The sequence below is a fragment of the Labeo rohita genome, chromosome 22 (genome assembly GCF_022985175.1).
Source record: "Labeo rohita strain BAU-BD-2019 chromosome 22, IGBB_LRoh.1.0, whole genome shotgun sequence".
NCBI lineage: Eukaryota > Metazoa > Chordata > Actinopteri > Cypriniformes > Cyprinidae > Labeo > Labeo rohita.
In genome coordinates this window covers 29,574,698-29,646,786 of record NC_066890.1, presented here as the reverse complement: position 1 = coordinate 29,646,786, position 72,089 = coordinate 29,574,698, and the positions used below count along the sequence as shown (strand labels likewise).

General features: G+C 35.9%; 4 protein-coding genes across 4 annotated transcripts; 3 read left to right on the top strand and 1 right to left on the bottom strand.

The window, feature by feature from the left end:
- Positions 1 to 4,197: 4,197 nt before the first annotated feature.
- On the top strand, positions 4,198 to 5,443 carry LOC127153818 (mast cell protease 1A-like). Its single transcript, XM_051095075.1, has 5 exons — positions 4,198 to 4,284; positions 4,355 to 4,505; positions 4,610 to 4,742; positions 4,845 to 5,093; positions 5,199 to 5,443. The coding sequence occupies exons 1-5, from the start codon at positions 4,227 to 4,229 to the stop codon at positions 5,361 to 5,363; spliced, it is 756 nt and encodes a 251-aa protein (XP_050951032.1). The 5' UTR covers positions 4,198 to 4,226; the 3' UTR covers positions 5,364 to 5,443.
- Positions 5,444 to 12,617: 7,174 nt separating this feature from the next.
- LOC127153382 (CUB and peptidase domain-containing protein 2) lies at positions 12,618 to 19,814 on the top strand. The gene is made up of 12 exons (XM_051094444.1): positions 12,618 to 12,752; positions 12,919 to 13,069; positions 13,657 to 13,789; positions 14,780 to 15,037; positions 15,133 to 15,302; positions 16,941 to 17,205; positions 17,370 to 17,453; positions 18,518 to 18,620; positions 18,706 to 18,856; positions 18,941 to 19,079; positions 19,186 to 19,449; positions 19,548 to 19,814. Exons 1-12 carry the CDS (start codon positions 12,698 to 12,700, stop codon positions 19,701 to 19,703), a joined length of 1,929 nt encoding a protein of 642 aa, XP_050950401.1. The 5' UTR covers positions 12,618 to 12,697; the 3' UTR covers positions 19,704 to 19,814.
- A 2,026-nt stretch (positions 19,815 to 21,840) lies between these two features.
- micos13 (mitochondrial contact site and cristae organizing system subunit 13) lies at positions 21,841 to 26,538 on the bottom strand. The gene is made up of 4 exons (XM_051094085.1): positions 26,366 to 26,538; positions 25,826 to 25,982; positions 22,484 to 22,535; positions 21,841 to 22,370 (listed from the first exon to the last, which is right to left on the bottom strand). The coding sequence occupies exons 1-4, from the start codon at positions 26,392 to 26,394 to the stop codon at positions 22,273 to 22,275; spliced, it is 336 nt and encodes a 111-aa protein (XP_050950042.1). The 5' UTR covers positions 26,395 to 26,538; the 3' UTR covers positions 21,841 to 22,272.
- Positions 26,539 to 27,087: 549 nt separating this feature from the next.
- hsd11b1la (hydroxysteroid (11-beta) dehydrogenase 1-like a) lies at positions 27,088 to 33,215 on the top strand. The gene is given in 8 exon segments (XM_051094135.1): positions 27,088 to 27,296; positions 30,004 to 30,134; positions 30,219 to 30,329; positions 30,331 to 30,423; positions 30,663 to 30,756; positions 30,842 to 30,931; positions 30,934 to 31,006; positions 32,263 to 33,215. Coding segments are annotated over 8 exon segments (891 nt in total). The 5' UTR covers positions 27,088 to 27,211; the 3' UTR covers positions 32,477 to 33,215.
- Positions 33,216 to 72,089: the final 38,874 nt, after the last annotated feature.

The window sequence follows — 72,089 nt, the reverse complement described above, 5'->3', positions numbered from 1 at the left end:
CTCCATATTATGCATAGGTTACTTTCTATCCAACCCGCCCTACATCTAGTTTTGATGTCCATCGAGGAGGATCAAGCTTTCTTTAGGGGGTCAGACCCCCCAAACCCCGCTGTAATTCGCACCCTGGTTTTACATGACACACTTCCAATTCATTTCACATAAGCAAGTATGGCTCATATCTTGCCTTCTTGTTTAGGCAAAGAGTAAAATATTCAAAACTGATTAGATTTTTTTTTTTAATCTGCATTTTTTGCTCCTTTAAATGCTTTGGTGTAGAACTGAGCTTGACCTAATTTCTTATGCATCTCACCTCAATCTACCTTTGCTAAATCCAAAACATCATTTCAGAACAGCTGATAGAGCAACTGACATGCAATTATAAGAGAAAGAGTGATTAAGCATGTGTGATTTATCTGAATTCTTGACAGTACGACTAATAGTGAAGCTACTTTAAAAACCACAACATTACCACTTCTCTTCTGAGTAGGCCAGATTCTTGCCAGTTATGAAAGAGTGGGTTGGCAGATATGCTGGGTGGGCAAGATTTTTTTATGAAAGTTTTTAAACTTTAATGCTATGTCTATAGCTCGACAAATAGATAAATAGACAGACAGACAGACAGATAGATAGACAGATAGATGGGCTTTTTATACCTTTATTGTGAGAGGACAGTGGAGAGCTGACAGGAAAGAGAGAGGGGAGCAGGATCAGCAAAGGACTATGAGGCGGGATTCAAACTCAGGTCACTGTAAGCGCAGTTGCGCTATATTTTGTCACACTAACCATGAGGCTATGGGTGCCAGTGAGACCATTGTGTTTTAACAGACCCCCTAAAGCATGCCATGAATTTGGTGGGCATTAACTGAGAATGAATGGGGGAAAGTTACGTGAGAGGAGGCAATGCCTTCATCGTGATATTACTGGAAATCACTGTCGAATGTTTATGTTCAGCTGTGATTGGTTCATGCGATAAATCCCGCCCGTCTTGTGTTCATGTGCATTCGAGAATCAGTCTGAATCAACAATGGCAGAGCTGTGGAAAAGGCTTTACTCAGTAATGCATTATTGTGATTACATTTATGTAATTTGATTACAGTTAGTAATGTCAATAAATTATGTACTTTTACTTAAGTAAAATGCACTTTATTGTTTTTTATGCCCTTTCATGTTCAGTATGCCCCTTAATAAATCACTGGAGAATGTGATCTAAAATTCAGACAAGTAGCCCCTGGTGAAAAAAACATCAAATGCTGGTTAGGTATGTTTTGATGCTGGTTTTAGGTGGTCATGTTGCTGGTCAGCATAAACCATCAAGGACCAGCTAAAACCAGCACCAAAACATACCTAACCAGCATCCCAGCATCAAAACATACCTACCAGCATATGCAGGTTTTTTCACCAGCGGCATTTAGATACAATTAAAAGTTGTATCATATTTCTAAATTTCACTCGATTTCACATATTTTAGTCTGGCATTATAGTTTGGAAATAGTCCATTTAGTAAAATGTGTACAAGTTTGTGTCACAATAACACTAAGTGTTCACATGTTTGGTTCGAACATGGTGTGATTGTTAGTGGTGTTCATTTGAGTTAGTGTGAATGCTGCCATCCTAATCCTGGTGCACACCAAACAAGCAAACCGAGGACGCTAAAAAGATGGGTCTTTGTCCGCTTCCAAATGAACTCTGGTGTGGTTCGAAAGAAATATGAACACGACACGGACCAAATATTTCTAAACGAAACATAAACAGGAAGTACTGAAAAGATGCGATGCTATGCGACATGATTTCACGAAAGGAACACGCAGTGTGTCCAAAACAAAATGAGCAGAGTGCAAATGTGGAGCAACAACGAGGTAAAGTGGCTTTTATGAGCTCTTTGTGAGTTTGCAGGTGGTGAAATCAAATCATATACATGCAACGTGCACGCTTAGTCCAACAGATGGCGCTTAAAGCAGCGCTCAGTAGACTGATCAATGAATGGGTACTTTATTGTCATACACCAGCAGTGCCGCTTTAAGTCAAATGCACCTTTCCTTTTCAGTGAGTTCCATCACGAAAGATGGATCAAACCTCTTCTGACATAAATACAAGGTTGATTCCTCACAGCGTGTCTTCTTCCAAAAACAAAAAAGTGTCCTAGATGAAAACGATGAATCTTCACACTTTGTTTACAGAGGCGATGTGGGCATTTACATGTTCACACATCTCACGTGAATGATTATCCTATGAACAGTGTTCGCTGCACGTAGGTTTGATGACATTACAAATAATAAGCTCAGATGGGAAAGACTGGACCTCTTGTTGGGTTCATATGGATTACTTTATCAGAGTATAATTGTTTTTGAAATTACTTCATTTAAAAATAAACACTTTAAGCTTTCTATAGATCTATTTCTCATGTCTGTGTGTCAAGTATTCGCTGAGGTTTCAACCATTTTTGTGGCGCTTTTCAGAATGAAGTTCAAGGAGACTGAGACAGCTGAAAGCGCACCCTGTTTGTTTTCTTTATTTTACAAAAACTAAGTTTTTGTGAGTTTACACAAATAAAAGTAAGCCTTTTACAGTTTCAAATGATGTATTACTCTTATATGATCAAAAATGACTGAGCATTTTAAGTTGATTTTGCTGTTATCAGGAAAAAAATGCAAGTAATCGTTCAAGCTAATGTTTTGATATTATGTAATTTCTCAAAATTACTTAAATTACTGAAAGAACTATGAATTTCAATTTGTAGTGTATTTTTAGGTTTGATAACTTGAAAAGTAAACTTTAAAGTAATTAGTAATTAGATTACTTGTTAAATGCAGTCATCAGTAATATAATCAAATTGCAATTTTAAAGAAGTAATTAGTCATTTGTAGAGAATGACTAGTAAAGAACTCGCACACTTAGATACAACCCCTTTGTTACGTCAAAGTAAGACCTAAAATAGCATAAAAACATGATCTGTGGGAGTTTTTAGTGAGACAGTTTGGTGAAATTTGAAGTAAATCTTCATGTCCGTGACCAATATTTACCAAGCTTTGATGACTGATGATGCGAAATTTTCAAAAATAGTTAAAAGTATTAAAAAGAATAGCTGCACATAAGTTCACAAACAAAATGTATTGTTTAAATTGTTACTGCCTTGAGTTATTTTAATAAACGTAAAATGCTATGTAATCTAAAAATAAAAACTTGACGAGATTCATACATGGCTTTATTAAACAGAATATTGATTTCGCTCTTAATGTAAAAATATAAAATATAATTGTTTTGTTGTTGTTTTCTTTTTCTTTTCTGGATAGTGTAAGTAATCTTTAAATAACCAATAATAATAATAAAATAAAAACTTGAATTTACATTTTGATGAAAAATTAAAAGAAAAATAAAACAAAAATTTTGATGATTTTGCCTCCATGCTCTTCCGCAACAGAAACGCTAATAAAATTACAAATATGCAGCAATTCTCATATTTCTTTGTATTCTCAGTATTCACCCCTTTCTCAAAATACTAAACATACAGCCCACCTCAGCCTGCTTTAAATGGAAATATCATTATGTCAGAGCCAGGGCTCAGCGCCAGATCCCATTGACAGATAGCTCAACCACTCAGCTCCTGTATCTATCTATGAGATCTGTGCAGCTTCTGAGAAACGTTCTGTAGTTTTTCAGTAGTAAAACTATTTTATTAATGAAATAGCATGTACAGTAATTTGGTTTAATACTTTAATATAATTTGAATTAAATAAATGGAAGTAATTTGTCATTTATATCCTATTTGTCAAATTGATTTGCTTGATCAGTGTCTTTTTGATTCTTTTGCTGTGCTAGGCTGCAAAGCTCTTTGAAATAACTGAAATAAAAAAAAAAAAAAAAAGAGAAAAAGTAGTAGAAGAAAGAAATCTGTCCCATCTATAATGAACATCCTGCATCAAAACAGATCTTGGCCTATTTAGAAAGACACTGTGCATTTGTAGGTAACAAACTGCAGTTGTTTTATAAATGGTTATGAATTATTAAAGAACAAAAATGCATGCATACATGCTTCATTTTTTTTATTGTCTAGACCATCTTTAAATCTGAAGGTAAGAACGGAAGTATTAACAGGAATTAATATCTTTTCATCAGTTGCATGTATTGCATGCAAAAAACAGAACTTACAGGCAACTCAGTGTCTCCTCCCACCATCAAACTCTATTTATACAGTGTTTGTCAGTGAGTGCTCACTGATTGTCTTCATCATGACCATCATCTCGCTGCTCCTGCTGGCTTCTCTGCTGCCACACCTGACCTTCACTGGTGAGCATCTATTACTTTCTTAACTGGTATACACTGAATAAGCTGACTGACAGCACTATCTTTCTCTTAGCTCATGTGAAGGTGGGTATAGTGAACGGCACAGAGGCAAAACCCCACTCCAGACCTTACATGGTTTCTATTCAGTTGGATAAGACACACATCTGTGGTGGATTCTTCATTTCTGATGAGTTTGTCTTGACTGCTGCACATTGCTGGAATGGGTGTTTTTTTTTTTTTTTTGGCCACTTACAATCATTTTGCTTGACATCGTGACTGCAGTGCATTTAATGATAAAAACGAGCATCATGACTTTCTCTTTAAACAGATCTCAGACTCTGACAGTTGTGGTTGGTGCTCATGACTTAAGGCTCAGTAAGAACCGTATTGGAGTGAAGTCCTACATCCAACATCCAAGCTATGTTTCTCATTTTAATTGGAATGACATAATGCTTTTGAGGGTAAGAGGGTGATATATTTAGTCAAACAGCAGTATAACTGCAGTTCAGTCTTATAAAAGATTATTACATTTGATTATTAACGGTTGTGTTTTTGAATTACAGCTACAGGAAAAAGTCTACCTAAACAATGTTAAATGGATATCATTACCAGAGAAAGGAGAAGATGTTGAGGAAAATACTATCTGTAGTGTTGCAGGCTGGGGAAGAGTGGATATTAATGGTCAAATGACCAATCGTCTAATGGAGGCAAACGTGTATATAACGAATAACATAGAATGTCACCAAAAATGGGAAGATAAGTTCTTATCAAAACAGATGATGTGCACACATGGCCATGGTGGATCTTGCGTTGTACGTACAAAAGATGAATCAGACACTTTGATTCTTATGTTAATTTATGAATTGAGTTTCAACTGATACAGTATATGGCACTTTACTGACTGTTTCTCTTAACAGGGGGATTCTGGAGGTCCTTTGGTTTGTGGAAACACTGCAGTTGGTGTCACATCTTTTGGATATAAACCACACTGCAATGATCCTGAGAAACCTAATGTGTATATTAAGATTTCAACATATATTCAATGGATCAACGACATAATTAGTAATGTGCGTGAAATGTGAGTTTTTGACTGTGTTGGGGAATAACTAGTTACATGTAGCAGAATGACAGTTACTGAAAAAAAAAAAGTGTAATTAAATGAGTTTCTTTTGAAAATGTTAACAATTACAAAGGGGGGTTCTGAATATTTTCACACACAAACAGATTTAATAGATTTCTTTCCAAAACTGCATTGACTGCTCTAAAATATGAGACACAGATGTTTCAGGGATTTTCTCACAGAATAGGACACGTTTATTTGATAACTGTTTGCTTATTTGGGTTTATGTATATGTTTTAATTTTTAAGATTAACTGTTTTTTTTTTTCCCAAAGCATTGTTAGCTGCTAGTGTTTTCTGACATAGCTATGCAAAGATTTGATTTGAAAAACAGCTATTAAACTATATCTTATGATTTTAATCTGTAACGTATTGAATTTCTAAAGTAACCTTTTTGAATTCTTCTGCATAACCTCTTTCAATAAAAGTATCACTTGGCATTCATCAGTCATTCAAAGTATCTTCACTGTCACACACACACACATAAAGTTGAAGTCAAAAATTTACATACACCTTGCAGTATCTGCTAAATGTTAATTATTTTACCAAAATAAGAGGATCATACAAAACGGATGTTATTTTTTTATTTAGTACTGACCTGAATAGATTATTTTACATAAAAGATATTTACATATAGTCCAAAAGAGAAAATAATAGTTGAATTTATAAAAATGACCCCATTCAAAAATTTTAGTGACAGTTTTGTTTATGAGTCCTTTGTTTGTCCTGAACACTTAAATTGCCCCCTGTTCTTACAATGTACTTTTACTTGAGTAAAATGTACTTTAAAATCATGTTTTGTATGCACTTTCATGTTCAGTCTGCCCTTCAATAAATCACTTAAGAATGCAAGCTAAAATGCAGACATGTTTTACAGCATTTAGATGCTTTATCATATTTTAAAAGTTAGATTTAGAATCTTAGTCTGGCATTCAAGTTTGGAAAAAGTGCAACTATTAAAATATATACAAGTTTGTATACTAAGGGTGTGGTCATGTTTGGTTTCAAATGCGGTTTTGAAAAAACAAACCAAAAACAGAAAGTAATAACTAAAGATGACAAATGTCAAAATTGAGTATTAGAACTGGCTTAATATCTTCTAAACTCATAAACTTTGCAAGTACATGTCAACTTCTAATTCTACTAAATCCATTCAACCCTAAACCTAACCTAACAGTCTGCTCTGAGAGTTAGTAGACATGTAGTTGCAAATTAATGAGAATTAGTTGTAATGTAGTTGCAAAGTTACTTATAGTTAGTAGAATGTCTAAAGTGGACTATCAATATAAAGTGTAACCCCAAATGCTTCTAAACAAACCAAAAACAGAAAGTAATAACAAGATGACAAAACAAAAAATAAAGGTAAAGTGCCATTTATGAGTTCTTTGTGAGTTTGCAGGTGGTGAAAATAAAATCACATACACGCAACAATGAGTGCATTTAGTCCAGAAGATAGCACTTAAAGCAGACCAAACAGTGAATGGGTACTTTGGTGTCATACACCCACAGCACCGCTTTAAGTCGAACGCACTTTTTTTTATATATTGTTTGGAGTGTTCGGTGAGTTCCATCATGAAATAAGGTCACTGTCGAGTCACTATGCCTTCAACCCAACGCTGTCAAAAATGGCAGTGTCAATGCTAAGCAGACCAGGTCTTTTTGATCCGGACCAAATGAACCAAACTACAAGTGTGAACACACCCTAATATAAGTAAGAATAAATGACTCCTGGATCAAACCTCTTATGACATAAATACAAGGTTGATTCCTCACAGCGTGTCTTCTTCCAAAAACAAAAAGTAGCCTAGATGAACTTGATGAATCTTCACACTTTGTTTACAGAGGCGATGTGGGCGTTTACATGTTCGCACGTCTTACATGAATCATTATTCGACAGCATTATTCTAGTGAACAGTGTGCGCTGCACATGGGTTTGATCACATTACAAATAATGAGCTCAAAAGGGAAAAACTGGACCTCTCGTTGGTTTCATATGGATTACTTTATCAGAGAATATTAGTTTTTGAAATTACTTATTTCATTTAAAAATAGACACTACAAGCTTTCTATAGATCTGTTTCTTATGTTTGTGTTAAGTATTCACTGAGTTTTCATTTATTTTTTATGGCGCTTTTCAGAATGAAGTTCAAGGAGACTGAGACGGCTAAAAGCACACCGTTTGTTTTCTTTATTTTACAGAAAAAGTTTTTGCAAGTGTATACAAATAAAAGTAAGCCTTTTACAGTTTCAAATGATGTATTACTCTTATATGATTAAAAAGTGACAGAACATTTTAAGTTGATTTTGCTGTTATCAGGAAAAAAAATGCAAGTGATTATTCGAGCTACTGTTTTGATACTTATGTAATTTTTCAGTCAATATTAAATTACTGAAAGTTTAAGTTTTGTAGTGTATTTTTAGGTTTGATAGTTTAAAAAGTAATCTTCAAAGTAAAGTAATTAGTAATCAGATTACTTTTTAAATGCAGTAATCAGTAATGTAATCAATTTGCGATTTTAAAGAAGTTAGTAGTAATTTGTAGTGGATTACAAAATTTACCACACTTTGATGACTGACGTTCTGAAATGTTCAAAAATAGTTAAAAGTTAAGCATTAAAAAGAACAGCCTGCACATAAGTTCACAAAAAATGTATTGTTTAAACTGTTACTTCCTTGAGTTATTTTAATAAATGTAAAATGCTATGTAATCTAAAAATCACTAACTTGACGAGATTCATACATGGCTTTATGAAACAGAAAATTGATTACATTGTTAATGTAAAAATAGAATTGTTTTGTTGTTGCCATTTCTTTTCTTTTCCTGGTAGTGTAAGTAATGTTTCTTTAACGAATAAAACATGACTGAGATGTAAATTTACATTTTATTTTAAAAATAATAATGATAAAATGAAATATAATTTTACAATAAATAATAAATAAAAACTTTGATGACTTTGCCTCCTCATTTCAGAACACCACCACACACCACTGATGTAAGCCCATGCTCTTCCGCAACAGAAACGCTAATAAAATTACAAATATGCAGCAATTCTCTCATTTTTTTGTATTCTCAGTATTCACCCCTTTCTCAAGATTCTCAACATACAGCCCACCTCAGCCTACTTTTAATGAAAATATCATTATGTCAGAGCCAGGGCTCAGCGCCAGATCCCATTGACAGATAGCTCAACCACTCAGCTCCTGTATCTATCTATGAGATCTATGCTGCTTCTGAGAAATGTTCTGTAGTTTTTCAGTAGTAAAACTATTTTATTGATGAAATAGCATGTACATAATTCTTTTGCTGTGCTAGGCTACAAAGGTCTTTGAAATAACTGAAATTAAAGAGAACGGAAGTATTAACGGAAAGAATATATTTTCATCAGTTGCATTTTTGCAAAAAAAAAAAAACAGAACTTACAGGCAACTCAGTGTCTCCTCCCACCATCGAACTATATTTATACAGTGTTTTAGTGAGTGCTCACTGATTGTCTTCATCATGACAATCATCTCTCTGCTCCTGCTGGCTTCTCTGCTGCCACACCTGACCTTCACTGGTGAGACTGATTATTAAACAGCATCTGTTACGTTCTTTAACTGGTAAGCACTGAATAAGCTGACTGACATCACTATCTCTCTCTCAGCTCAAGTGAAGGTGTGTATAGTGAAGGCAAAACCAGAGGCAAAACCAGAGGCAAAACCCCACTCCAGACCTTACATGGTTTCTGTTCAGTTGGAAGATTAACTGTTTTTTTTTTTGTTTGTTTTTTTTTCCCCAAAGCATTGTTAGCTGCTATTTTTTTCTGACATAGCTATGTAAAGTTTTTGATTTCAAAAACAGCTATTAAACTATATCTTATGATTTTAATCTGTAACGTATTGCATTTCTAAAGTAACCTTTTTGAATTCTTCTGCATAACCTCTTTCAATAAAAGTATCACTTGGCAATCAGTCATTCAAAGTATCTTCATTGTCACACACACACACACACATAAAGTTGAAGTCACAAATTTACATACACCTTGCAGTATCTGCTAAATGTTAATTATTTTACCAAAATAAGAGGGATCATACAAAACGCATGTTGTTATTTTTTATTTAGTACTGACCTGAATAGATTATTTTACATAAAAGATATTTACATATAGTCCAAAAGAGAAAATAATAGTTGAATTTATAAAAATGTTTGTCCTGAACACTTAAATTGCCCCCTGTTCTTACAACGTAATTTTACTTGAGTAAAATGTACTTTAAAATCATGTTCAGTCTGCCCTTTAATAAATCACTTGAGAATGCAAGCTAAAATGCAGACATGGTTTACAGCATTTAGATGCAATTAAAAGTTGTATCATATTTTAAAATTTCACTCGATTTCACATATTTTAGTCTGGCATTCTAGTTTGGAAAAAGTCCAACCAGTAAAATGTATGAAAGTTTGTCACAATAACACTAATGTTTGGCCATGTTTGGTTTGATTAAAACAAACTCTGGTGCGGTTTGAATGAAATATGAACATGACATGGACCAAATACGGTAACACTTTATTTTGATAGTCCAATTTAGACATTTTACTAACAGTAAGTAAATTTGCAACTGCATGTCAACTAGTCATTAGAGTATTAGTAGACTGTCTGCTTAATATCTTCTAACACTCTTCTAAACTTTGCAAGTACGTCAACTTCTAATTCTACTAACCCTAAACCTAACCTAACAGTCTGCTCTGAGAGTTAATATGACATGCAGTTGCAAATTAATGAGAATTAGTTGTAATGTAGTTGCAAAGTTACTTATAGTTAGTAGAATCTCTAAAGTAGACTATCAATATAAAGTGTAACCCCAAATGCTTCTAAACAAACCAAAAACAGAAAGTAATAACAAGATGACAAAACAAAATGCGTAGAAGGCAAACATGGAGCAAAGAGGAGGTAAAGTGCCATTTATGAGTTCTTTGTGAGTTTGCAGGTGGTGAAAATAAAATCATATACATGCAACAATGAGTGCATTTAGTCCAGAAGATAGCACTTAAAGCAGAGCTGAGCAGACCAATCAGTGAATGAGTACTTTGGTGTCATACACGCGCAGCACCGCTTTAAGTCGAACGCACTTTTTTTATATATTGTTTGGAGTGTTCGGTGCGTCACTCAACCCAACCAATAAGGTCACTGTCGAGTCACTATGCCTTTAGATTCGGTATCTTTATATACGCTGTCAAAAATGCCAGTGTCAACGCTAAGCAGACCAGGATCAAATATATCATTTTTCTTTTTGATCCGGACCAAATGAACCAAACTACAAGTGTGAACACACCCTAATATAAGTAAGAATAAATTACTTTTTAGAATCATGTCCTCCTGGATCAAACCTCTTCTGACATAAATACAAGGTTGATTCCTCACAGCGTGTCTTCTTCCAAAAACAAATAGTAGCCTAGATGAACTTGATGAATCTTCACACTTTGTTTACAGAGGCGATGCGGGCGTTTACATGTTCACACGTCTTACGTGAATGATTATCCTATGAACAGTGTTCGCTGCACATGGGTTTGATCACATTACAAATAATGAGCTCAAAAGGGAAAAACTGGACCTCTCGTTGGTTTCATATGGATTACTTTATCAGAGAATATTCGTTTTTGAAATTACTTACTTCATTTAAAAACAAACACTTTAAGCTTTCTATAGATCTATTTCTCATGTTTGTGTGCCAAGTATTCGCTGAGTTTTCATTCATTTTTGTGGCGCTATTCAGAAAGAAGTTCAAGGAGACTGAGACGGCTGAAAGCACACCGTTTGTTTTCTTTATTTTACAGAAACTAAGTTTTTGCGAGTGTATACAAATAAAAGTACGCCTTTTACAGTTTCAAATGATGTATTACTCTTATATGCTTAAAAAGTGACAGAACATTTTAAGTTGATTTTGCTGTTATCAGGAAAAAAATGCAAGTGATCGTTCAAGCTACTGTTTTGATACTTATGTAATTTTTCAGTCAATATTAAATTACTGAAAGAACTATGAATTTCAATTCGTAGTGTACTTTTAGGTTTGATAGCTTAAAAAGTAAACTTCAAAGTAAAGTAATTAGTAATCAGATTACTTTTTTATTTGCAGTAATCAGTAATGTAATCAATTTGCGATTTTAAAGAAGTTATTAGTAATTTGTAGTGGATTACTTTTTTTTTTTTTTTTTTTTTTTTTTTAAACTTACCCAACACTGATAATGGTGTTTGTCTTGACTGTTGTACATTGGTGAAATGGGTGAAAGTTCTGTTTAACATACATCACATAGGACACAAATCCAAAGTCCTATCACATTAGTTAATTTGGTTGCCATTCTGATAATATACTCAATTTCCAGTCATGCATGCACAGCTCATATCTACTTAAATAGGAAAAAACTGAAATAGCCAAAACTGTTGGTCAAGATTACGGTAATTTCTAAAAAACATGAGTCAAAGACTGACACGGAAGAGAGGAAATATAAAAATTAAAAATAAAGTTATTTTTGTTTTCTTTGCGCACCAAAGGTATTCTCGTAGCTTCATGAAATTACGGTTGAACCACTGAGGTCACATGGACTATTTTAACAATGTCCTTACTATCTTTCTCGGCCTTGAAAGTGGTAGTTACATTACGGTCTATAAAGGGTTAGAAAGCTCTTTGATTTCATCAAAATATCTTAATTTGTGCTTTAAAGATCAACTAAAGTCCTACAGGTTTCAAAGGCATCAGAGGCAAAGGCATAGTACACAAATAGTACAGAATATTTCTAGATTGCTACTACAATAGTACTAGATTTTTATGGTTTAAGTCAGAAAGTGTGGAAAAAAGTGTTGGGAATTAAACTGTCACTTCTCAGACGTTTCGAGAACGTTTCAACCCAAACCATCATGTTGAAAACAAACACTGACCAACAGCAACAGATGCTGATAGGAACACCACACTGATCAGACAAAACCCGTGGAACGTGGCTGTTAATTTGTCAGCGTCTCTTATTGCAGTATGAATTGACCATAGTCAATGTAAGACAGTTTGACTAAGCTCTTATTTCTCACACCTAAGAGATTTTACGAGAAATAATAGCAAATACATCATGGGGGGAGAATAGTCTACATCCAATAAGACCACAAACCTATCACTTATGTTTTCCACTTCAGTGCAAACTGAAAGCCACATTAAGGTGTGATCGAGGAAGTATAATCGCTTCTGGGGGGCTAAACCAGCCCACTTTGCATTAAATACAACCATTGACACTGAGAAGATCTTCAGAACTGCTGAGAAACCTTCCAAAAACAGCATCATGATCATCTCCGTGTTTTTGCTAGTCACCCTGCTACCACATCTGACCCTCCCAGGTAAGAAAATGATGGAATATAATGGACTTTTATGTGTCTATGTTTTCTATGTGTATCAGAAATATGTTCATTTTATGCATTGTTAACACAAGTTGATCTGAAAGAAAATTTAGGGAAGCCTACATCCCATTTAACTAAGCTAAACATTTTTTTTTTTCTTTCTTAGCATCTGTGCAAGTGGGTATAGTGAACGGCACAGAAGCCAAACCTCATTCAAGACCATACATGGTTTCGATTCAGAAAAACAACAAACACATCTGCGGTGGCTTCCTTGTGTCTGAACGGTTTGTCATGACGGCTGCACATTGCTTTAAAAAGTACGTTTCTGTGTTGTTCACATTATTTTATTGTGAGTCATAGTCACGGAGTGTCATATTGCTACAAAAGGGTCTTCACTTGGTGTGACTACTTTTGAAATGACACATACTATAGTAGTACCCAACCAAATGGATCCACGACTCCTACAGTCTCAAAAAAAAAAAAAAGTTCTTTATTGGCATTGATGGGAGTATAAAGAAGCTTTATCATCCATGAAACATTTCCATTGCACAAAAAGTTCCTTAGATTATTAAAATGTTCCTGACACCAAGAAAAATGGATGTTTTAAGAATGATTCACTGAAAGGTTCTTTGGGGAACCAAAAATGGCTTTTTAATGGCATCTCTTTTGGAAGCTTTAAAATGTAGGAAGTCCAACAAATATTTTTACTTGGAGCAAAGCTACAGCTGAGAAGCTAAAGTTGGGCTAAATGTTTGTGGCTTTGCAATGTAAGCATCATAAAGTATGTACTGTTCAAATGCATATTGTTTTAGGTCAACCTTAAAATGCTACACAAAATTTTGAACAGCCTTCATTTACCAGTAAAACAAGAATGCATGCGTTTTCCTTTCCTTTTTCTTGACAGTGGAGATAACCTGACAGTTGTGGTTGGAGCTCATGATTGCACTAAGGGTTCTCGCCACATGGATGTGAAGTTCTACCACATCCACCCTGGGTATGACTCTGAATATCTGCTAAATGACATCATGCTAATTCAGGTAAATGACTCAGCTAGGTTTCTGCAGAGCAAACTGCAATTAACAATTGTGAAACAAAATTCTGACAAACAGGAGTCATAAATGTCCTACTCTCTTGGGCTTTGTTCACACTGCACACAAATCTTCTTTAGTTTCAAATCTGATATTAAGGCCTGACGGGTCAGTTCATTCTGCAAGGAAATATTCCCAAGGTATTAAGACTTGTATGGTTTAATATAATGTAAATAATGTCTCTTACTAAAATACATAGTGGAAAACCCATGAAAGATTTCCGTTATTTAAAAAAAAATCCACATCGTTTTATACATATTTTGGACTATGGGGGTGCCATTATTTCGATGACATGAAATGACTGCACTCTGTGAACTACTGTTGCTATTGGTTACTATATTTACTGCAACACAATGCGGAAAATAAAACCCCAATGCAACGACCACAACTACTGAAAGAGCTTACAGGTGGCGATGGATATAAGCGTAGGCTTAAACCAAATGCTGTACCATTAATTTTCCCAACAAGGAGTCTAAACGGCCACCAATATCAAGTGAAATCAGCGGTGAGAAATTCCTTTAGTGACCGTGGCGTCATGACAAGCGTATGCATGTTTATATCCTGTCAGGATGGCATCTTGTGTTTTTTGTCCCTGCCATTTGTAAGCTCTTTCACTGGCCTCAAAGTCATCAAGGCTAAAGTGGAGAGAACAAAGACGCTTGTCTTTTTGGGCTTATTGGGCTTCCCTTTAATTCATACAGTGTTGTCAATATCTGTTGTATCTACATTGTTTCCAATACTAACAAAGTGATACAAAAGCTATTTGAACACCAATTTGATTGTTCAGACTGAGACACATCGACTATATGAATTTGGGCCAGATTTCACACCACATGGATGTGACTTGGACTGGGAATGTACTTTTGTGTTTCATGTAATTGTTTTAGTTGTATGCACTTTGAAAATGATCAGCATTAATGATTTAACTACTTGCTCTAGCTAAATGAAAAGGTCAATAAGACCAAGAACATCAGCTGGATCCCCATACCAAAAAAAGATAAGGACATCAAGGCCAAGACCAAGGTCAAATGCAGTGTTGCGGGATGGGGGAAAAAAAACACCCAAGGCAGATCAAGTGCTAAACTTATGGAGGTGAACGTCACCATCATTGACCCAAAAGAGTGTATGAAGTACTGGGGAAAAGATTACTCCACCTCACGCATGGTGTGTGCAGGTGGTCCTGGAGGATTTTGCCAGGTATGAAGAATATTCTGGACAAATCACAAATTTCATTCAATTTCAATTTCAGTTCAATTTCATTCACAGCCTGTAACTTTCATGACTTTTCACAGGGGGATTCTGGAGGGCCCTTGGTGTGCAATAATGTTGCAGTTGGTGTTGTTTCATACAATGAGAGAAACAACTGTAACTCACCTACACGACCGAATGTCTACACCAAGATTTCCAAATTTCTAAGTTGGATTAAAGCAATTCTTGGAGGTGTAAAGCAAGAGCTCAACAAATAAACATTTTATTTAAACAATGCAGTCATGTGTGTCATTTTTTTTTTTTCATTTTATCAAATAATTTTTGATCGATTTCTCAGAGGTGACAAACACCAAATGCTTTTTTGTGGAAAGATGGTTTCATCCTTTCTCGGCAGCCTTGGTTTCCTGTGGGGGCCGAGCTCATCGCATGTGGTCAGACCCTCTGTGAGAAAGTCTAGTTTGCTGACGACACATTAAAAAAAAAAAAAAAAAAAAAAAAAAAAAAAATGCCTATGCAAGATCATGAGATTCACCAAAGAAAGTCCTAAGTGAATGTGCATATAATATTAAGTTTGTGAAACAAAAAGCCAAAAAAATACTGTTTTCACACAGGTTTCCCAGAACACTCTCCTTGTATGCCATTGGCCAGGCAGCCTCGCCCAAACTCAAACCATCGGTTGATCCACTGTTGCTATGCCAGGCTAGTCAGGATTTTCAAAGCAAGTGAGCAATGTATTGACAAACAGAGCCACAGTGTTTATACATTTCAGAAAAATACATAAAGAAAAGTGTACTACTTATATGATGTAATGGAATATTCACCCAAAATCGATTGATTTTGTCATCATTTACTGACCCTTGTGACCTGACTTTTTTTTTCTGTAGAAATTGTCTATAGAGGGTCAAATGTCATTTTGGACTGCATGGAATGGAAAAACAGTTTGCAAAATATAATTTTGTGTTCCACAGAAAAAAAAAACAGTCATACAGGTTTGGAACAACTGAAGGGTGAGTAAATGATGACAAATTTCATTTTGGGGTGAGTTAACAGCAATCCATGTTTTAACATAACAATGCTCACACTTTACATTTATTTAACATCCAGGAAATGCTGTGGTTAATCTTGTAAAGGGGGGCCTGCCCTTTTACTTTGAGTAGTTTAAAAGTCAGTGACACATTTTCAATGTTCCACATGCACAATGACACATTTCATTGCGATTCTGCTTGCCACAGCCTTGACCACACTGCACATCACAGGTAGCGTCTTTCATTAGTAATCCTTAACCTTTTGCATGTACTATTTTTTTGTGTTTATAGTTATTTCTGTGATATTTTTCTCAATAGATGTGGGTGGGGATGGCATAATCAATGGGAAAAAAGCTTCCAAAAATTCCTTGCAATACATGGTCTCAGTGCAGACTAATAACAAACATGATTGTGGTGGGTTTCTGATATCTTCTCAATATGTACTGACAGCTGCACACTGTGAAAAGTAAGTTACTCAGTTTGTATGTGTGCTCTCTTTCATTTTTGTATCAAATACCTAAGCTCTTGTTCCACCAAAAAATAAAACAATAAGAAGACTCTGCAATGAGTCAATAATGACTAATGAGTGAACAACTCAGGAAAATGTGAGTTTGACTTCCTCCGCTTCATTGTATTCCAGTGACGAGATGACAGTCGTTGTTGGCGACCATAATATTTCTCCACGGAAAAATCTGAAAAGATACAATGTGGTTCGGAAATTTATACCAAAAACATTTAAAAATGTTAAGATGGGTGCTGACATCATGCTTCTGAAGGTAAAAGATCACCATTGGGTTGTGATGAAATGTTCACAAGACCATACAAGTGCACATTTAATAACTATTAGATCATTTTCAGATCTCTAGGAAAGCAGTTCTGGGAGGAAAGGTGAAGACTGTGAAAATCCCACATCAACATTACAGCATTAAAAACAACACCCAGTGCTTGGTTGCTGGATGGGGTTCCACTAAACAGCGTAAAGTAGTTAATGACCTTTTGGCCTTGAACGTATCAACTGTCGACATCCGCGACTGCAAGGAAGCATGGAAGCAATACAAAAAGGACATCCCACAACTTCCACCAAACATCATCTGTGCTGGAGGATATAAGCAGAATGGAGGAGTGTGCTTGGTAATAAACCTAAAGGAGAGACTGGGGCAAGTTGTCACAGCCTTTAAGGTTTTGAGACAATAGCTGATACAGATAAGTGTGACAACTAGCCCCAGCTTTACATAAACATTTTTTTGCCGTTCCATTGCTCTACTATTAAACCACATCTTCACATATTCTTGCAGGGTGATTCTGGAGGCCCGCTGGTGTGCAATTCAGTGGCTGTGGGAATTGTCTCCTTCAACATAAAGGGGTGTAAATATCCTGATGTACCCAATATCTACACTGATGTTTCCAAATATGCATGTTGGATCAAAGCAATGATGAAGAAAAAGAAACTAAAGAATTTTTGTGTTCATAGCACTTGCAAATAATGCTTAAACCTACAAAACTGACCAAATAAAAATAGTTTTGCTGATGACTTGAGTCTGTATTTTTTCAATGACCATTTCTACATGTATATTTTTGTCTTTGAGAAAAACAATCTCAAAACACCCATGCCTTTGTGTATAATATGGGTTACAGTAAAGAAATAATGCATTTATATAAACAAAAAAAAATTAGGGATGGATAGCATATAAAAGTGACTAAAATGTTTGGTTTGATACACATTTGAAATGTCATTTTTCAATCAGGAGGGTACAAAATTAAAATAATTGAAGGGACAGTTCACCCAAAAAAAGAAAATTCTGTCATTAATTACTCAAATCAAGATATTTTTGATGAAATCTGAGTTAATTTGTGTTCTGAAGATGAACGAAGGTCTTACAGGTGTGGAACAACATGAGGGTGAGCAATGACAGATTATTTATTTTTAGATGAACTACCCCTTTTTCTTTAATGGCAAAAAGGTCAGTGAAAGGTGGCATTTAACATTTTGGTTGACTGGCAACATTTTTTACATATTAATTATTGACTATACTAAAATTTGGGAATCCAAATACAATTTAAAGCTCACATTTGGGTTTTCTAGCAAGCATATACGAACATGGGTCATAACATGGGACTGATTGTGATAATGGAAAACCATAAAGTAGGTCAAGACCACACAGGGGCAGGCCAAAAATGACAATATAAAGTAGTGACAAAGACATTTGTTATGTTTAAAAGCAAACTTCCATTCTAGATGATATTTAATAAATATATCCAATCATCCAAAAAATAAAAAATAAAAAATCTGGGACATTTCATGAAAGTGCAACATTCACGCTCTATGCTGTATAAAATCGAATATATATAGGAGAAGACCTTGTACTCAAGAAAAGCAAAACGTATTTGGGGCAAATTCAGCATCTCGTGTCATCACTGAGTGTCAGGATGTGTCTTGTGGTAGAGCTATATAAATGACTGGTGGTCGCACCAGCAGCATCTTATCAAAATGAGTGCAGCACACGTCCTGTTGCTCTCAGTGACTTTGACGAGCTTGCTACTGACTGGTTAGTAAACTCACGCTTTACTGATTACAACAATGATAACTGAACTGTTTTCTGTCATCTTAAAGGTGCATTTCTGTTTGCTTAGGCACTTTTGGAGCTGATATCATCAATGGCAAAAAAGCCAAGAAGAACTCCATGCTGTACATGGCATCAGTGCAGATTGATGGAAAACACAAATGTGGAGGATTCCTGATCCACCCAAGCTACGTGCTCACAGCTGCACACTGCGATCTAAGGTAAAGGCTAGTTAACCTACTATTAACCTGGAATTTAACAAAACTGTTCACTAATATGTCATTATGTTCATGTTATGAATAAAGTGGCAACATGACTGTGATTCTGGGCACCCACAACATTAGTCCACAAGGAGCAAATATGAAAAGATATACGGTGCAAAATAAACATAGACATCCATCCTTCCAAAATACCAAAAATGGGAATGACATCATGCTTCTGAAGGTACAATCTTCATAAATAAGTAAATTAAAATGTATTATAAAATATAAATGTAAAAATTATCTGTTATCAAATTTATTTAAAGATCATTTTTTTTGTTAAATTTTAGCTGTCCAAGAAACTGAAAACTGGCAAAGGTCTGAAAACCATCAAAATCCCAAGCAAGGACAAACCACTAAAGAAAAAGGCCAAGTGCCAGGTTGCAGGATGGGGTCAAACTGAACAGGAAAAAGTGGTGAATGATCTGCTGGTGACAGATGTGTCACCTGTCAACTCCACCATCTGCCAGACAATGTGGAAAAAAGTGCGAGTCAAGCTCCCAGACAACATCCTGTGTGCTGGGGGTTTCGAGACCAAAAGTGGCGCTTGCCAGGTATGTCAAAAGCAATATTTTGAGAAAGTTCATATTCTCTGAGTCTATATCAGTAAAAATGTGACTGTTAATTGATCTCAAATGCATTGTTATTGCAGGGTGATTCGGGTGGACCATTGGTGTGCAGCGGGACAGCAGTGGGGATTGTCTCTTTCAACATGGGACGCTGTGACTACCCTAACGTTCCCAATGTTTACACTGAAATTTCAAAATACAGAACCTGGATCAAGAACATAATCAAAGGAGGAGCTTGATGTCTATAAAAATGCAATGTGTATTGTTGTGTAGTTTGCAAACTCAGCTTTTATGGTGCCATGTAAATGCTAACTGTCAATACTGTCAATAAAACTAAAAAGAAAAACAAAAACTCAAAACAATGACTCTGCATTTTTCCTTTCTTAAGCGCCACTTCAGAGAGAGCGAAACCGGTTAGGGGGCTGTTTGATTCTCAACCACTGCTAAAGTTCACAACCACCACCACATCCTAAGTTACACAACTGCCTCGTTACATAAAAATAGATGCAGTACTGGGACAAAAAAGATTGAGTAGACGCTTACATGCCTTCAGAATTAATAAATGTACATTTTGACCTTCGTTTAAGACACGAGCAATCGATTTGTCAAGGTGTGTTTATGGCAAAAAACTCCATTCATCGAATGGGTATTTAGTATGTTTTTTTTTTTTTTGTTTTTTTTTTTAGATTTCTAATACAGTCACAAAAACGTAGTTGTTGCATGAAGTAGCCCACACTGAAAGAAAAGAGGGGGGGGGGGAGAAGAAAGTGCTCCATAAAAGCATTTGCAATAGTTACTCTACAGTTCTCATTAGGGTCGACTATTTTCTATCTAGGTCAATCTTTGACATCCACAACCTACTTTTCAAATGAATTACAAAGATCATATTCTTTTATCTCCTATAAACGTGTCCGGTTTAATTCAGTATGTACAGTTGCAATCGAAAACAAAGCTGCAATTAGCATTAAAGGGGTACTCGTACCCAGTCTCACTTCCACCTGATGACTTTAGGAGAACAGCGAACAGTGTGCAGTATGAATTTGAAGTGGCAAAAATATTCTTCATATGTCAAAGTCAATTATGTATGCCAAACTTCCTTCTGCCAGCTGCCAGCACTATGACTATAACTGGATATTGGCATGTAGATGCCAGGACTTCTATGAAACATATGATGTTTGGTGCAGACTGAACATGGTATGAGTTAGATTAAAGCATGACATATCCTGTCACCAACAGGTGGTGCTATGGTTATACCTGAATATTGGCCTTTAGATGTCTTCAGGTCAGGACTCTTACTAAACGTAAAATTTGTTGCAGATTGGACGTTGCATGTTTAAGTTAGTGTAAAGCAAGCCCTTTCCTGTTGCCAGCAGGTGGCGCTGTGATTTTAACAGAATATTGGCCTTTAAATGTGTTCAGGCCAGAACAAAAGAGGTTTGGGGCAGATCGGACATTTACGGTTGAGTCACAGTTTGTGTGGCTGAGTTGAACTTTGTCAGGCCGCCATGGACACGACCTTTAACGAAAACTCAAGATCTTCGCAAATGAACATCGCCAAAAATTAGACTGACCAAATATAAGGCCTTTAGATTAGACTAAACAGGCCACTCAAGAACACCCTATGCCTGATTACTGAACCAAGTACAAGTAGATTTGTATGTATACGCGATGAATGTCCTGCAGGAAAGTCCACAGATCATCAGCTTTAGTCTTTGCACCAAAGGCATCAAAGCACGTCAGAGCTATTCATCATGGATGAATGAAAAAAGTAACAAGTAGGACATGCTCGATATTAAAACAAGTTATTAAAACTGCAATAAATCACAGGAAAGGACCGAATCTGAATCCTTTTTGCTTGTATTAGCTATGCTAGCAGGGCCTACTAGTTTTTACTTCATAGTAACTTGCACAATTCTGTCTTTAAAACCAACATGAAAATGAACTGTGATGAGATTGTAGATTGAGATATGATATTGTTACCACATCACCCACCGCCAGTTTTTGTCACACGCTACATTTCCTTAAATTAAATGGACTACTGCTTAACTTTGTAGACCATGATGCACAAAACCCACAAAACCCTAATGTGTTTCCATGCACATACATGATCTTTGATCAACATGTTCTGGTAAAACGACACATGTGGCCACTGCAAAACTTTCAAAATGAGTCAAGACGTGCAGACCGGAGCTGGGGTCTATCTTGACATGAACGCAGCTTTACCCTGTGGTGAAGCTGAAAAGGTGCTACTAACTATTTATGTGGTTAAAAGATACAGATCAGTTTCAAGCTTGGCTTCCATAATCTTGTAAACAAGAAGCGCAAAAAAAAAAAAAAAAATTTGTTAAATACATTCAAGCAGAAGAACTACATCTCTCAAAATATTTGACATGATTTATTTTACATTACAGAGAGCGACATGGGATAATAAACTATACAAAATTCAGCTGCAGTCCTTTTGTGCCTATATAAAAAGGGTGAATTTTAGTCGAATCAAGGGGAAAGTCAATGCCAGAACAGAAAGAGATTTCTCAAATAAATAAAAGAGCTGAATAACAATATACAGAACACACTTATATTATAATCTTCAATTACTTTTGATTCATCTCGATGCTTTACAACTGTCAACTTTTTTCTCTCAGTGAAGAGCAAATTTGGGTTTCTACCATTATTATCTTCATAATAATTCAAATTGTTGTTCCATAACGGAATTTAGTGTGACATATATGCAGGGGAAAACCTTCTTGAAGTTCTCATCCACTGAAATGTTTCAAAAGCATCTTATATTAACTTTAAATTTCTAAATGCTTATTTTGTGAGGTCTTTAACATATTGGAAGCCTTGTTTGGTGTAGTCACTAACTGTGGATGGAGCAACCGATAAGGCATGGATAGACTTCTGGACCCCTGAGGGGAAAAAAAAAATGGAGCGATTACTTTCTAGACTACATTACATTTACATTATATGTGTGGTAAAGACTGGTTATTTACAAACATCTTTATATAAAATCATCATTTACCTGAGTTCCATGCATCCAGTGGCGAGAACTCAATTTTCGGTGTGGCAGGAAGCTAAATATTTTTAAAAAAAAAAAAAAATATATATATATATATATAACAAACTGACTTGAAACAACATAAGATAATACCACACAGACGCCACCATCTGGTCAGCATAACACATCAGTTACGAAAACTACACATACCCATGCAACCATGCAAAAGTTTGGGGTTGGTAAGATTTTTCGAGATGTTTCAAAAGTCTCTTATGACCAACAAAAAATACAGTAAAACAGAATTATGTGATATACATTCTTAAATATAAAGGTTCTAAAAGGGTGTTTTTGCACAGAAGAACCGTTTTTGGTTCTGTGAACAGTTCCTAAAAGAGCCATTTTGAAGAACATTTTAAAAATGTAAACTTTTTGAGTTGTGAAAGTTCTAAAAGAACCTTTTCTGCATTTGAAAGGTTCCTCACAGAACCATTGATGCCAGTTAAAAAAAAAATTTATTCTTAAGAGTGCACTTTGAAATATTATTACAATTGAACTGTTTTCTACTAGAACATGTTCTAAAATGTAATTTATTTCTGCGATACAAAGCTGAATTTTCAGCATTCAGTCTTTAGTCTCACATAATTCTTCAGAAGTCATTCTAATGTTCTGAATTGTTGTTCAACAAACATTTATGTTGATTATTATTATTATTTTTTTTTTATCTTTCAGGATTCTTTGATAAATAGAAAGTTCAAAAGACTTTGGAAACCAAAATCTTTTCTAACGTAAATGCTTTTGGGTCATTCCAGCTGGAATCATCAAATTTTGGAAAAGTTCCCCACCTGACCTCCTCAGATTTGTCTGAAAAAATCTATGTGATGGGTAATATGCCCAATAGATCATACACAAAATTTCAGATCTCTACTGTGTGTACTTTTTTCACAAAAAATCTGTAAAAAAGTTTGTTTTTTACCCCGTTTTGGCATCACAGTCTGAGTGACCATGTTCAGACTGAAATATCTCCAGAACTAGTTGTGCCGTAGTCCAGAACTGCATGAATTACAACTCACAGCATTGTTACTGAATTTACACCTGAATGCTGGCCCTCTACTTTTTTTGAAACTATTACTTTAAGGGTTTTCAGATGTCCACAGAAACCTCAATTTTCAATGTATAAGCATCAAACTTGGTAAATGGTCTGATATGTACCATGTCTTTCACATCCTTTGATATCAGACAATAGAGTCTGATGGATGTTGAGATATTAAGGTCCAAAAATGGAAAAAAAACTCATTTACACCAATGTTCAGAGCAATATTTCCCATGAATGACACTAGGTGTGAACATAAAACTTGTTTTTTTGAAAGAGCATATTGTTATTGATAAAATATAAAAAAATTAGGATGGGGTTTTGCCTCATTTTTCTGTAATGATTTTTTTAAAACTCAGAGTTTCGTCACTGATCCTATTGTTCACTTTTGCTATTCAACTTGGTATGGGCATTTCAACAGAATTTATTAATGTTCCACTTATACAAAAAATACAAAATACAAATACAAATGAAAATGGATGTATTATTCACTGGATTGGGTGGAACATCAAGATTAGGTACTTATGTTGCATTCCATTGAATGTCGGTAGTCGGTGAATCTGAGTTAGTTCTCCCGATGTCCGTCGTAAATGCGTTCCATTGTAACAGTTGGCAAAAAAATGGATGCCTATGGATAATTCCAACCGACTTGGTCTGCACTGAACTGGCCCGAGTGTGTGTTTCGGAACCCCAACTTAAGTGGGCGTTCCATTGCACTTTCCCGAGGTGGAGGTCGGATTTCCCCGAGTCCCAAGCACAACGGAATGCTGCATTATAGCATTAATTTAGGCATATGAGTTCAAAATAGCTGGTACTACAGTAGTTGTGAATGTCACACAACAATGATTTTTTTTTAAATTATTACAGAAAAATGAGGCAAAACCCCATCCCAATTTTTTTTATATTTTATCAATAACAATATGCTCTTTCAAAAAAAAAAAAGTTTCATGTTCACACCTGGTGTCATTCATGGGAAATATTGCTCTGAACATTGGTGTAAATGAGTTTTTTTTTCATTTTTGGACCTTAATATCTCAACATCCATCAGACTCTATTGTCTGATGTCAAAGGATGTGAAAGACATGGTACATATCAGACCATTTACCAAGTTTGATGCTTATACATTGAAAATTGAGGTTTCTATGGACATCTGAAAACCCTTAAAGTAATAGTTTCAAAGAAAAGTAGAGGGCCAGCATTCAGGTGTAAATTCAGTAACAATGCTGTGAGTTGTAATTCATGCAGTTCTGGACTAAGACTCTTAGCCCAGAAAATTTCATGGACCTGGCACAAAAGGTCTGAACATGGTCACTCAGACAGTAGCAGACCTTCAGACTCGGCTGAAGGTCTGGAATTCCAGCTTTCTTTGGCCAAGGCCCGCCCATAAGGCCGTTTGACCGACATGTCAAACAACCAATCACAGTTCGTTTCATTCAGCGTCACGTTTCGGGGCGTGGAAATGTCCCCACAACAACAGACCGGCGTGCAACAAGTCAGTCAGCATAGAAAATCAAAGAAGGAGAAGAAAACCAGCAGTAAGTCATTGATCTGTTCGTGCACGTATAACACAGTCTATGCCGTGAACCTTGCATACTTTTGAGAATCCTACGTTTAGCTGATCTTGATAAATGCTCATTGTCACTCATGTAAACACGACAGTTTTTCTTCTGCAATCACACGTCTGCGCTTTGTTTCCCGGCGGACCGAAAATAAACGCGACACTCGCGTCCCCCGGAAATCCGATAAAATTCAACCAATCAGATGACGACTTTGACATTCCTGAAGTGTTTCCAGTTAAGTGTACCATATGCATCAGACGTTTAGCCAACGTTCCGTGGGCGTGACGTCTGAGGCGGAGACTACTCAGACAGTGATGCCAAAACGGGGTGAAAAACAAACTTTTTTTTACAGATTTTTTGTGAAAAAAGTATGCACAGTAGAGATCTGAAATTTTGTATATGATCTATTGGGCATATTACCCATCACATAGATTTTTTTTCAGACAAATCTGAGGGGGTCAGGTGGGGACCATTTGATGATTCCAGCTGGAATGACCCTTTTACTCTACTTTTGATCAATTTAATACATCCTCGCTGAATAAAAGTATTCTTTTATTTAGGGAAAAAAAAAATTCTGAATGGTGGTGTACTGTGGTGTTTCCACTGTCACACCTTCGCAAATGAATATAGGTCATGGCTTAGCTGATGACTTCAGTGCTGTCATCAAAAGTCTACTTCTGGTTTCATTAATACACTAAGTTTCAGAACTTATCATACCTCAAAGCCAAAATACTTCATCCACTCCTCCACAGCAGGTGGGATGGCAGCTTTAGCTCGGCCCAAGGCGACAGAACCCTCTTTACCATCTCCAAGAAGTCCTGAATCATATGCGACATATAGGGCGCCACCTGCAATAGTAACTTTTGTTGCAAACCTGAAACATACATCAACACAAATTCAGTCATTCAAAGTCAAAAGACGACATTGAGATAAACAGTAGACATTTTTGCAAGCTACTTGACTTATTATGAGACAATGTTGAGGTTTTAGGTTAACTAAAATTCAAAACAGAAAAACAATATTTAATGTTTACACTGCTTAAGTTCTTGCTAAAGCACACTAGCTCTCTTCAACCTACCAAGAAGATAGCTACTTGAATACATGCTAATTTAATTTATAGCTAACACAAATATTATAAAACTATATAAAACATAATAAAGCACATAATATGTCAGTCAGCAACCTCAAGCCCAAACACACACTTGTAAGCTAACGGCTAATTAGCTTCATATACAACGCAAACAGAACGTTACTTACTTGACTACAGGCAAAATCTTAGCAGCCATGGTCCTAAACGCAATACTATGCTATTCAGCACAAAACTGTGAACCAAAACCCTACTTTAAAAGATATTTTGCTTTGTCTTGACAGCGAACTTCACTGACAAGGGCATTTGCACCAACAGAAAGAGCTGCTAGCAATAAAGTTCGTTTTGAATGTAGTAAGACTTTTACTATCCGCACGTTCGACAAAATAGACGTCGGATAAATGAAAAACAAAATTGTGTTATATGTAATTTGAAAAATTAAACAAATTAAAAGCAGACGATTGTAAGTGTTTGTTTAATAGACTTTGGTGTTGTTTATTTGATGAATGTGCCGCATTGATAACATCTGAACTTGCTGTCAGCCGCTTTGTTTCAGTATTATCAATTAATTGAAGTGAGATATTGAGATATTGAATGAGACATTGCGATTTAGCGTTAACAGGATCTTTCTATAAACTTAAACTTAAAAAGCTAGTTTAGCCGTAGTACTGAAAATAATTCTATAACCTTGACTTTCGCTTTTCATTTCCTAGTCAGGCATTTTGTTCTGTATTTTATAAACGCACACATACATAAAAAAAAATCACAACTTAATTCAAATAAAAACTGAAATAAGACGATTCCTCATATCCCGTCATTATAATATACAGTCTCCCAATTTTAATATCGGATTAATCATAAATCGGATTGTACTTTGAAATGGCTCCACCTTTTGACACACATGAACCGGTTCTGCTAGTTCTGTGGTTACAGCAACTACTGCTTTTTGACAGCTGATCGGTTCAATTTAGTATTTCAGTAAGTTGTGTATTTGCATCTTCCACAGATTTTCTCAAATGAATCTTTATGTCAAGTTGTTCCTGTGCAGCATATGCGTTGCTTTCATTGCGGTCCGATGGAGTGCTCCGTCATTTAATAAGGGTGAGTTGAACGACCGGCTTACTGTTTATCTACGTGCTGTAATAAAACGTAATATTCGTATAACCTATAATACTACATTAAAGTCATGTGCAAGACCCTGTTAAACCATGATTTAGGAGGAATATTATTTTTCATTCCTTTCTTCTAGCAAGATTTGTGTTGGAACTAATACCTTGCTGTTATGCATGCTGTGTAATAATAGTATTTTCGAAACGTGACATTATTTTAAAAAGTTCAAAAAGTTCTCAAAACCCAGATATCATATTCCACAAAATACCCTGGTGAAAAAAACAGCATATGCTGGTAGGTATGTTTTGATGCTGGTTTAAGCTGGTCCTTTGCTGGTTTTTGCTGGTCATGTTGCTGGTCAAGGACCAGCATAAACCTGTAAAGGACCAGCTTAAACCAGCATCAAAACCTACCTAACTAGCATCTCAGCATCAAAACATACCTACCAGCATATGCTGGTTTTTTCACCAGGGTAACCAGAAATGATGTTTCAGAAATTAGCAAAAACACTGTGTAGAAAAATACAATAAAAAACAATATAACCAGGAAGAAAGTACTCTGTAGCCTACATAACTCTAACTTGAAAAGTCATGACTTTTAGCGTTATCTGTTTGTGTTGTGCAAGGCAAGATAACAATTATGTGAACAAATGCTTATGCCTAATGTCATTTTACTGCCTAAAATTGTTTTTGAATTAAACATCAAATTCTATGCTTGTGTTTCACCATCACTTAATGTGTGCAAGTGAGTGGGCGAGTGTGTTTAAGAACTGAACTGGCCCATTTATAACATATTTCATATAGAGCTGATTATTGCACTATATCTCCCATTTAGGTCACTGTAAATTGATTTTCTGCATTTGGCAATGTGGTAGATAATCCTTGATGTCTAACATTTGATGGTCATCAACATGAACTTTCATGATGAGTATAAAAGTGCCACACAGATCATCACATATTTGCTTACCATGCATAAATACTGAATTCCGTAGCCAAAAACCCAGTCAAAAATCAATCAAGGCTTTTACTTACCAGGCCACAATGACATTTATGCAATTAAGAATGTGTGACAAGCAAATGAGCATCTCTGTCCTGCAGCAGTTGTACCACCTTGTTTTACCCTCAAAATAACTGCTGTTACCATAGAGCATTTGTTGGAGTACAGAGAGGCTATTGGAGAAGTTTAACATAGCTTCCTATCCACAGTCGACGTGACTAACAGAAAAGGGCTATACATAAAATCTGTGTAATCCTGGAAAGCTTAGAAAGCTGGATTTGTTATTTGACCTTTATGGACATTATATACACTGTTACAGCATTATGAGGCATTTTTATGCAATAACTATCATTTATACAATGTCTACACTAGGTGTAGTCTCACAAAGCCATACATTCAGAGTAACAGCATTAGTTTTCCCAGCAGGCACCGGACATCAATATAACGTCAGGTTGACGTTGGACCCCAACATCGTACAGATGTTGCATTTTGGTTGCGTATGAAAATCGGGTTGACGTCAATATTTGACATTGACTTAACATTGGATTTTGGTTACGCAACCTTAAAACAACAAAATATCAATGTCAGCTGATGTCGGTATTGAACATTAATTTAACATTGAAATTAGACGTTGAATTTACATTGAATGTCACCCGATGTCGCAACTGACATGAGCGACATGTAAAGCAATGTTCGTTTGTTCAGCGTCATATTTAGTGGTGTGAAAATGTCAAGTCGATGTCCTTGCAATAACAGTACTAGTACTAGCGTGTAGCCAATAGGTCATTCAAGAACATTGTCTTTAGTGGTCAAAAGAGATCATTATCACAGTTGGGAACACAATGGATTTCTTCTCCCATGAGGGGTTTTGGCATCACAACGGCTATGTTTCTAGGTTAGACCATTAAAGGCACACATCTCTCGGAAATCCTGTAGAATTTAACTAAATAAATTACGACTTCCCGAAGTGTTTCCCATTTTGTGTGCCTTATGCATCAGACGTTTAGCCAACAGTCTGTGAGCATGTAAATGACATCACTGGTGATAAAATGTTCTATTGACCTTGTTGCACCAATTCCGTCCAGTGTAGACAAGGTGTTAGGGGCTTCTTGTGCATGACACAGCAAGCAAAACTGGCCTCGTTCTTTGTAAACCCTGTTGAAAAATCCAGCATATGCTGGTTAGGTATGTTCTGAAGCATGGCTGCTGGTTTGAGTTGGTTTAAGATGGCCCTTAGCTGGTTATGTGCTGGTCATGAGCTGGTTAAAGCTGGTCATGTGCTGAACTTACAAATAAGGGTGCTTTAAAAGGTTCTTCACAGCGATGCCATAGAAGAACCATTTTTGGTTCCACAAAGAACCATTCAGTCAAAAGTTCTTTAAAGAACCAGCTCTTTCTTACCTTTTTATAATCTGAAGAACCTTCTTTCACCACAAAGAACCTTTTGTGAAAGGTTCTTCAGATGTTAAATGTCCTTTATAGAACCATTTAGACATAAAAGATTCTTCTATGGCATTTTAAAGCACCTTTATTTTTAAGAGCTGCTCCTGAGCAGGAGCTAGCTGCGTAGGAACAGCTTAACACCAGCACATGACCAGCTAAGGACCAGCTCAAACCAGCAGCCATGCTTTAAAACCCGTTTTTTTTTCAACAGGGAATGGCCTCATAGTCAATATTATACTGTGAATTGTGTCTTTTTCAGAGTCCTTGAAGGGTGCCCGGGTCTTGGTGACTGGTGCCAGTACTGGCATCGGCGAGCAGCTGGCGTACCACTATGCACGTTTAGGAGCACAACTCGTTATCACGGCGAGGAGAGGAAATGTCCTAGAACAGGTCAGTTGGGTGTTCTTCTTTTATACATCATTTCCATATGATTTCAGGATATCTGATTGCTTCATATGATCCATCTCAACTCAGGTTGTGAGCAAGTGCTTGGAAATGGGGGCTCAGAGGGCTTTGTACGTCGCTGCGGACATGGCAAAGCCCTCCGATGCTGACCATGTAGTGCAGTATGCCATCGAACAGCTCGGGGGGTCTGGATTACCTGGTTCTGAACCACATCGGGCCCAGTCCATACAAAATGTGGGATGGAGATGTGGAGCACACACGATGGCTGCTAGAGGTCTAGAATCACAAAAATAATTAGTGACTTTGTAAAGCGATAGTTCACCTAAAAATGAACATTCTGTCATTATTTACTTACCCTTGTGTTGTTTCAAACCTCTATGGTTTGAAAAAAAAAAAGATTTCCAAAATGCCTTGACTGCCCTTTTTTGGTTTTTGGTAAAGTATACCTGTTATTTTTGATCCCATGTGATGTAAAACTAATTTGTTTTTCATTAATTTTATACCCACTTACAGGTGAATTTTCTCAGTTATGTACAGATGACGCAAAAGGCTTTGCCAACTCTTGAAAAGAGTAAAGGAACGATAGTTGTTCTTTCCTCCTTGCTAGGTGATTAAAATATTAACCTTTTCTCAGCTGTAGCTTGTTCGACAAAGGAGCAAATGCTCGAATAATATCCATCTGTTTTCCACAGGAAAAATTTGTGGTCCCTTTGCTTTGCCGTATGCCGCAACTAAGTTTGCACTCAACGGTTTCTTTGGAGGCCTCCAGCATGAGCTAGCAATGCAAAAAGCAATGTGTCCTTAACCATCTGCATACTCGGCCTGATCGACACAGATAGCGCCATGGAGAAAATCAAGTAAGAACAAGCTAACATCAAGATCTTTGGTTCTCTGTTAATAAATGCAATGCAAATTTACATTTAGTTAAATGTGGAATCAGTTTTAGCTAATGAAAACCTTGGGGGGGGGGGGCTCATTTGCTGGCATTGAAGTAGTGTAAAGCTAAACACCACTAAAGAGGAATGAAACAACAGATTTCGAACCAGCAGAAATTAATGAACAAACTTCATGCCTCCAGGCCAGTAGATGTCAGTATAATCTCCGTAAATAAATTAATAATACATTAACAAAATTTAACAATGTTTAAAATTGTAGAGTTTAACGGATTAGTTAACTTCCAGAAATAATTCCCTAATAATTTACTCACCTCCATGTCATCTAAGATGTTCATGTCCTTCTTTCTTCAGTTGAAAAGAAATTTGAGGAAAACATTCTAGGATTTTTTTTTCCGTATCGTTTACTTCAATAGAAGCCAACGGGTTGAAGGTCAAAACCGCAGTTTCAATGCAGCTTCCAAGGGCTCTACATGGTCCCAGCCGAGGAATAAGTGTCTTATTTAATGAAACAATCAGTCATTCTATAAAAAAACCCAAAATTTATATACTTTTTAACTACAAATGTTCGTCTTGTACTAGCTTGACCTTACGCATTATGTAGTCACATTGGAAAGTGTTTACAAAGTTTTTGTCCTACCCTACCTTTCTGAACCAGAGTACACAGAAGAAGAACTAACCAAGTGTGACCTTTCCAACGTGATTACGTAGTGTGACGGAATGTCACGGATGCGCATTGCAGAACTAGTGCAAGACGAGCATTTGTGGTTAAAAAGTATATTCTTTTTTATTTTTTGAAAAAATGACGGATCGTTTCGCTAGATAAGACCCTTATTCCTTGGCTGGGATTGTGTAGAGCCCTTTGAAGCAGCATTGAAACTGCAATCTGGACCTTCAACCCGTTGGCCACCATTGAAGTCCACTCTTTGGTGAAAAATCCTGGAATGTTTTCCTCAAAAACCTTAATTTCTATTCAACTGCAGAAAGAAAGACAAGAACATCTTGGATGACCTGGGGCTGAGTAAATTATCCTTTAAGTTTTACCTAGTGGGGCTAGCTTAGTGCTACAGCACTTCCTAACAAACAAATGGACAGACAAAGTCTAATTTGTGGTCCTAAATAGCACCTACTTATGCAACTCACACGTTCTTTATCACACATGACTGCTTGAGCTGCTGATAAAAGGCTCTTTCATCATATCTCTGATGTGTTTAACGCAGAGGTTACATCAATATGACCGCCTACCCTGCACACGAAGCCGCCTGGCACGTTATCGAAGCTGGAGCAACTCGACAGTCTGAGGCCTTTTACCCTTGGTACACCTACTATGCGTGTCTCTTCAGGGATTGGTTCCCCTACTTCAGGGATCAAGCGATTCAAAACTCCTACACATATAATCCACAAGTTAATAAGGAACCAGTTACTAAAAGCTGACAGTTTCGTGGGAATCTGTCTGTGGAGCAGGGCATTAGCGGTTAATGCATATGCTCTGATACACCAAGCCCTGGTGCTCATGAGGGTGAGGATCTTCTCCCTGTTGTTGAAGACTAAAAATAAAGCTTTATAATAAAATAACATTTAACCTGCTGAAAAAAATATGTTATGAAGTGATTCATAGTACATCAACCAAGAACGTATTGCTGCTGTGAAGATTTAAAGAGTTTAAACATTGTGTATTCTCTTACAAAAATTAACCATGGTTTTATTTAACCACAGTTTTACTACAAATAAATGGTTAAACTATAGTTGGTGTAGCAAAACCATGGTTAATTTGTGGTTATCATGGTTTAACTAGTAACCATGTTTTCTGGTTTTATTTGTAGTAAAACCATGGTTAATTTTCGTAAAGGTTTTTCTATGTTCACAAACTTCATGCACAATTAACTGTTTAGAATCTGTTAAAACCATATTTCATGGAATTATCAAGGATGTGAAACAGCAGATATTTTGTCTGTTTAGACTTGACTACATTTTCTCTTTATAAGTCAGACCACTCTTAACTTACCTCATGTTTTCTTATCAGTGATTTACGCGATGTTTCTGGCGCGAATATCTTGAATCGGACTCAACAATAAATATGTTCCACTAAAAGCTTGTCTCTTGAGTCTCATTGAGTGTACAACATTTGATAACGTTTTCAAGACCTTTATGATGTTTTAAACAAAGAATTGCGTCCGTTAAACGTCTACGTTAGTACCCGCGCTTAAAGGATTCAAATCAGGTAATACCGCGAAAACAAAACTCTAGGAAATATATACGTTCTTTGCACTTTAAAGACTACATTTGGATGTTGTAACGCAATGTGTCCAGAAGAGGGCAGCAGTCTCTTGATAATAGCGACAACAAACTTTTATACGTGTTTGTTGTAAGTTTGACCAGTAGGTGGTTTGATTGTTTGACCGCCAAGATTAAGATTTTTCTCTATGAAGTGAGTACTTCATTAGAGAGATGCTCCACGTTAATTCCCTGCAATTATCACGGGTGGATCATAATATATTGAATTCACTGAAGAGCTAGAGGAACTGAAACTACACCAGGCTGTATTAATTCTCATGTACTTGACTGGGTTTAAGAGGAGAAATCAAAGCCAGAACCTCCTCCTACTCAACGTGCACTGCCTTACACATTACGCATACACTATCTCTTTCTACTCACACTTTCCCCTTCTTTCTCAGACACACACCCACACATGCCCGCATACACGCTCATGATGGGGCCTCCAGGGGGAAGGAACGGCCCGGCTGGCTGGGATAGCAGCCAGTAACACCTGCAACAGATTAGAGCTCCTAATGCTGAGCAATAAATCCCCCACCCTCTCCAGCATCACCATGAACATGAACTGAAAAGTCTATCTATCTATCTATCTGTATATCTATCTATCCATCTGTCTGTCTGTCTATGAATTTTTCGTGAAAGATTTTTTCTTGAGTCAGATCTTTTTAATGAATCAGTTGGTCCAGGTTATGAAAACAATCTGAACAGTATGTGAAAGAATCCTTCACAAATCATTTTAATCAATTCTTGATTCAACATGCCATCTGCAGTCTAACTAGGCATTGATCTAGTCAGATTTGTTCCACTAAAACATATTTACATATTATTCAAACAGCTTTAAAATAAATCTTAAGGAAAAAAGAGACACTATATATTACACATTTAATGGCTTAATCTTAAAATGTAACCTCCAAAATCCAATCTCTCTATACTTTCTAAAAAGACCCCCAATGTTCCCAATTAGCAGAATTTAGAAACAGAACTGCTGTTGTTCTGGACCCAGATTTCCTGTTCACTGTGAGACAGTACTAGTTAAGCAGGGAGTGTTTGCAGTTAGATGAAAAGGGTGTGTTAGCCCACCCTCTAGCCTCCCAACCTCCCTCTCACCATGCTTTTCAAAAAGCACACAATGGTTGACACCTGTGTCCTTTCAGAGCGGCCAGTGTTATTGTTTACACACTCAGCGGAGGGGAGGAAGAGGCCACAAGAGCTGTGAAGCGGGCCAAAGCCGCAGCCCTTTACCTCCCTTTTTCTAATTAGGACGCTTCACCCAGACCCAAACACACTGGGGGTGTGTGTGACTGTGCCTCTTTATTTATGCACTAGTAGCAATTAAAGTTAAAGGAATATGATCCATATATATATGTATGTATGTATGTATGTATCTATCTATCTATCTGTCTATAGATGAAGCAAAGACTGATCTATTTATCTATCTATCTACAGTACCTCACAAAAGTGAGTACACCCCTCACATTTCAGCTGTCATTTTAGTATATCTTCTCAAGGGACAATACTATAGAAATGAAACTTGGATATACTTTAGAGTAGTCAATGTGCTTCTTGTATAGCAGTGTATATTTACTGTCCCCTGAAAATAACTCAACATACAGCCATTATTGTCAAAATAGCTGGCAACAAAAGTGAGTACAACCTAAGTGATAACAGCACTGTTCATGTTTTTGTCTGCTTGACAGGACCTTACAAGTGTGTATTAGACCAGTTAATATTTGGTGCTTTGAGTACAATTCTCTCATACTGACCACTGGGTGTTCAATAAGGCACCTCATGGCAAAGAACTCTGAAGATTTGAGAATTAGAACTGTTGCTCTCCACAAAGATGGCCTAGGCTATAAGAAGTTCAGTAACAACCTGAAACTGAGTTACAGTACTGTGGCCAGGGTCATACAGAGGTTTTCCAAGATGGGTTCCATTCGTCAGGTGCAGGTGCAGAACCTGGCTTCAAAAAACAAATGCATGCCAGCATTGCTTTAGAGGTTGCAGAAGTAGAAGGTCAGCTTGTCAGTGCTCAGACCAGTGCTCAGACGCTGCACACTGCAACACGTCGCTTTGCATTGGCGTCATCCAAGAAGGAAGCCTCTTCTGAAGCTGGCTTACAAGAAAGCCCGCAAACAGTTTGCTAAAGACAACCGGTCCAAGAGCGTGAATTACTGGAACCATGTCCTATGGTCTGATGCGACTAATATAAACTTGTTTGGCTCAGATGGTGTCCAGCATGTGTGGTGATGCCCTGGTGAGGAGTACCAAGAAAATTGTGTCTCTCCTACAGTCAAGCATGGTGGTGGTAGCATAATGGTTTGGGGTTGCATGAGTGCTGCTAGTACTGGGGAGCTGCGGTTCATTGAGGGAAACATGGATTCCATTATGTACTGTACAATTCTGAAGCAGAACATGATGCCTTCCCTTCAGAAACTGGGCCGGACGGCAGTTTTCCAACATGATAATGACCCCAAACACGCCACCAAGATGACAATTGCCTTGCTCTGGAAGGTGCAGGTGAAGGTGATCTGACCTGAACCCTACTGAGCACCTATGGGGCATCCTCAAGCGGAAAGTGGAGAAGCATTATGTCTAACATCCAGCAACTCCATGATGTCATTATAGAGGATTTGAAGATGATCCCAGCAACAACCTGTGCAGCTCTGGTGAATTCCATGCCCAGAATGATTAAGGCAGTGCTAGATAACAATAGTGCTAAAACAAAATGTTGACACTTTGGACACAGTTTTGACAAGTTCACTTAGGGTGTACTCACTTTTGTTGCCAGCTGTTTCGACAATAATGGCTGTATGTTGAGTTATTTTTAGGGGACAGTAAATATACACTGCTATACAAGCTGCACATTGACTACTCTAAAATATAACCAAGTTTTATTTCTTTAGTATTGTCGCTTAAGAAGATATACTGAAATGATTGCTGAAATGTGAGGGGTGTACTTAATTTCGTGACATACTGTATGTATGTATGTATGTATCTATCTATCAATCATCTATATTTTTATTGAATCAGTTCATCTACAGTAGTTTACAAAATCAGTCTGAATGATTCTCTTTTCTATCACCATTCTATCTGTGTCCTTATGAATTTGGAACAACATGGTGATGATGAGTAAATAATAACAGAACTCAATTTTGGGTGAACTATACCTTCAAGCACAGATTTTAGGGTGAGATTCTGGGCAGTGATTATACTTGTATGTGGCGAACAACAAAGGGATATTTGGGCTTATTTGTTGTTTTTCCTGCTTGGTAAAGGAATTATTTGTGTGGTTGTCTGTTGGCTTGGCTTGTATTTGTGGTGATGTATTGATTAAATAATTAGGTGACATCTGCCGTGAGTCCGAATGTGTTTGTGGGCATTATTTCGACATGTTTTCGCCCCGTATCTGAGCTTAATGAAGTCCCATGCACAATTACGCATCTTTTTGTACCCTAGCCCTTCTCTTTCCCTCCTGTTTTGGGGGGCACATGGGTGGCAGGGTGGGGGTCAGATGAATTCTTCTTTCTCTCCCTGTCTCTTTTTCTCCATAAAGGAGAGAAAGACCAATTAACAAAGGATAAGAAGTGAACCGTAAATACCCTCAACAAGGCCCAGCAAGAACAAGAACTGGCTTTCTCTCTCTATCTCTCTCTCTCTTTCCCCCCATCTTCCATCCCCTCCACCTTTCACAAAGGGAAGGCTCGGAGCTTACAAAGTGCCAATTAACACTGAATGTTTGGCCCTTGCGCTTCCCTCCCGGAGCCGCTGACAGCGATGGTGTCTGGGTTAATACCGAAGGCCTGCAAAGAATTATAATTCTCCTCCTTCGCCCCCCTCCTCCATCCCTCTCTCTCCTCCTATCCTCAATCCCTTTATTTTGTTTCCAATGGGGTGGTTTTACAGTTCAGTGCACGTTCAAAGGGTGATATAAGATGACTTTCCAAAGAATTTTGTTTGGAGCAGAGGAGAGGGGCAGGGTAGGGGTTGCCATTGCGGTGGGGTGATTGGTTAAAGGACAGCGATTTAAAAAAATAAAATAAAATCAGACAACTGAGGCTTCCTTTAGTTAGTGGTGTTTGGCAATTTTGGATTTGAACAAAACCCAATCACTGACTGTTCACACCAAGGACAATAACTATAACTAGGTTTAAAAATAATTTTAATTCAAGCCAGTGGAGTCTACACCACAACCATAACGATAATGAGACAGAGTAGTGATATCCTTTAAATTACTTTCAGAATGTTTTTCTAGCTGATGAACAATAAAACACTGACAGCCAATCAGAATACACCCGACTTTAAAGAGCTTCAGTGATCTTATAGAGGGTTTGCACTTACGTCACAGTTTGGTCAGTAACCCGGATGCACGGCCATATTGGAGATACTTGGATGTAACAGCACTGATTGGATGGTTCTGCTGGATTATGCTGTCTAATCCACAGAAAAAAATGTGTGGAAGCTGTTAGTCTCTCTGAGCACACCCAAAAATGGATAAGATCTTATTGTGTGAGTGACCGAAAACAGTGTGTACGAGTAAATAACATCCAATCTGCGTTCAGAGCCACCTCAATGGGAGTACCGCAAGGGTCTGTTTTGGGACCCTTGCTTTTTAGCATCTATATAAATGACCTCCCTACAGTGTGCTCTGACGTTGACGTGATTATGTACGCTGATGATACGGTTATCTTTACTTTTGGGAAAAAACGAGCTGGAGGTTGCTGATAAATTATCAAAAGAGATGAAAAAAGTTGCAGAATGGTTGCAGATGTCATGTTTGACTTTAAATGTTGATAAAAAATGTTATTTTCAAATAAACATAAATTACAACAAACTCTAGAAATTCAAGTAAATGGACAAAAAATTAAAAATGTAAATTAAATAAAATATTTAGGTCTAATACTTGATTCGAACCTTGGTTTTAAAAGTCATATAAAAAAACTTGGTAATAAAGTGAAATTTAATTTGATGAATTATAAACATATTAGAAATTCATTAAATACAGAGGCCTCAAATACCTATCTTAACACTATGATTGTTCCACATTTTCTGTATTGCATGTCTAGTTGGTCTCAGGCGTGTAAAACATCGTTAAAACCACTTGAATCATTATATAAAAGGGCCATAAAAATTCATGATAAAAAATCTTGATTATATCATCACTGTAAAGTACAAAGTAAATATAATTTTCTGAGTTTTGAAAATCTTATTAAATATAATCAAATTTCTGCTTTGTTTAAAATAATCCACAACATCGCTGCTCCCCCTTTTTAAAAAATTTTTCACACTAAATTCGGAGAGAATTTCTAGAACCACACGGTCGACAGTCAGAGGAGAGTGCAGCGTTACAAGATGTAAAACTGCATATGGTCAACAATCTTTCTCTTATAAAGCAGTGAGCCTTTGGAATACTCTTCCAAACAAAATTATTTCATGCACAAATTATTGTACTTTTACACGCCTGACCAAACAGTGGTTATTATCAAAGCAAATTTGTATGCATTAAATGTCTGTGATATGAACGCTGTAAACTGTGAGTGAGTGAATTGAATGATGATAGAAAGTGCTTTTATGATGTGAGCTTCTATGTATTTTTCTGCATATATTTGATAAGCTTTTGTAAGTGTAACAACAACCTGTCCAGGCACTGCGGGTGGAAATTTGCATTTTTGCTATAACCTGGCACATGACATCTTTTCTTATTTTAGACTAATGTTGTTTGTGCATTGTCCCTGATCAAATAAATAAAATTAAAAAAAAAAAAAATCATATAGAGAAGGTAAGCAGGAAAGGGCACAATAGTTTGGGAAAGTAAAGTTAATAGGTGGTAAAGATACGTACAAGCAGTATTAATTAAGTTATCAGCCTAATCTTTCACCTACCTGACCAGAATTTATAAGAACAAACTTGAATGTTGTCAGTATTCTTTCCATGGAAATCCTGGTTCAGTTTGGCCAACCACAAATGCCTTTTATTCCTCAGAGATTGTTTTTGCATTCTTCTCCTTGATTTGTTATAACTTTTGGCAGTGTATAGCACTCCAAATGTTTTACCCGGTCCAACCGATTAGTACAGCCCAAAACATGACAATAATTGACCATTTTTAGTTGTTATAATCAGCAAAATTTGCGAGTTTTGTTTGGTTTGTTTACATTCAGTGTGTTTTTGTAAGTTTTTAGCCAAATTTTAAGCGAAGTACAAAGTTTTTTAATACCCTTATGAAAATTAACCATGGTTTTACTACAGATAAACCCCAAAAAACATAGGTAATCCATTAACCATGGTTTGGTATTCTAACCACTGGAATTTGTAGTAAAACTGTGGTTTTACAAATGGTTATCAATACAACAAAAAACATGGTGACTACACTTTTACTATAATGAATCCATCGTTAGTTTTAGGAAAGGGTAATGTTAAAAAATGCAAGACATGAGATGCAAGACGCGATGGCATGTTGCCAAGTCCACGATTTTCACGCGGAATTAGGCTACTTTAACATTGTTTCTGCGGGTCGTTTTTCATGTCCGGGGGTTGAAGCGATCCCAATAACATGATACTTAGCCCCTGGAATGCTAATTTTACTAGGTGAACCCTCCGAAACGCGATGGGGATAGTTTTGAGTAGCAATTGGGCGGGTTTTGTTGTGAAGACTTGGCAACCTTGAACACGATAGATACCTCAAGTACATCTATTTACTGCATGTTTACATAGAACAATAATGGGAAAACATCACTGTAAAATCTAAAAAATGTGTTTTACTGTAATGTAAATGGCACATACCGCATTTTTAAAGAAAATCTAGAAAGAAAATGTTTGTTTTAAATAATCCAGTCATAGTCAAAAATGTCCGAGATTGATCCACATGAGCTGCTCCAACTGAACAGTGAATGAAGCGCTTTGTTTACAAGGTAATTAGCTATATCAAAGACATCCTATATTAGATTATACATATATTTGCACAATATAAATGTAGGCTAATATTACAACTTACATCACATGCTAGTCAGAATGTGTAAATCAGGTTGAGATTCCCATGTCAATAACAACGCATTAAAAGACGGACAACAGCATAGGCTAAAATATTCACAATATTGTATTAGAAAACTATTCTCAAGGACAGTTTTCAGTTGTTAAATATTAAAACATAGTGTACATGATTTAATTTTGCATGTTCTCACCCAAATATTATTTTCAGTGACTAAAATTTTAGACAAAACAAAGCTGACCAAAATCTAAGAATATCACATTGATGAAAGATGACTAAGGACATTTTTGTCAAACCCTTACTAAAGTTAACCATGGTTTCATTCTAGTAAAATTGTAATAACCATGTTTTTTGGCATACTGACTACCATTTATATTTATGTTTTACTACAAATGGTAGATAGTTAGATTGTGGTTACCATGGTTTTTTGGTTTTATTTGTAGTAAAACCATGGTTAAAAGAATATAACAAAGTAACACAGAGTATCCTAGCATCAATGATGGGAAATATGTGAAGTTTGCACGCATACTCAGTAGCACATACCTACTGCAGGCTTCAGTGGGTGTCACTATGCAGGTTTGGGTCGTTTCGTCGATCGTATAGCAGTGACATGGCTGTTTCTCCTCTTTGGCTGGTCTCATAAATCAGCAGGCTAAATAAAAGAGAGGGCAAATGGGGTTAAACCCTTGAACATGCCCACGTCTCCAGTCTGGACATCCTTCAAAGTCAATGTGGGATCAGTTGATCATCAGTGAAGATCACAGTATAAAAGGAAAATGTGACCTCAAATTAACCTTGTCTAGTCTCGAGTCTAAACGCATGACATTTTACTGATGACAGTGAACTGCAGAGTCTGTAACTGTGGTGATCAGGACAAAAGCGGTAAGACAGTTACAGGTTAAACTTTATCAGATGAATACATAATACAGAACACCAAAAACTGTAGGACTTTCGATTGAGATCCTCACAAATCAATGTAAATACAGCCTATATTTTATAGTCTTTTTAACATGTCGGGGACAGCTAGGTCTTCAGTGCTGGCTTAAGAGAGACAAAATGTGCATTTTCCCCTCCTCTTGCATCTGTTTTTGTGCCGGGGTGGAATTTCCCAAGTGTGTGTCTGCCTGTCTGGGGCCTAGCTGACCTCTTCAGGAAGGTGAGGAGAAGATAGAAAGAGGCTGGGAGAAAGACAAAGCTACAGAGAGAGAAAGAGGTTGGTCGACAAGTGCTATTGGGTGCAGTGACTCATGAGACAGTATAAAGGGGTGATGAGAAGGTCAGGCAGAGAAGAAAGAGCTCACGAAGATTGTCAAGCATAGGCCCAGGCACAAAAAGCATATACACATACAGTTTTCAGCAGCAATTACTCTAGTCTTCAATGCAATCGTTGAACAAGCCCATCATTATGTCACCGACGGTCGCTATCGATCATGTGTGAGTAATTTAACGTATCAACTTCTAATGTCTCAAAGTATTCTAAATATTTTAGAGCTGGCATAATTATACCTAGCTTAATCTTCACATATGACTTGGAGGCAAACAAAGAGATGGTCGGTTGAAGACGGCGTGTCACCTCACACAGCGCGAGAGCGGACCAATGGAAATGATTAAAGAAAATATTCAACATCTGGGAGCGATTGCCCCAGAAGACGAATTTCAAAGTGTATGCAAACGACAGCGCAAAAAGCTATTGCACAGGATCTACCAATTTGGTATCTTATTCACATCTTGTTCCGTGACTTTTGACCGCATGTATTCATACATTTATGCATGAAGGCACTGTGTCTCACACACTCGAACCTTTCACGGGCAACCTGTTGTTTTCCTAAGGATGACCCTGAAATTGTTTAGACTGCACCACATCCACTGCCATTGGCTTTGGACTTGTACAAAGAACAGCTGTGAACTGATTTACGATGATTTGCGAGATAATAATGTGAACTTTTGTGGGAGGAATCCCTTCACATAAAAAAAAAAAAAACTGTAGAACAGGCTATATGTAAGTTAAAGGGATAGTTCACCCAAAAATTAAAGTTTTGTCATTACGCACACTCATGTCGTTCCAAACCTGTAAGACCTTTATTCATCTTCGGAACACAAATTAAGTTATTTTTGATTAAATCTGACAGCTTTCTGATCCTGCAAAGACAGCAAGTACCAAAAAGCATGCACAGTCTTTAATCTGCATGTTGTGGTACTCTCCAAAATGGCGCTAGGGTGATGTGGAGGTTCAGGTTTTTTTTTTTTTTTTGTGCAACAAAAAATATTCTCATAGGTTCATAAAATTATGGTTGAACCACTGATATCACATGGACTATTTTGTCAATGTTCTTGGTACCTTTCTGGTCTTTTAACTTGCTAGTACCATTGCTGTCTATGGAGGGTCAGAAAGCTCTCGGATTTCATCAAAAATATCTTAATTTATGTTCCGAAGATGAACAAAGGTCTTGTGGGTTTTAGTAACAATTCACAGAATTTTCACTTTTGGGTAAACTAACCCTTTAAGCTCTAACATGTTGTTGATTACCACCTAAAAATAATCAAGGGTGAAAGCATTGACTTAAAAATTATATGTTTTACCATGGAATAGTGTCGTAAAAAAGCTTACTGACCTTTTAATGCTGACTTTTAGCAAACATTTTAAGATTGCTCTCTACTGATGAGAATAACAAAACATTTAAAAACGCTTCTAGCGTTCACTTCCTAAAGGAATAGTTAACCCAAAATTGAAGATATTTTGAAAAAAAGGTCTCAGGGTATGTTTACACATCAATGATATACTAAATACAGCAAAAATTATCATCGATACATGAAAATGACTAAAATGCTGTATTATTCATGGCAGGCCAGTAGTTGGTGATGTCACTCTGTAAGAAAACACTACGCACCTGCGCACATACCTATAGACTGAACACGTAATACACACTTGCAAGACCGTTTTCACAAATTTGCGTTTTTGTAGTTTACACAGAGATGATAACGTTATTGTTTTGAAAAAATTGCATTTTGAAACTTGTTTTTAAAGGTTTTCTGAACACGACGAATGGCGAAAACGCACAAAACATTTTCTGCATTTTGTTTCTGCATTTTCTGCATTTTGCCCCCTCTATGTTTCATTTCCCTCCCGTACAATATAAATCAATAAGCACCTATGTTGTTTGGTTACCAATGTTCTTCAAACTACCCCATATGTTCCACAGAAGAAATTATGTCATACAGGTTTTGACCGACATGAGCAAAAGTTATCACAAAGTTTTCTGATTTATTACAGTTGAAGTCAAAAGTTTACATACACCTTGCAGAATCTGCAAAATGTTCATTATTACTGAACTGAATAAGATATTTCACATAAAAGACGTTTACATATAGGGGGTGAAAACATTTACAATAAATTAACAATAAATTTAACTTATTTTGTCTTCTGGAAAATATATAAGGATCTGGGAGATATGTAATTATCTCCGCACTGTAAAATAATTAAGTTGTACTAAGTCACAACTTAGATATTTGAGTTGATTAAGCTAAAAATTCGGTTTGTTAAACTTAAAAGCGGGGCTTGTTACCCGGCTGCCTTAAAATTTTAAGTTGCATCAACTGAAATATAGAAGTTGTCACTTAGTACAACTTAACATTTTAAGTTGACCAAACTTTTTTGAGTTGACTTAAATTAAAATTTTAAAGGCAGCCAGGCAACAAATTATTTTAAGTTGACTCAACAAATTGTTTTTTTTTTACAGTGCTGTAGCTTCTGAAGGGCAGTACTAAATGAAATATGAAAAAAAAAAAAAAAAAAATATATATATATATATATATATGAAAAATTAATGAGCTTTTGAATCTTCTGTAACAGTTGCATATGAGTCCCTCAGTTGTCCTCAGTGTGAAAAGAAGGATCTCAAAATCATACAGTCATTGTTGGAAAGGGTTCAAATACACAAAAATGCTAAGAAAAAAAAAAAAAAACCCAGAAGAATCTGTGGGACCTGAATGATTTTTCTGAAGAACAGCAGGCAGTTTAACTGTTCATGACAAACAAGGGAACAACTAACACTAAACACTGAACATTGAACAAACAAACAAAAACAAAAACAGCTGTGGATCATTCAGGTAACAACACAGTATTAAGAATCAAGTGTATGTAAACTTTTGAACAGGGTCATTTTTAGAAATTCAACTATTATTTTCTCTTGTGGACTATATGTAAACATTTTTATTTGAAGTAACTTATTCAGGTCAGTACTAAATAAACAATAACATGCATTTTGTATGATTATTTTGGTGAAATAACAATCAACAGGGCTGATGCTTAACTTAAGTAAACAACTTTTAGATAATATTTCGGCTACTTAAAATCTAACTAAATGCAATGCTTCTATTTTCATGCATTTTGTTTTCATTAAAACGTGCATATTTGTTAATATATAACAATAAGAATTTAGGATAGGGCAACAGGATGGGCCAAAAAATGGGCATTTTTATGAAGAATATTAAATAAAATAAAAATGATGAATTGCTGCAGTGATGACATATTTATAGGCCAAAATCCAGAAACAAGCATTTTAGCATTTCCAGTTCCATCGTCCTGAAGTCAAGGGTTTTTTTGACTGGGTTTGAGGTTAAATGCCTAAAATAAAGTTTGTGGTTCACATAAACTCAAGATATTTTCATGTTTTATTCTACAACACAAAATACATCAGTAATACCTCTTTTCCTATAAAGACATCATCGGATCATCCCATTCTGAGGGATTGTTCCTTTAAATGCAAATGAGCTCTGCTCGCCCCGCCCCTCTCTTCTCTCTGTGGAGTGATGAGCTGCTCTGAGAGATTGTTTACTTTAGCCGCATTTAATGCGTTCAGCTGCGATGCTTGCTAACTAGCACGTTTTTAGGAAAGGTGATCGCAGAGATTCATAAAAAAATCCTTATACTCACTTCTGCCGTAGGTGAAGCTGGATCATGAATGATTTGCGCAAACATGTAGATTGGGAGGCGCATTCCCTTCACAAACAAATGTAATCCACTGTATCTTCAGCGCTCAGATGTCGGGAGTAAATGACGACCACTATGTTCACTATGTTATTACATCCAGCAACACAACATCCCAATCACTTAATCGGAGACATTCTTGTCTAACTTGCATCCCTGCTCCGGTATCAAAACAATGGAGGTCAGACTGTTACAGCTGATCTGAGGTAAGATGCTCATGTCAATCAACTATTGTGGGAGCGGCCTCTGTTGGTGTGACGGGGTGAACTATTTCTTTATTAAAAGGGAACCTTAAGTACTACAAATAACCATTTTAGAACGTGAACAACCTGATCACCAATTTTGCAGATCCTACGGCATGTATACGCTCCATCTCAGCTGTGGCTTTGATGGCGGCACAGTAGCAGGATAATCTCTCCACACAGTAGCTACTGTTTCCCCTTCATCCACCCCCTCTCTATGCCTCCCTCCAAAGCTCCAATCTCTCCCAGCTCCGGTCTCCCCTTCACAGCTTGCTGTGACCCATCTTGCACCTCCCGGAGTCCACAACAGACGCTTGGTGTGTGAAGAGGGTCAGGAGTTCAGTGCGCGACTCCGTCCGTCCCCCCTCTCTGTGCAGCGAGCGCCCACTAGGTTTATAATTGTCTGCTTTTGGCATCCAGGGCAGGTTCAAGCGCAGTGCAGTGCTGGAGAGAGAGAGAGATGTGTCTTATTAAACAGTCACTGATTAGATGCAACTAATTGACAGGGCCTTGTTTTTACTCTCCTTTTCCCAGCTATAGCTCTCTTCCCGACAGACAAACACACACCTCCCTCTGTTTGTGTCCTTGTTATTCATCCTCTCTTCCTGGCATAAGAACATTCACATGGAGCTGCTGAACTCTTTGTAGGTATTTATACTTTAATTACGGTGTATTTTTATATGATGGTTGGTTGTCAGTTGGCTTGTCAACTTTAAATGGCCACCTGTAACCATCATCTATATAATAATAATAATGATAATTATTATTATATTTTAGTATTTATTTTGTGAAAACATTTATATTTGGATATTTAATAAATAAAATAAAGCAACACTTTAAATTCGTTGTTCATGTTTTCAGGTATTTGAGGTAGCAAACAATGATATTTGAGATTTTAAATACAATGTCAATATTTTCATAAAGTTATCAAAAAATTTAAAAAGAGAAATAGAAAAATATATATATATAATTATAAATATTATTTTTAGTAGATATTTTATTATTTACTTCGTAAACAAATTTATATTTGAATATTTAATAAATACAATTTAAACTAAAAATTAAATAAAACATTAACAATTTTAAATTCATTTATATTTTCAGGTATTTCAGGGAGCAAATATGATGACATTTTGCATTTAATTTTTAAGTTATCCGAAAAAAAAGGAAAAAATGTAAACAAAATTATTATTGTTGTTATTATTAATTATTATTATTATTATTATTATTATTATTATTTATTTTGTAAAACACTTATATTTGAATATTTAATAAAAAAGTTAACAAAAATGTTTAAAATATAAATATTATTATTATTTATTTTGTAAAACACTTATATTTGAATATTTAAGAATTAAAAATGTTAACAAAAATCTTTAAAATGTAAACAAAATTATTATTATTATTATTTACTTTATGAAAACATTTATATTTGTATATTTAATTGATAAAATGTAAATAAAATTTAAAAATCATTTAAAATTTTCATGTATTTGTTGGAGCAAACCTGATGACATTTGAAATTCTAACTTTAATGTCAATATTTTCATTAAGTTATTTGAAAAACGGAAAAAAATGTAATCAAAATTATTATTATTATTATTATTATTATTTTGGAAAACACTTATATTTGAATATTTAATAAATAAAAATGGTAACAAAGATGATTTTTTTAAACATTTAAAATGTAAACAAAATTATTATTATTATTATTAATTTATTTACTTTGTGACAACATTTAAATTTGGATATTTAATGAATACAATTTTAATTACAAATAAAAATCATTTCAAATTTTCATGAATTTGACAGAGCAAACCTGAAATTCTTAATTTAATTTCAGTATTTATTTTGTAAAACACTTATATGTGAATATTTAATAAATAAAAATGGTAACATGTAAAATGTAAAGTAAATTATTATTTATTTACTTTGTGAAAACATTTATATTTGGATATTTAATTAATAAAATTTTAATAAAAAAAAAAATTAAAATGTTCATGTATTTGAACCTTTGAACTATGAGAAAACCTTTTGAAAATATTTGAAATGTAATGTCAATATTTTCATAAAGTTGTCTGAAAAAAGAAAAAAAAAGGAAAAAATGTAAACTATTATTATTATTATTTATTATTTTGTGAAAACATTTATATTTCGATATTTAAGTATACAAAATAATACAATTTTCAGGTATTTAAGAGAACAAACAAATAAAATTGAAAATTTAATGTCAGTATTTTTAGAAAGTCGTCTGAAAAAAAATTTAACAAAATTATTATTATTATTATTATTATTATGTGAAAACATTTATATTTGGATATCTAATAAATAAAATTTAAACACAAAAAAAAAATCATTTAAAAATTTCAGGTATTTGAGGGGCCAAAAATGATGACATTTTCTAAATGTAATATCAATATTTTCATAAAACTGAAAAAAATATGATGGACTTTTTGTAATGCTTTATGTGAAAATTATTGGTCATTTTATAGCAAATTATTTTAGAGAAATATGTCAAATCAGTTAAGAAACAATTCATTCTACATGTCAGGATGAATGGAACAATTAATTCGTTATTTGTCAAAAAAAAAAAAAAAAGAAGTCAAAATTAGTTAGTTATTTCTGCAATACATTTGACTTCCTGTCATTTCAATTTAACTTCCTATGGGACATGGCCAATTTATTTCAAATTACAGCATCTCTGGGTAAAATCTGGCCATAATTGAGTTAATTGATATCGACATTAGGGAGAAGACAGAAAAAGAACGGTTGCTGTTCTGAAATGTATACAAATGTTGTTTTTAAAAAGTGACATGTTAGTCTTAAAGTAGTAGTAGCCTACAGCTTCAAAGACTGAAATATAAGAAGTGAAAAAAAAAACCCTACATCCATAAGGCATTCTTAAACTTATTAAGTGAACCATTTTTATCCTGCCATCTACCTAACTGAATCAGGAAATGAAGGAACGCCATGGTTCAATTCTAATCCATAGGCAACGTGTCATTAGTGTCTTGCTAAAGCCTGAAAAAGTGTGTGCGCACGCTGCAAAAAATGAGAGCAGTAAGTGTAAAAATACAAGAGAGAGAAGTGCAACAGCAGTAGAGCAGATGTGGCTGGAGTGCAGCCAAATTCAACCTCTCTGTAGTCCATAACCCTCATCTCAGGAGAACGCTGAGGAGACAATAAGAGCGAGCGAAAGGATCAGAGAGAAAGCGCAAGTCTTTCATCTTTTTCCATCCTCGCTCCGTCACCCGAGCGTGTCCCGTTGAACTCGGCGTTGATAAAAGTGGCATATTTCCTAGAGCAACCTTATTCGCAGACAAAACCGTCACTGTTGTGTCCTCGGCTTTTGCCGTGACCTAGTTTTCATGCGAGCAGATGGTTTGTACTGATTACTAAATCAATAAATCAACCAAAGAATGAGTTTCCACATTTTACGCTTTCAGATGAACGGCACAAAGATGACAAAATTGTGCAGCTGCCACCATTTGATGTTCTGATGTGGACTTTCTCAGGCGAGTGTTTGGTCTTTGGAGAGCGGCTGTGAACATCCGTCTGCAGATGGCCAACACATTGCATTCCAGACAGGGCCTTCTGTCTGGACTGGACCAGGAACGGTGCAATTCTGGCTTCATGGCTCTCCAGGGCCACATGGAACTGAGTCTCCCTCTCTTAAGAAACTCCCGCAAGGTCTTGTGTGCGTCACAGTGCCCTTTTTCCATCAGCACTAGAACAGGTCCGTGAACATCAGGTGGCACCTTCTTGGTGCGTATGAGCGTATTGTGCTTCCTTGTGTTGCCTAAAAAACAATATATAAAGGCTGATGAAAACAGACACTTGGTCATAAAATATTGTATCATAAAAACAGTCTTGGCGACGTTGCGGCTTGGCAAGTAGCGTTTGAAAGCTGCGGTGATGGCTAGCAGATGACCTCGATGAGTAAGGCTCAGCTGTGCAACCGAAAGATCATAGTGTTTGCTTTGGCTAGTTTGACTTTGCATAACCAAAATATGACCTTTTGGAAGTTGTTAGGAAGAGGTCCAGCAGCCAAACCAATCCTAAAATGACCCTCTTTTTTAAAATTGAAATGAACTGACGGCACCACAACAATGTGCAGAGTCCCAAACCCTTCACCAGCCACTATTCTGAGCTGTGATGTCAAAGATGGAGGAAAATGCATAAAATAAAATAAAATAAAATAAAATAAAATCCTGAATTTTAGATAGATAGATAGATAGATAGATAGATAGATAGATAGATAGATAGATAGATAGATAGTCGAATGGAAAGAGAGATAGATAAGCAAATGGGAAGAGAAGGATAGATAGGCAGACCGATAGATAGATAGACAGACTGATAGATAAACTGATGGATGGATGGATAGTCAAGTGGAAAGAGAATTATAGGTAGATAGAAGGACAGATAGATGGATAGATAGATGGACAGATAGACAGATGGATGGATGGACAGATAGACAGATAGACAGATAGTCAAATGGAAAGAGAGATAGACAGATAAGCAAATGGGAAGAGAAGGATAGATAGGCAGACTGATAGATAAACTGATAGATGGATGGACGGATGGATAGTCAAATGGAAAGAGAAGGATAGACAGATAGATGGACAGACAGACAGATGGATAGACAGATAGAAAGACGGATGGATGGATGGATGGATGGATGGATGGATGGATGGATGGATGGATGGATGGATGGACAGACAGCAGAAAATGGAAAATGGATTGATGGAAAATGGAAAGAGAAGAATAGACAGACAGATGGATAGACAGATGGACAGATAGACAGACGGATGGATGGATGGATAGATAGTCGAATGGAAAGAGACAGACAGACAGACAGAGATAAACAGACAGATAGACAGATAGACAGATAGATAGATACATAGATAGATAGACAGATAGATACATAGATACATAGATACATAGATAGATAGTCGAATGGAAAGAGAGATAGACAGATAAGCAAATGGGAAGAGAAGGATAGATAGGCAGACCAATAGATAGATAGACAGACTGATAGATAAACTGATGGATGGATGGACGGATGGATAGTCAAATGGAAAGAGAAGGATAGACAGATAGATGGACAGACAGACAGATGGATAGACAGATAGAAAGACGGATGGATGGATGGATGGATGGATGGACAGACAGCAGAAAATGGAAAATGGATTGATGGAAAATGGAAAGAGAAGAATAGACAGACAGACAGATGGATAGATAGATGGACAGATAGACAGACGGATGGATGGATGGATAGATAGTCGAATGGAAAGAGACAGACAGACAGACAGAGATAAACAGACAGATAGACAGATAGACAGATAGATAGATAGATAGATAGATAGATAGATAGATAGTCGAATGGAAAGAGAGATAGACAGATAAGCAAATGGGAAGAGAAGGATAGATAGGCAGACCAATAGATAGATAGACAGACTGATAGATAAACTGATGGATGGATGGACGGATGGATAGTCAAATGGAAAGAGAAGGACAGACAGATAGATGGATAGATAGAAAGACGGATGGATGGATGGATGGATGGATGGATGGATGGATGGATAGACAGATAGTCAAATGGAAAGAGATAGACAGATAGATAGATAGATAGATAGATAGATAGATAGATAGATAGATAGATAGATAGATATTTAGATATATAGATAGATGATGGATGGATGGACAGACAGCAGAAAAATAGATAGATAGATAGATAGTCAAATGGAAAGAGAAGGATAGACAGATAGACGGACAGACAGACAGATGGATAGAGAGATGGATAGACAGATGGATGGATGGATAGATAGATAGTCGAATGGAAAGAGAAGGATAGACAGATAGACGAACAGACAGATGGATAGACGGATGGATGGATAGATAGACAGTCGAATGGAAAGAGATAGATAGATAGATAGATAGATAGATAGATAGATAGATAGATAGATAGATAGATAGATAGATGCCCACGTTTACCAGACAAACCCTGTCAGCTTTAATAAACATATTATTATTATTATATTATATATATATATATATATATATATATAATATAATATCAGGCTAACATGGGAATTCGTTCATTTTTAATATAGCCTTTAGATCAGGAAAAACAATAGCTGATAATGGCCCTTCAATTTGTCACTGAAGACATATAAGCATATTTGCCATCTATATGCTGAGAACTTTGGCCTTTCACAGTATTTCAGCCAGTTTAGATGAAAAGACACGGGAAACTTGAGATTTGCCAGTCAGAGTTACAATTTGCTCAATTCGTTCCAGATTATATTCCTGTTGAAACGGCCTCATCTCTATCCAAATGCTCTGACGATGAGACCATTTGAAAAGAAAGAGCTCATTACTGCATGTGCCGTATTCTTTCAGACGGTTTGTTGAGATGGAGATGGTTCCAAGTAGCATCTGCACAGCTCAAACAGACCAGATGTGTCTCTGGCTCCACGGCCAAGTCTTTAAGCAGCAGCGGACCGTGCCTGCTGCCTCCCTGGGGTGCCTGGAATAAAAGCACAACTGTTAACAGGTAGCCCCCTCCATTCCTGACGCCCCTTATAGACTGCACATAGGAACAGACGGAATTGTTGAGGTCTGCCGAAACAAACAAAGCAGCAGATGAGAAGAACCGCCAACTTTCTGTCAAAAAACCTTCTACTCCAGACTTAGACTCCCCTCAGCTTCCTCAAGCCCAGCCCCCTCAACGTCGACAAAGGCAAGACAGAAAGTTATTTTCATAACCTCTTTTTAACGCAAATAAAACTCCCGGGGAAAGGGGTCTGGGCCAAATTTGTCTTTTACACCAGCAGAGATCGCCGAAGGGGATCACCGGGATTGGAATGTTTGACTCCCATCCTCCCAAAGATCAAGGGGGGTCTTAAGCTACTCAACCAGAACTGTAAGGATTATTGGCTTTTTACAAGGAGGCCACTTGTGTTATCCGAAAGACTGAGCTCGTTAGCTTCCTTGTCTGCTCTCAAGTCCAAAAAGTCACGCTTTCCAAGCTTTCTGAGAGAACTAGGGTCACTGGTGTGATGTTTTATGATTTTATGATGCATTAAAAAAAGCATTCATACAAATGATGACTTGAATACACTTTTTCATAATAAACATTCTTTTAAAGTTAGCATGAAATGAAATTCCACTCTTCACCCATCTACTTTGTAAAGGCATGTTGATTCATCCTTGTATTTCATTTTGTTTTCACATCCTTCAGTGAAGCCATTTAACTCCAAATATTCAGTTGATCGACTGCTCACATTCATTTTTTAGTGCAACACCCACACTTCAAATTCCAATCTACAGCTGATGGACCAAACCGATTTCCTGTCCTACACTCTTAAATTTAAAGTTCTTTATTTGCATTGATGGTTTCATTAAGAAGCTTTAACATCCATGGAATCTTTCCACTCCACTAAAGGTTCTTCACAGTGGAAAAAGTTTCTTTAGATTATTAAAATGCTGTTTACACCAAGAAAAAAAAAGTTCACTAACAGGTTAGAGGAATAGGGTAGGCTTAGAGGAACCAAAACAGTTCTTCTGTGGCATTCGCTACAAACACTATGGAACTATCGAAGTCCAACAACGTTTTAGTGCCATGTTAAAAAAACAAACAAACAAACAAACAAAAAAAAAACTAAGATTACGAGGTTAAAGTCACAACATTTCAAGAATAAAGTCAAAATTATGAGAATAAAGTCGAAATATTACGATAATAACACTGAAATTCTGAGAATTAAGTTGAAGTCACAAGAAAAAAGTCAAAATATTCTGAAAATAAAGACAAAATTATGAAAATAAAGTTTTGAAAATAAAGTCAAAATGTTTTGAGAAAAAAAGTCGAAATTACGAAAACAAGGTCAAAATATTTTGAGAATAAAGTTGAAATATTTTAACGATAAAGTAAAAATTATGAGAATAAAGTTGAATCGTTTCAAGAAGAAAGTCAAAATTACGAGAACAAAGTCAAAGTGTTTCAGGAATAAAACTGAAATGTTTTGAGAATAAGGTTGAAATTTGGAGAATAAAGTTGAAATTACGAGAATAAAGTTGAAACATTGCGAGAATAAAGTCTAAATGTTTTGAGAATAAAGTCGAAATTACGAGAATAAGGTCCATTTTTTCAGAATAAAGTCAAAATTACGAAAACAAGGTCAAAATATTTCGAGAATAAAGTTGAAAAATTTTAACAACAAAGTCAAAATGATGAGAATAAAGTCGAATCTTTTCAAGAAGAAAGTCAAAATTACGAGAACAAAGTCAAAGTGTTTTGAAATTTCAAGAATAAAGTTGAAATTTGGAAAACAAAGTCGAAATTACGAGAATAAAGTTGAAATATTACGAGAATTAAGTCGAAATGTTTTGAGACTAAAGTCAAAATTATGAGAATAAAGTAGACATGTTTTGAGAATAAAGCTGAAATGTTTTGAGAATCAAGGCAATATTACGAGAATAAAGTCAAAATATTTCGACAATAAAGTAAAAATTATGAGAAGGTCGAGTCGTTTCGAGAATAGTCAAATTTACGAGAAAAAAGTCAAAGTGTTTCAGGAATAAAGTTGAAATGTTTTGAGAATAAAATCGAAATTTTTCGAAAATAAAGTCAAAATATTTCGAAAATAATGTATATTGTTGCCTATTTCGCATGCAAATGACCCAGATTGGAAGCACTGGGAAGGTCAAAGTTTAATTAAATTAGGCTATATTGTTTTTCCTTCTGTTGTTCCTTCACAATTCTATAGTGCTATAAACTTGAAATAAAGAGGAAAAACACATTTATAATTTGTAGGTCCAGTGCAGTCGAAGACATAAAATATAATTTCCAAGCATCCTGTCCAAGCGAGTATAACACATGGTATGATTTCTGCTAATAATCCCACATATATTCAAATAAATTCCGGTGGCCTGGCAGTTTCTCCCAGTGCTCCCGATCCGGGCCATTTGCATGCGCAGGCTATACTCCCAAACTATTAATACTTTAATTGCTACGATTTAATTCTTGTAATTTTAACTTTATACTCGAAACCTTTTAACTTTATTCTCGTAATTTCAAATTTATTCTTTAAATATTTAAACTTTATTCTCAAAACATTACAACTTTAATCTTAGAATTTTTTTTTTTTTTTACACATTTTTAATGTGGCACTAAAATTATGTCGTAATGCAAGTCCATTTCTGCCACTGAATAAAAAAAAAGGTAATTGTTACTTTTTATCTAAGCCAATTCTTTTTTTCTCAGAATTATGAGATATGAACTTGCAGTTGTGAGTTATAAAGTCAGAACTGTGAGATATAAATTTGCAATTCTGACTTTTTTCTCAGAATTGCATAAGCTCGCAATTGCTTGTTATAAAGTTAGAATTGTGAGATATAAACTCGCAATTCTGACTTTATTTCTCAGAATTGCGAGTTTATATCTCACAATTCTGAGTTCATTACTCACAATTGCAAGTTTTTATCTCAATTGCAAGTTTTTATTCTGAGGAAAGTCAGAACTGCAAGATGTAAATTTGCAATTGCAAGAAAAAAAGTCCAAATTGTAAAATGTAAACTCACAATTGCGAGAAAAAAAAAAAAAAAAATATATATATATATATATATATATATATATATATATATATATAAATAAATATAAATTCACAACTGCAAATTTTTCTCAGACTTGCAAGTTTATATCTCACAATTCTGAGAAAAGTCAGAATTGCAAGATGTAATCTTGCAATTGCGAGAAAAAGTCAGAATTGTGAGGTATAAACTCGCAATTCTGAGAAATAAACTTGAAATTCAGAGAAATAAAGTCAGAACTGCAAGATGTAAATTTGCAATTGCAAGAAAAAAAGTCCAAATTGTAAAATGTAAACTCACAACTGCGAGAAAAAAAAAAAAAAAAAAAAAAAAAAAATATATATATATATATATATATATATATATATATATATATATATATATATATATATATGTATAAATAAATATAAATTCACAACTGCAAATTTTTCTCAGACTTGCAAGTTTATATCTCACAATTCTGAGAAAAGTCAGAATTGCAAGATGTAATCTTGCAATTGCGAGAAAAGTCAGAATTGTGAGTTAAGTGAGAATTGTGAGGTATAAACTCGCAGTTCTGAGAAATAAACTTGAAATTCAGAGAAATAAAGTCAGAACTGCAAGATGTAAATTTGCAATTGCAAGAAAAAAAGTCCAAATTGTAAAATGTAAACTCACAATTGCGAGAAAAAAAAAAAAAAAAAAAAAAAAGTATATATATATATATATATATATATATATATACAGGGGTTGGACAATGAAACTGAAACACTGGCCAATATAGTGTTGGAGGTTTCATGGATATGTTTGCACAGCCTGGTGGCCTATCTTCACTGATTGCACACTGCACCAGTAAGAGCAGAGAGTGAAGGTTGACTATGTGCACCCAATGGATCAAACATTGTACCCTGAAAGTAGTGCCTTGTATCAGGATGATAATGCACCAATACACACAACAAGGCTGGTGACAGAGTGGTTTGATGAACATGAAAGTGAAGATGAACATCTCCCATGGCCTGCACAGTCACCAAATCTGAATATCATTGAGGGATGTTTTGGAAAAGCGAGTTAGGAAAAGTTTTCCTACGCCAGCATCACGTAGTGACCTGGCTTTTTTTTTTTTTTTTTGCAAGAGGGGAATAGCTTAAAATCCTTCTGGCTACTGTGCAGGACTTATATTTGTCATTCCCAGGATGAAATGATGCTGCATTGGGCACAAAAAGGCTCAACAACGTACTAATTGTTTTTAAAAAAACAGGTGTTTCAGTTTTATTGTCCAACCCCTGTATATATATATATGTATAAATAAATATAAATTCACAACTGCAAATTTTTCTCAGACTTGCAAGTTTATATCTCACAATTCTGAGAAAAGTCAGAATTGCAAGATGTAATCTTGCAATTGCGAGAAAAAGTCAGAATTGTGAGTTAAGTGAGAATTGTGAGGTATAAACTCGCAGTTCTGAGAAATAAAGTCAGAATTGCAAGATGTAAATTCGCAATTGCAAGACAAAAAGTCCAAATTGTAAGATTTAAACTCAAAAGTCAGAATTGTTAGTTAAGTTAGAATCGTGAGACATAAATTTACAATTCTGAGAACGTCTTTTTCCCCCCACAAAAAAGTCAGAATTGTGAGATAGAATACCACAATTGCGAGAAAAAAGTCTGCATTCTGAGAAAAAATGTCTATTATTAATTTCTTATTTTAAAATTATTATTACAAAAAATATATATTAATTTATTTTAATATTTTATTATTAGACATGAAGTTGAAACTGTCAGGGCAACACAACTGTCCTGATATTGTAATTTAAGTGTGAAAAATGAACTCTTGAACTTTTGTGTGCAAAAATCATTTGGTGCAAGCAAAAAAAAAAACAGGAAGTGACATCACAGAGAGTGTGTGACTGTTTCAACATCAAAAAGTCTTAAAATACCTTTTCATTACAAACCAATGTGCTAGTGGCAAAATGTCAAGTGGTACAACCCCTCCAATACTGAAAAATATACATTAACATTTATACAATTAATAATTATATTATTTTATTTATTTGGTTAATGATCAAAGTGTGCATGCTCATGTGAATTCAAGATTTTACTTATGGGTTATACCACATGACATTTTTAGAAAAAAAGCTAAACAAAAAAGAACATGGAGGATTTTTTAAAAACACAGCATTGGAACAAAGTTTTCACACTCCATCATGACACTAGCACTTCCAAATGTAGCAGTGTTAGATCTTGTTGCCTTTCAAACGCATTCCCATTTGAGAACAAAGTGTCATGAAATCCAAAAGGTGAGAGGAAGCTCGGTTTAGCGTTGAAAGAACACAAGTCATCATTCAACTGCCCGTGTTTTCAAAGAACGGGCCTTTGAAAAACACGCTAGAAGCTAGTGAAAGACATGCCATACCGTTACAACACCAAACAGGGCTTAGACTTGCCACCTCGGCTGTTGGCGGTCGGCCTTTTATCGACTATACATACCTGTTGATGCAGAACGTGTATTTTATAGCTCAAAAGGAGATGACACAGCAGCTTAAAAACAAAAAAGCACAAAAACAACTGTATAGAAAGTGAGCGGGCATGAAAATACACATGTGTAATGAATGTGTTTTTACCACTGATGGCCAGTCATGCATTTCTGTTTTGAAAAGCCATGCCTGTGAGAGGCCAGTTTATATGCGTTGTTTTTTCTTTCCCTCCTTTTTTGTTTTGGTTTCCTCCTCCCAAGCTGCAAGTCTTTAGTCAAAGTCTTGCTTTGACAGGTGAAGATCAACCAGAGCCGTCACTATTGGCAACCATGTGGGACTGAAGGGAAAAGGTCAGAGCGGGGTCACCGGAGGCTCAGTCATTCTATACCTATTCAATAATACGCCCAACCCCCACCAGGTCAAAGGTCCCACACAACATACCTTACCCAAAGTTCTCCAATTAGCCCTGGATCACAGTCTGGAAATAAGATTTGCAATTTGAGGGGGGATTAAAGAAATGCATGCTGGTCTATTTCTTTATTTATCCATCATTACGCTGTTTAGTCGCAGTTAAAGCTGTTTAACTCTATTAGGCGGGTGTTTAAAATGCATTTAACGGCTTACGAAATTATTTGTGATAATCCAAAGGTTGGATACGAAATGGAAAATAAAGTGAATTAAAATAGATTCTGACACTATTTTAATAATATCACCAAATGGAAAATCTGAAAGGAAAAAAACAACAAATTGGAGGCAATTTCCCGAGGAATTACAATGAAGGCCATTTCACCTGTCAAAGATGAAAAATTTCATTGGAAAAAGTAAAGTATACTTAACAAGGCTGTACTAAACACTGGCCATTTAGCAGCAATTAACACTTAATGCCTAGCACATGGGTGAACACATAGTTTTAGCAACAACTTTCTTTTTTCACTCCATTTCACAAAACACACTAGCACACTGTACTGCAGTCTGTTAGTAACTGCATTTTGGATTCTATAAACTCTGGTGGGCTTGTTTTTGGAAGTGTCTTATGTAAAGAATCATGTCTAAACTAGCCTAATGATACCATGGTTCCTTAAAGGGATAGTTCACCCAAAAATGAAAATTCTGTCAATTTCTCATCCTCATGTTATTCTAAACCTATAAGACCTGTATTCATCTTTGGAACACAAACCCTTTGCAAACAGCTTGATTGACAGGCGATCTGACCAGTCATAATGCTGAATCCGCCATTCTGTCCGACAAACAAATCAGTCAGAAGAGCAGATTAATTTCGGTGGACTTAAACTTGAAAAATTGTGTGTAATGAACTCTTTCCGTGGTTGAAATAAAATACGTTCTGATGTTCATTCATGTTTTTTTGTGCTTTAAGAAAAGATCATTTCACATGTGAGAAATAAACTTGCAATTCTGAGAAATAAAGTCAGAAATGCAAGATGTAAATTTGCAATTGCAAGAAAAAAAGTCCAAATTGGGAGGTAAACTCACAACTGCGAGAAAAAGAATTGTTATACACTGTAAAAAATAAAAAACACAATTTGTTGAGTCAGCTTAAAATAATTTGTTCCTCTGCTGCCTTAAAATTTTAAGTTCAGTCAACTCAAATAAGTTTAGTCAACTTGAAATGTTAAGTTGTACTAAGTAACAACTTCGATATTTGTGTTTGCTAAACTTAACAGATGGGTAAGTAACCCAGCTGCCTTAAAATTTTAAGTTGATTCAACTAAAATATCATATTAAAAAATAATATATATATATATTAAAAAATAAAGTTGTCACTTAGTATAATTTAACATTTCAAGTTGAATAAACTTTTTTTTTTAGTTGACTGAACTTAAAATTTAAAGGCAGCCAAGTTACAAATTATTTTAAGTTGACTCAACAAATTGTTTTGTTTTTTACAGTGTAGTTATAGTTATTAAGTCAGAGTTGTGAGATATAAATTCGCAATTGCAACTTTGTACTTGTATCTCACAATTCTAACTTCATTACTCACAATTGCGAGTTTATATCTCACAATTCTGAGAAAGGTCAGAATTGCTAGATGTAAACTCACAATTATGAAAAAAAAGTCAGAATTGTGAGTTATTAAGTAAGAATTGGGAGGTATAAACTCGCAGTTCTGAGAAATATAGTCAGAATTGCAAGATGTAAATTTGCAATTGCAAGAAAAAAGTTTAAATTGTGAGACATAAACCCGCAATTGCGAGAAAAAAGTCAGAATTGTGAGAAATTCTGACAACATGTCTTTTTTAAGACACTGTAAATTTATAATTTATATCTCACAATTCTGAAAAAAAAAAAAAAAATCAGAATTGCAAGAAAAAGTCAGAATTGTAAGATAGAATCAGATCAGAAAAAAAAGTCAGATTTCTGAGAAAGAAAAATCAGAATTTTTTCATTTATTAATTTATTTTAATATTTTATTAGTAGGCATAAAGTTGAAACTGTCATGGCAACACAACTGTCCAAATATTGTAATTTAGGTTGGAAAAATAAATTCTTGAACTTTTGTGTGCAAAAATCATGTGGTGCAACCAAAACAAACAAAACAAAACAAAACAAAAAACAAAAACAGGAAGTGACATCACAGAGAGTACCCTCATGACTGGGTGTCAACATCAATAAGTCTTAAAATACCTTTTTATGATAAACCAATGTTAATGGTAATTGACCCTTTGCAAACAGTTTAATTCACAGGTGATCTGACCAATCATAATGCCGAATCTGCCATTCTGTCCGACAAACAAATCAGAGAGAAGAGTAGATTAACTTTGATGGACTTACACTTGAAAAATTGTGTACACTGACGTCTTTCCGTGGGTGTAATTAAATACGTTCAAATGACAACATTTTAAATCTAAGACCTTGTTTCAGACCAGGGGTCAGTTGCATAAACTTAGCCTCTATGTTAAGACAGTGTCTTAAGAACTAGTTTGACCAACTAGCAGTTAACTAAGGGGTAATCAGTCATATATTTTGGATTCAACTTAGACAAATCTAAGTTTTTATGTAACCGAATTTTACAAATTTTGACTTATAGAAAGAAATTAGATGACTAATTTTTAAGACTAGTCTAAACCTTTTATACAACTGGCCCCAGAAGTAACCTGCTCTGTCTTGTCTGTCGATGTGTTGTCAGTTTTGTTTTTGTTCCGCAATGTATTTTTTTTTTTTTTTTTACTGTGTGAGAATATCTGTAGTGTGAGAGCGGAATTGTTTGTCGGACATAGCAAGATTAACTAAGAAGGGCGGGAAATCTGAGTGCTTTCGGACCCTACATAGACAGCAACGCAATTGACGCATTCAAGGCCCAGAAAGGTAGTAAGGACATTGTTAAAATAGTCCATGTGACATCAGTGGTTCAACCATAACTCTATAAAGCTACGAGAATGTGTTTTGTGTGCAAAGAAAACAAAAATAATGACTTTATTCAACAATTTCTTTTCTTCCGTGTCAGTTTTCGTGTCAGGCGTTCTGGAAGAGAAGAATTTGTTGAATAATATTTGATTTATTAATAAATATGAGACTAACAGTCAACTAATGCTTAAAGTGAACGACTACCAGTTGACCAGAAAATTCCTTAGTCGAGTGCAGCCCTAATTATGAGTAGTTCTGGGCAATGATTAATCGCAATTAATCGCATCCAAAATAAAAGTTTTTGTGTACATAATATGTGTTTGTACTGTGTATATTTATTAGAAATACACACACATACAGTACATATTTAAGAAAAATATATTATGTTTATATATTAAATATATTCAGATATAATTTATATATATATATATATATATATATATGAATGTATAAAATATATAAGTAAGTATTTTCAAAATATATATTGTATGTGTGTGTCTTTATTTATATACATAATAAATATACACAGCATATATTATTTAAACAAAAACTTTTCTTCTGGACGCGATTAATCACAATTTATTGTTGCCCAGCACTAATTATGAGATTATTAGCAAAACATTATGACTTTTCACACTTTGGCACTAAAACATGGTCGTCGTAAATTAGAGATTGTGTTTATGGCAAAAAATACTTTCTAGACATGACAGCAGACAACTTGCATTCCAGTAAACTTGAATCGACCAATGCCACAAACTTTCCTTTGAGGCACAACATGGGAAAGGTGTTAAAGTAAAGGGGGACTCAAGTAATTCCACCATCTGTGCTTTCCTTACACCAAACTCTCCACCTCCCCCAATCGAAGTGCTTTTGAAAAAGTCTTCAGGAATTCCACTTGAGGGACAGACACAAATAATTGGTCGCAGATTTTTATTGGCAGGACACAAAGGGACCTCCTATCCTCCCCGACGCAGCTGTCCCATTCACACCCCACAACCGACCTCCTATGCATCTTCTCCCCCGCAGGGTCCACACAAACTAGGCCTCGAACACGGCTTCTTTCATTGGCACAATGAAGGCCTCGGACGCATCCTGACCCTGACCCTCGGACCCTTCCTCTACCACCCCGTGGATCTATCAACTTCAGCGAACTGCCCTGAGCTACTATTTGTCCACCCTTTGATATCGTGAGAGCCATCAATTAGAAATCCCAGGGTGCGCTTTGGAGACGCACCTGTTGGAATAGTTGCAATTCGATCTGTGACTGTTGGTGACGAGGGTCGTGTTGACTTGATTATATCTGCAGTGGAAGCATGACTTCTTTGATGAAAAGAGACCTCCTACCATCTTCGTAACCTTTGGAATGCTGCTGCCTGTTTTTCTCGAAGAACTCTGATCCAGATACTTGACATCAATTTTCAGGTCATCTAGACCACACCAAGAGCTGAGTGGACATCTGTTGGATTAGTTGATCGATAGGACAAAGAAGACATCACAATCAAGAATCTGTTAAATTATGTATATCTTTCAATTAGAAGTTGCCATTTAGCAAGTAATTCATACTATTAGATTAGACTGATCTGATATTTTTATTTAAAGCGAACCCGGGGTATTAAGACCTGTATGGCTCAATATAATATAAATGATGTCTCTCACTGACATATGTAATAGAAAGACTTACGTTATTTTAAAAAATCCACATATTTTTATATATATTTTGGACTATGGGGGGTGCCATTATTTTGACAAAGTAAAATGGTTGCACTCGGTGAGCTACTGTCGCTATCTGCTGCTATTTTTACCGCAACACAACTGGAAGATGCCTGCGGACAAATAGAACTTCCTAAAGACCTGTGTCTTTGTTCTCTCAACTTTAGCCCTGATGCCTACGAGGCTTTTAGAAGACCAGCTACTGAAAGATCTTGCAAACGGCAGAGACAAGAAACGCTAGATGCCATCTTGGCAGGATGTAAACATGCCGATGCCTGTCATAACTCCTTGTGGGGAAAAAAAACGATGGTACGGCATTTGGGTTAAGCCTACGCTTATATCCATCGCCACCTGTAAGCTCTTTCAGTAGCTGTGGTCTTCTAAAAGCCTCGAAGGCATCAGGGCTAGTTGAGAGAACAAAGATTCAGGTGTTTAGGAAGTTCTATTTGTCCACAGGCATCTTCCCATTCTTTTCTCCTCTTCTTATCGCTAGGAAAAGCAGTAAAGACTTACATTGCTTCTTTTGCTGCCTTTCGACTGAAAAATGTGGCTTCCTCTCAGTATTTTAGAATGGGAAGATGCCTGTGGAAAATAGAACTTCCTAAAGACCTGCGTCTGTGTTCTCTCAACTTTAGCCCTGATGCCTTCAAGGCTTTTAGAAAACCACAGCTACTGAAAGAGCTTGCGCAACGGCAGAGACAAGAAATGCTAAATGCCATCCTGGCAGGATGTAAACATGTCAATGCCTGTCATAACTCCTTGTGGGGAAAAAAATTGATGGTATGGCATTTGGTTTAAGCCTACACTTATATCCATCGCCACCTGTAAGCTCTTTCAGTAGCTGTGGTCATCATATCAGTATTTTATTTTCAGAGTTGTGTTGCAGTACAAATAGCAACTGGTAGCACCAGTAAGTCACAGAGTGCAACCATTACACTTCATTGAAACAATGGCACCCCCCATAGTCCAAAATATGTGTAAAACGTTGATTTTTTATGTTACTTAAATATTTCATGGGTTTTTCACTACATATTTCAGTAAGAGACATGATTTACGTTATATTAAGCCATACAAGTCTTAATACCCGGGGATCCCTTTAAAGTAAATGTTAAATTACACAGTAACATGGTTTTTAGATCATAAAGTGTATTGGTCCAGTTACATTTACTGGTGAAATTTCACCAGTGAAATGTCAGTAGGAATCTACACAATCAGGAAATATGGTTAAGGGTGAAACATTTCCCCACACATATTTCACATCGGGTTTTTCAATTGCCAATCTGACTTACAGAAAGCTGCTTAGAGTGTTGCTTCACATGATAGATCTTTTTAAGCAGCAAAACGGCACTGAAAATTCACTAAGGTGAACACTATCAACACTACAAAGAAATGCACTTCTCGGTATCTAAATTCTGAGAAAATGGCGAACAAGTCAGGATTTGTCCGTAACGTCTTTTAAGGCAGGGCTTAGTGAAATCACCCTTAGTATCCACCTAATTTTTTTATTTTTTTTTTAATGAAAGAGCAAAGATGACCATTTGTAATTTTAATGTTTAAGGCTTCCTGCGTCATCCACTTCCAGTTATTTTACTTGTACAAAGTCTGTTATGCTGCTATACACTGCAAACTGGCATTCATTTATTTTTTATTATACACACTTGTTTGTAACGCAAATAGTTTTAGCGTTTACTGCACTTTGTTATTTACTTATAGTAGCCAATAAATCTGAAATCTCATGCATTTATGGGAGCGTTTACACCATTTTCTACTAAAAACAGAAAACTTTTTATGTTTTTGCTGTTCATGAACATGACAATGGTATTTTAGGGAATCCAAACTTTTGAAAATGGGTTTCAAAGTACAATTTTTTGAAAACAATACTGTTATCGTCTCTGTGTAAACTACAAAAATGTAAATTTATGATTGGAGATATCATGCACATACATATCATGTGTTCATTCTATAGGAATGTGCCGCAGACCTGTAGTGTTTCTTTACGAAGTGGCATCACCAATTACTGGCCTGGCATGTATTTTTTTCCATATAGTGGACTTCAATGGGGATCAACGGGTTGAAGGTCCAAACTGCAGTTTCAATGCAGCTTCAAAGGGCTCTACACGACCCTAGCTGAGGAATAAGGGTCTTATCTAGCAAAAAGATGGTCCATTTAAAAAAAAAACGAGGGCGGTGTTTGACTTTTTTTGCTTTGTAAACACTGGGTCTGTACTTCTGCCTACATCACACGTGATTTTCCAGCATTATTACGTAATGCGTAAACTCAAGCTAGTGCGAGACAAGCATTTGTGGTTAAAAGTATATAACTGTTTAATTTTTGCTACGTAAGACCTTCATTCCTCAACTAGGATCATGTAGAGCCCTTTGAAGCTGCACTGAAACTGCAATTTGGACACTGATCCCCATTAAAGTCCACTATATGGAAACAAATCCTGGAATGTTTTTCTCAATAACCTTTGTTTCTTTTCAACTGAAGAAAGAAAGAACATCTTGGATGGCATGGAGGTGAATAAATTATGAGGAAATTTGTATTCTAGAAGTGAACTAATCCTTTAAGTATGATTATGTAAACAAAAAGCGATCTGGTCACAAAAGATTCTAGCACAGCAATTTTAAATCATTAGATACATGACGTGTTTATATAAAATACAATCAAGAGGCATCCAAACCGTGCTTTTTTTTTTAAATGCTCAAAAATCATATTGCGAGGAAGTAGTTGGGGGCAGTGGGGACACTCTGCCTCTGGAAACAGTTGAAAGGAGGGTAACACGTTTTCAGAGAGACTGTTTCCTGTGCTTTCTCCTGGCTGTACCTTAATGGATCACATGTGTTGAAATGATGTATTGTACAGAAAAACCAAAGCGTCGAAAAACACGCAGCGACTACAAAAGACAGAAAAAAGATCCTTCTTTCTGAAAACATTCAGCGGAATTTTAGGGGGAAAGGTAAGATGGAAAGTGATTGTTATACCAGTCACAGAGAGTCTCACCGTGCGCAGTGATGGTAGATCTCTTATGCAGCCTGACTAGGCCGTCTCAAGAGACTTTCCAGAGGCCAGAGGTCAACCACCCCTTTCCTGACATGCCATATGTTAAAGGAATTCGCCAGTGCATTGTGGGAGTTAGACCCCCACAACTTTAAAATTACTAACACATACAGACCCATGCCTTCCCAGCCAATCTGCCAAGAAAATCATTCTTTATAGTCGTCCAGAGCTCAGCTGCTCTGAACAGCTTAATTATTACTGGCTGTGAGTACTAATATTTATTATATAAAAAGTATTTAAAGATAATTTATAATGTTGTAATAAAATTAAATAAAACAGAGGTTTAAAATGTTCACTTTTTTAATCATTTACTGTGTAATGTGTGATATATCCACATATTTTACCTCAGTCCATTTCTATGTAAATATCTACTTACTATGTTACCATAAAATATCTATTCATGCAAGTAAATGTGAAAGTGAAGGAATCCAGTGAAGTTAGATCCAGTAAAAGACTAAGCCATAGTGGGTCTTTTGTTTCTGTTACTGTTCCCTCCCCCTTCCTGTTTTTCAGAGAAACTCTCTGACAAGCCTAATTAACCGTTATTAGTAATCATACCCTCTCGTTATAGGTGGTGGCTGTCTGTTACGCTAGTCATCCTGAGAGGCGAAGGCTGGGAAGCTAATACAGACATGTGGTTGTGCTGCTATTAAGATAAATCAGGGTGAAATTACATGCTAATATGTTGTTACTCAAGACAAGGCGAGTTTAGCAATAAACTAGATTAACTGGAAAACAACATGGGCTGCTCTCCTCAAAACATCCTTTTACGAATCGCAGTGGTTCCCCTAGGTTGCCGATTTTGGTTAACAAAAACATTTATTTTAGTGAAAAAATATGTCCACAAATCTCAGTTTTAACATTTTCAACAACAAAGCCCTACAATCTTTTTTTTTTCAGAAATTCTTGTGTGTTTTCAACCCAGTCTCACGGTAGTTCGTGGCATAGTCACGGAATTTTAATCTACTGATTCGTGGACACGAATTTCCCCTTTTTATTTTGTGTATTTATTGCAAAAATTGACCACGAACAGTATAAAGCTATTACAAACATCTCATGGTGCATTCCAAATCTTCCGAAGCCATGCAATATTGTTATATACACAGACTGAGGGAAATTTAAAGTTTTGTCGCTGAAAAAATCTTGCTCTGTGGACACACTCAGTCACGTCTCGTTCAAAAAATACGCAATCGGTCACGAAACACACAATATCCAATGGCATTTCAGAATCAAAGCTGACGTAAGGCTTACTTCCTCGGGCGCCAATTTTGAATGTGAACAGTAAACAGAGGTTTACGGCAGATTGCGGATGAAGATGGTGATCGTTTTGCATGCGTTCTTCGCACAAATCAATCGGTTTACCTCGAAACACTTGGTGTTATTTTTCTTTACTTTTAAATAAACAGTGTTTGTTGTCATGTGTGCCTGTTATATCTCGTGTTTTATATAACATACAAATGGGTAGGTTTAGGGGTGGGGTTGGGTTAGGGGCTCTAACATGTCTAAATTGTGCAAATAAAATGTAAATAATAACGTTATATGGTGGCTGATTAAAACGAAATCACCAAACGTGTTGTAGTGGCGAAAGAAAAACGTGGTGTAGGCACGAAAATTACTCCCTATTGAAATACATTACACTGAAAATCGTGCTGAGTAACATGAAAAAAAAGGGGAAATTCGTGTTCTTGAACACGAATCAATAGATTACATTTTTGTGACTATGTCACGAATTGCCTCGAGACTGGGTTGGCGTTTTAATTTTTCTGATAATCAAATGAAGGCATTAAACATTTATTTATTTTTAATGAAATTAAAATTAAACCCTTTTATTTGTTGCCAAACAAACAGAGGTTTTTCTGTTAAAATTAATACATGGAAGAAAAATTGTGTGAATATTCTGTTTAAAAAAAAAAGTAAAATAATTGTAGAATTTTTTTTCAACAGTTAAGTGGTTAGTCTTGTTGTAATATTTATTTTTTAGCATTTAATTGTTTTATTTAAATTTGCCAGAAATAGGAATATATAAACACCTACGTTATACTGTATTAAAGTAATACAAGACTAATACATTTCTCTTACATGTTAAACAGTACTTTTATTTTGACAAGTTGCCGGTTAGTTTTTGTGTGTATACACTATGATATGATGCTAATTTTCTCAAATGAAACGGTAAAATTCACATGAAGTGACTCTCACATGTGTTCATGTGTTTATGTCGTCATATAATGAGAACCAAAGGCCGAAAACCACCGCGAGCCCCACGTTTGCTTCACTATTTGTCTAGTAAACAAAACCGCGTCTCCGCCATTCATTCATACAGAGCCAAGCGGAACATGGACGATTCATATTTAAACCGTCTTTTGCGTTTTAATATTTACAGACGCTAGTCCATATCGCGATTCGAATAAAGTGAGAGACCTACTTTTGCTTTATTCATCCAAAAATTGACGAATTCTGTGGAATTCCGCGCTATAGAGTAAATCAGTTTTTATAAATGGACTCCACGATCCCGTCCGCGTTTTCGTGGAGGAGAAATTGTAGATGCGTGACCACGTACAGACAGAAATGACATGTCGTCATGTAAATAACATAAATAACATAAGGCTATTTAGTTTGTTAATATACTATAATGGCAGGGGAAACACTGAATGCCCATAAAATATTCTGAAACGACGCAAACGGCCAAGCTGATATATGTCTGTCAGCCAAACTTGAAGAAAAACAAACCTGTCCTGGTTGAAGAAAAACCAATTCATATTAGGATTCAGGATGGCTATTGACAAAGACACGCAAGGCTGTAATTTAAAATCGTTCGCCATTTTAAAACTGACGACAGCCTCGAAAACAGCCCGAGATGGGCGAAGTGGTGAATGGGATCAGTTGGCAAAAACCCCAAAGCCCCCTGAGGGGCAATTAGACGGGCCTTGGAGCAACAGTGGGTGGCGAGAGTCTTACGCCACAGATGGTACAAGTCAGCTGCTCTTGGCCCTCATGGACACAGTGGTATGCAAACATGCAAAGTCAAACAAATGAAGGTATGTTCCTCACATTTTGCCCAGCGTTTACCCGCACATACGCACGGACGCATGACCACACACATCTTATGAAGTCATGCTTGGCCAACGCCTATGGACACAAGTTCTCTTGTCTCTGAAACACAAAGCCTGCCTATGCATGTCCGGGAACAACAGTATAAGGACGGCCAAAACGGAGTCCCTCAGTCAGTGGACTCGAAGTACACTAAAAACATACCTAATGGTATAAACATGAACAACTGTGTGGAAAATGGGCGTAAGACTTATTCTCACGCTTACTCAAGTCCCTGTACAACCTACAGCATTTACAGTGCAATAAATCCAGGGAAGGAACATATAATACAGAATATGAGGTGTAGCGCTGGGTATTTGCATTATCAGCCTTAAACGGAAACTACAGTTAGTATGCATATTCAAAATGCATTTATAGCGCACTGTAACCACACTGCAAACAGTTACCTATGAAACCTTGTCACTTTGACCTTGGAGTTGTTTTTCCAAAAGCTTTTTTTGTATTTTTTTCAAATTACACATTTTTTACACGGATAACACCAATGAAAGTATAACCAGTATAAGTTATCTGTTAATAACTTATTTTGTTACTTTAATTTAGTTCAGTTACTTATTTTGGTTTTCCTTTTAAAACAAAACAGGAAATAAACTAGAATACAATAAAGTTACTCATCACTTACTAAAAGGAAATAATGCTTGCTAGAAAAACAACAAAACAAAGCATGAGACGAAATAAAAAATACGATTTAATAATGTTACTATTTTGTTTTTCTTTTTCGCATACTAAAAGCCTTTGCAACAATGACTTCTAGAAAACAACAAAAAACTAAACAAAAACCAAACCAAAACATGAAACTAAATAAAACACAATAAAGTTACTTTTTACTTACTAAAAGGCATTGTAACTATGATTCCTAGAAAACAACAAAAAACTAAACCAACAAATCCAAAACAAAACAATAAACACAACAAAGTTACTCATTACTTACTGAAAAGCTTTGCGAATATGATTCCTAGAAAACAACAACAACAGAACTAAACAAAATCCAACCAAAACCAACAAAAAAGCACAATAAAGTTACTTATTACTTACAAAAAGGCTTTGCAGTAATGCTTGCTAGAAAACAAAACAAAACATGAAACAAAATAAAAATACCATACAATAATGTTACTATTTCGCTTTGCAATTATGCTTCCAAGAAAACAACAAAAAACTAAACAAAAAACAAAATAAAGCACGAAATAAAATACAATAAAGTTACTGATTACTTACTAAAAGGCTTTGCAATAATGCTTGTTAGAAAATAACAAAATACTAAACAGTTACTTAAAGGCTTTGCAATAATGCTTGCTGGAAAACAACAAAACAAAACACAAAACAAAATAAAAATATAATAAAATAACGTTGCTATTTTGTTTTTCTTTTTTCCACACACTAAAAGGCTTTGCAACTATGATTCCTTAAAAACAACAAAAAACAAAACAAACAAAACAAAAAACATGAAATAAAATATTATAAAGTTATTTACTAACACACTTTGCAATAATGCTTGCTAGAAAACAGCAAAAAAAAAAAAACAGGAAATAAAATAAAATTACAATAATGTTACATTTTTTTTTTATTTTCGCATAGTAAAAGTTTGTGCAATTATAATTACTAGAAAAACAACAAAAAATGAAACAAAAAACAAACCACACAGTTGGCGCCAATAGACTCGTGAGTAGCACGCCGAAGTATAGCGCCACCGTGCTTCGGGTGTCCCAAGTTCGAGTCCCGACTCACGGACCTTTCCCGATTCTCTCTCCCACTTCACTTCCTCTCAATACTTAACTATCATAATAAAGGTCAAAATACCTAAAACAAAACATAAAATAAAATAAATTTACTTATTAGTTTCCTAAAGTTTTTGCAATAATGCTTGTTAGAAAATAACAAAAAGCTAAACAAAAACCAAACCACAACAAAACAAAAAACATGAAATAAAATAAACTAAAATAGAGTTACTTATTTACTAAAATGCTTTGCAATTATGATTCTTAGAAAACAACAAATAGCTAAAGAAAACAGAAAAAAACATGAACTAAAAAAAAATACAATAAATTTACTTATTACTTACCAAGTTTTTGCAGTAATGCTTGTTAGAAAATAACAAAAAACTAAACAAAAACCAAACCACAACAAAACAAAAAAAAATATATGAAATGAAATGAAAATAAAAAAGATAGATAAAATGCAATAAAGAAAAAATATTGCTTCTTTTTGCTCATTCACCTGACATTATGAGCACAAATACAGACTACAGCTATATTTCTTGAAAATAATTTTGTGGCCTGATTATGTAAGCAGTGGAATAGTGAGCGTGTGTGGCAAACATCCTTTCAAGGCCAAAAATTTGAGGCTGGATTTATGACGTGCCACCAGAGGGATTAACTGGCTGTCGCTCATGTTTATTTATTCAAATGTTTGTTTTGGTTCAAGGCTTTTTTTGCAAATGTGCCTCGTGATGGATTTAAAGCGTGTGAAGACTGTACGGATTTCAACATCTCAACTCCGCTGGGACGCAGGCCGAGGGAAACGCTGATGAACGTTTTTGACTTTGTTTCAGATTACGCAGGCTCAATGATTCAGGGCCTTGTCTTGTCACCGAATGAGCAACTGGGCCACAGATTGGCTCTCCGGGGGGTGCCGGCGTGTTTCGAATTATTGCATGGGCGTGGGGAGGATTTTATTTGTCTATCAGGTGGTATTGGGGGTGAACCCTTAAATCTGACAAATTGCTGAAAATTGCAGACATGCACTCATTCCTGTTTGGACGCTCTTGGCACATCTGGTTGTGATCTTGCCACAAAGGCTCCTCTGCAGAAGCCCCCCTAAACCCCACCTTCCTCCACAGCTCATTGCACTACTCCCCCCCCCAACCCCCACTTTACCCTCGAGAGAAGAAAGAAGATGCTCTCCGTTTTCTCACCATTTTGAGGTGGGGGGTTCGCGCCTTGTCGATGTGATCCTCGTCGCAGATGTTCCACATTGAGCATTCCTCTTCGCTCTTTTCAGCTCGTGAGCAGTGGGTTTTAATTGAGAACTTGGGAGACGAATGAAGCACCGTGACACTGCTGCACATTTCAAAGGCTCTCTGAATCTGGCAGCTGTAAACGAAGCAGATAAAAAGATAAATTGTCTTGCGCCAAGACCATACACAAATGATTAGTTGCCTACTTCAAAAGCGCCACGTTGGGGGCCTCAGAATGCTTTGCATGGCCCATTGAGTATTAGGCTTTACCGAATGTGGTAGTTTGCTTAATTTCTGCACTCCTACAGCTCGTATACTGTAGCTTT

Coding starts and splice junctions, on each gene's coding strand:
- LOC127153382 (XM_051094444.1), top strand. CDS start 12,698: ATGATCATCTCCGTGTTTTTGCTAGTCACCCTGCTACCACATCTGACC. Junction 18,857..18,940: donor GCTGCACACTGCGATCTAAG/GTAAAGGCTAGT, acceptor TTATGAATAAAG/TGGCAACATGACTGTGATTC. Junction 19,450..19,547: donor CCAAAAGTGGCGCTTGCCAG/GTATGTCAAAAG, acceptor TTGTTATTGCAG/GGTGATTCGGGTGGACCATT.
- micos13 (XM_051094085.1), bottom strand. CDS start 26,394: ATGGCTGCTAAGATTTTGCCTGTAGTCAA. Junction 25,983..26,365: donor AAGATTTTGCCTGTAGTCAA/GTAAGTAACGTT, acceptor TGTATGTTTCAG/GTTTGCAACAAAAGTTACTA. Junction 22,371..22,483: donor ACTGGATGCATGGAACTCAG/GTAAATGATGAT, acceptor TTTTCCCCTCAG/GGGTCCAGAAGTCTATCCAT.
- LOC127153818 (XM_051095075.1), top strand. CDS start 4,227: ATGACCATCATCTCGCTGCTCCTGCTGGCTTCTCTGCTGCCACACCTG. Junction 4,285..4,354: donor GCCACACCTGACCTTCACTG/GTGAGCATCTAT, acceptor TCTTTCTCTTAG/CTCATGTGAAGGTGGGTATA. Junction 4,506..4,609: donor GCTGCACATTGCTGGAATGG/GTGTTTTTTTTT, acceptor CTCTTTAAACAG/ATCTCAGACTCTGACAGTTG.